Source organism: Pipra filicauda, unplaced genomic scaffold, assembly GCF_003945595.2.
Source record: "Pipra filicauda isolate LSUMZ 115617 unplaced genomic scaffold, ASM394559v2 scaffold672_size169183_pilon, whole genome shotgun sequence".
In the NCBI taxonomy this organism is placed as follows: domain Eukaryota; kingdom Metazoa; phylum Chordata; class Aves; order Passeriformes; family Pipridae; genus Pipra; species Pipra filicauda.
Window position 1 is genome coordinate 17,841 of NW_024104834.1, and position 72,089 is coordinate 89,929.

Below are 72,089 nucleotides of genomic sequence, written 5' to 3' on the forward strand. Positions count from 1 at the left end.
AAAATCCAGTACTTTACATTCCTATCTGACACACCTGATATTCATCACAGTAACTGATGTAAAGACTAACCTCACAGCTTTATCTGTCTAAAACTTCAGTATTCAATATAATCACCTGGGCTTCCTATACAATCCATGGAAGGAGATGTCCACTTCTGAAAGGCAATTCATCCCATCCCTTCCAGCCCCTCTCAGCACCAAGTGCCCTCTGGAGGTGCCACTCTCTTTCACTGGCTATCAAGAGAGCCAAACTGGTGATGTCCACAACTAGTAAATGATACACAACAGGTCAATGAAACAGCAAATGACAGGAGGCTTGAAAGTGCTTGGTTACAGTCTGTAACCCTCCCTGCAGTCTGAGTGCTAGCACACGTTACGGTGCAATTTTGGCCTGTATCAGCCAAGATGCTGTGAAGCAGTGCCAGGCATGGCTGGGGAGACAGCCTTGATCAGAGTAAGCCATCTGCATGCAGATAATCTGTTGGGGGGAGGGGGAAGAGAGTTTAGCCATGTAAATTGGAGCCACAAGTGCCACTCAGCCACAAGGCCGTAGAACTGTGTCTGTGCTATTTTAATTACTAGTGTACATGAAGTCATTTCAGATTACATTCCCAAATTCTGCATGCCTAAAGCCAAGCAGAACGACCCTATCTTTGATCACTTAGGGGTTAATAAATAAATAATTAAATAAATAAATACAATTAAAAACCCAGAAAGCCTGGTTGCTGACCACTGTAAAAGCCTGAAGTGCTGTACTCAACTCTTCCCTGCCAGCTGCCACTAAATCAGACCTCGTTCTTTTGATTTTTGATGACTTTGTTCAAACACCAGCAGAAGAAAGGAATAATTGAGAAAGGAAGCACTTAGCTCTGGCGGAGTGAGACACGGCCACAAGGCTGGCACAGCTGCCACTGCCCGGGCACTTCTACTTACATAACAGTTTGGCAGAAACAACTCCAAGCAAGAGCCATGTTCACCAAGCACACTGACCTCAGTCAGCTCAGACCCTGAGCTGAAGACACCAAGAGGACAGAATACAGCTGACACATATATATGAACTCAGAGACAACTCAGCATTTCCACCAAGCTGGCCAGAAGAATAAGTCACAGTCCTGCATCTCCATTACCTCTAACTTCCACTTTTTCACTGGAATATAACTACCTTGTCAACGGGACTCCAACTTTCGTTCTCCGCCCTTTGGTCCCAGGAATTTAGCCACTTCAAAAATGGTTTGATTTATTTAAAAGTCACTTTAAATAACCTAGATGAAATTAGGAACAATTTTTCAAAATCAATTTTTACTTATATTTTCTGATCTAATTATTTTTCGAGTAGTTTGTCAAGAGAGTAATATGTGTGCATGTTAGTTATAAATTGCATTATGCACTGGCATAAAATTCACAACACTGAAAGATACAACATTTTTCATAATATTAAGAATATCAAACAGGAAATATCAAAGTAAACTTTACAGTGTGCAGTACCAGAACTGTATCTTAATTTGAAGAAGTATTAATGCTGTATGACAAGGTCAGTGTCCATATGCTCATTCACATTTCTTCACTCTTGTCAAGACTCCTAATAAAAGCAACTTTGGAAGACATCATATGATGTGTTTCCCCATTAACATCCCAACTTAATTCACAGGCAGTACATTAGAAAAACATACTCAGAGGATCAGGTTTTCAAATTCTGCCAACATGGTCAGAGATTCAAATAGTGCCAAATAGAGGCTTGAATGCCCCATATCTCACACCCCTGAATTACCAATTCCCTGAGTCATCTAATATGCATGGAAATTCTGTGTAGCTGGTTAAAAAAAAGTATTTGAATTCTCATTTCCTCTTAATTAGAATTAATCTACTTGAGTAAGTTAATAACGTTTCATGAAATGGAATGGTTTGTGTAACTTCTAACACAATTAAATATTAATAAATTCCTGTGGGAGCTAGATCAATGGAGTACAAAACGTCTTCCTGAATTTTATCTTACAACATGTCATTTTAACCAGTTATGTATTTCTCTATACTCTGTAAGAAATTTTATATGCAGTAGAAGAGTGATGAAACCCCACAGAAAAATCTCAACATTTAGAGAATAAAGAAGTGTGTTCATCTCAAGCTCAGTTTCAAAAGTGGATTCTACCACAGTCTATAATAACTAACCATCACATATGGAATACACGTAATCAATGTGTAGTCCATCATAGTAGTGAATAAACCAAAATTCCCCTTCTCTGGCCCTATTTACAACAAAACCAAAATGCTATAAAACCAAAAAGTAATCATATATCCCAAATGACAATATTAAATAACTTTCATTTATTTTCCTGTATAATTCTTTTATGACCTTTTGTGAAAGAACATTTCTAGGTGTCTGGTTTTTGCTGGTCTCTTGGGTCCAGATGAGTTTTCTCTTCCCTTAATTACAGAAGAAGAATCTTAAATCTGAACCTCCATTTCTGGCACTACAATATAAGGTTGGAAGTACACTCTTCTTGCGATAAAGGTGTTAGACATGGATCAAAACAGACACCAGGCAATTTTTCTTGAACTTTGGTTTGGTATAAAAGATAGACAGTGGAAGACAAATGCAGAAAGCTTTTTAATTAGCTTTTTTCTTTTAAAACTTTGATAAAAAATACCTTCGCTTAAAAAAAATACAACTAAAATGAAACAAAATATCCCCAAATGAAAAATTAAAATCTTCTGGTTATCAATTTCCCAGAATACTTCAGAGAAGTCCAAGTTCCCCAAATCCTCAACCCAAATATTTAATTCCCTGACCAGTTCTTTTACTGACATATTTACAGAAAGATTCATATTCTTTAAGATTTCAAAGTATTCATTAGAAGAAAGCACAACAGTAAAACTTACATTGACATTCCTTGCAGCACTTGCCATCCACATAGGCCAGGGCAGAATTAAGTGGACAGTCAGCAAGGGGGCAAATCAAAGCCTCACACTGCACCGTACCGTTCTAGAAGAATAAAAGGTGCTTAACTGGTAGTTATATTTAGCAATAGCAGAGATGTTCTCAACTTGAAAAATCTATTTTTAAATGCAGTGAATTCTCTAACAACACCGAAAAAGACATTTCAACACAGATCTTTTAATAACTAAATGAACAGAAACTATACTTTTAGAATGTCACACATGCAATCTTTTAGACATGAATCGTGTTCTTTGAAATGATAATGATTCCTTTTTTTTAAGAGGCAAATCTATTTGGAGGCAAAACATTCAGGTTTTTTGTTGATGGGCAGACAGATTACTGTGAATTAACAATTTCACAGATAATACTCTGCCTTCTGATTTTTATGTGAGACAATATATTTCTAAAAAGGTAATAATATTATAGCTGCAAGAAAAATCTAAGACAAAAATATGTAATGCATTTAATACTAAATCCAAAGAATTTTAAATATGTATCAGCCAGAATTGATACCATAAAATACCAAAAGCGAAATTAATATCCCTTCAGAAATATAAAGATCAAAAAAATATTAAGCTTTAAGAGACCCATTTAGCAAATTATAGATAGCAGCAAATCAATCTAAGGTGCAGTACAGACAACAACAGCCTTTTCACTGATTTCTAATGGCCTTTGGATTAGTCATTTAATGAGTTCAAATGAAATGAATGAGTTTTACATGAACGGACGATAACACAGATGCCATGGTTTGGTACCTGAAAGGATACTTGCAATCACTTCTGGAGTTGTGATACCTCTGGGAATCTTCCATCCACCAAATCTTTTTCATTTGTAATATAACAGAGCTTACATATGACCCTGACATTTTACTCTTTATTGCTTACTGAGATGTAACCAAAGGCAACCAAAGGGAATCAGACACAAGGGATCTATTAAATCATTTGCCAGGAAAAAGACTGTGTTTATAGTGACAAAAAGCAGAGAATCAATTATCCAGAGAAACCATTTGCAACTCAGTGCATGGGAATAACATGATAGCTAAGTATATCACATAGCATCTGCATATGGTAACACGAAATACAGGAAATACACATACTACCACTACTGAAACAGCAGGGAAATATATTTATGTAGTGTGTTTCTGTGGCTGGGTTTTGGTAGTGGGGGGGCTACAGGGGTGGTTTCCATTAGAAGCTGCTAGAAGCTTCCCCTGTCCTGTGGAGCCAATGCCAGCCAGCTCCAGGACAGACTTCCTGTCGCTGGCCAAGGCCGAGTCAATTAGAAGTAATAGTAACGCCTCTGTGATAACATATTTAAAAACAAAAGATAGTTGCACAGAAGAAAATTGTAGCCAGGGAAGAGCAGAGTGAGAACATGGGAATAACAAGGTAGACACCAAGGTCAGTGCAGAAGGAGGGGGAGGAGATGCTCCAAGTACCGGAGCTGAAGCTCCTGTAGCCTGTGGTGAAGACCATGGTCTGCCCCTGCAGTCCATGGAGGACCATCAGGTTGCAGAGACCCACCTGCAGCCCATGGAGGAGCCCATGCTGGAGCAGGTGGATGCATGAAGGAGGCTGTGACCCCGTGGGAGGTCCAGGATGGAGTGGGGTCCTGCCAGAGACCTGCAGCCCGTGGAGAGGGAAGCCCACACTGGAGCAGGTTTTTCCCGGGTAGGACTTGTGGCCCCTGCAGGGGACCCACACCAGTACAGCTCATTCATGAAGGACTGCACCCCATGGAGGAGTGACCTACGGGACAGCAGTTTGAGAGGAACTGCTGCCCAAGGAATGGACTTATGCCAGAGAGGCCCATCAAGGACTGTCTCCTGTGGGAGGGACCCCCCGGGAGCAGGGCAAGGACTGGAAGGACTCCTCTCCCTGAGCAGCGGCAGAAACAACAACTGACCATAACCCCCATTCCCCGTCCCCCTGCACCGCTGGAGAGGAGGAGGGAGAACATGGAAGGAAGGAGGGGTGGGGGGAATGTGTTTTTAAGACTGTTTTATTTCTCACTCTTTGGCTCTTATCCTGTTAGTAATAAATGTAAGTATTATCCCCACTTTGAGTCTTGTTTTGCCTGTGAAGGTAACCAGTTACTGACCTCTCCCAGCTCTTATCTCTACTCATGAATTCCTAGGTGTTTTTTTTTCTCTCTCCTCTGTCCAGTTGCAGAGAAGAGTGAGAGAGCGGCTTTAGTGGGTACCTGGTATCTGGCCGGGGTCAACCCACTAGAGTCTCTTCGGTGGCCTATATGGGGATGACCAAGGGGATATTCCATATCACATGACGTCAACCCAGATATAAAAGTTGAGGCAAGGAGCAGGACCGGAGGCACTCATTGCCTCTGATGGCTGCCTGCTGACAACCGTACGTGTTCTGGAGCTCTGCTTCTCAGAGAAGTGGCCGACCATTGCTGCTGTGGTGGTTTGAAAAAGGCTTTTCCTCAGGAGGTATTGTTTTTCATACTGAACCAATTAACAGCCTGTATGCTCTTGTGGAAGTTACATGCTCACAGAAACGGAAGAGAAGGGGTTAATTCTGGACTGCCTGGCTAGAAGCAGAAGCAGCCATGCTCTGAGTGTGCTTGGTATGGCCCAGGGCCAGGGGGCCTCTGCCCCCTGGCTCCTGCCAGCTGGGTCAGGAGCAGCCAGCCATGCAGTGGAGCCCCCCCCCACTGAAACCGATGACCAAGGAGGACCCTAAAGGATCAAGGAAGGCCTCCAGGTCGAATTTACTCCACTTCACAGAGATGGGGGAGAAAACCGACAGCAAAATGTTCAATCAGCCAGGCAGAAACCTGCCACGGAGCACAGACAGCGCTGGAACTGAGCCAGCAAGGGGTGGCCGGAGCAAGCCGAGCTGCTCAGCCATGAATTCTGAGGTGGAGGCAGCCACGGAACAAACTTCTGCAGAGGAGTAGCCTGAGCTATCACAACAGCTCAGAACAGAGAGGCCCCCTGCAAAAGGTCAGCAGCACCAGTGAATTGGTTGGAATCAATTCTAGGGTAAGAACTAAACTAAGAACCCTTAAAATTCTTTTACCCTGAGGAGGAGTGAAATCTTCGAAGAAGCTCCCCAAAGGCGCAGGCTTGAGGGAGCCGGGATTTCCACGAAGTAAAAACAGGGGATAAAGACAAGATAAGAGACACTAAATAGTGTCACAAGAAATTAATTTAGAAGAACTATAGTTTGAAAGTGAAAAAAAGGACTTCTTCTCCTTTCTTCTTGGACTCTTTTTGAAAGAAAGGAGAGACTTAATCTAATGTAATATATTATTTTACTGTAGAAGTAGTTAAGTTGTTATATATATATATATGTATGTAAATAAACTTGTAAATATTTCCCTTCCCCTAATACCAAGTTGTATGTGTCTGAAAACTTCTTCCCTTTCACAATTAGAACAAATCGTAACAACCCCTTTAAATTGGCCTTTTTGAAATTCCTGTGTTTTTCAAACCACCACAGCTGCTTATGGGAAGTAGAGATTAACTGCTAGCTCCTGCTTTGTGTGTGCACATGCTGCCTTTGCTTTCTTTTTTTGCACAAATATAAACTGCCTTATCGCAACCCACGATTTGTTTTGTTTTCTTTTCCCACCTTACTCTCTCCCCTGTGCTGCTGGGAAGGGGAGGGATAGAGCGGCTGGGTGGGCACCTGGTGTTCAGCCAAGGTGAACCCACCACAATTTATCAATACTATTCCTTAGATTTAGATCAAGTATTAAAGCACTTTGTTGTTATTACCTAGCATACATCTGGAAGTTCTCATTATTTGCTTCAATAAAACTAATCAGAGGAAACACTGGAGTTCCTGACTCTCCACTCTAACTGTAGCCATACCATGCAAGTGCAGTTCTTACAGCCATCCGTCCAGGATTCAAACTCTCTGTAAGTCGTGCCTTTCATTGTGCATGTCCTTTCACAGTAGCACTGATCCAACTTGTTCATCCTCTGTTCAGCTTGAGACAACTGTATAGTTCAGAAAAAAGTTTTGAATTTGTAAGTTGTTTTCACCTTAGTAAAAACACAATTCAAACTATCCCCCTTATCATCAAGAATGCAGATGAGAGAATACATGTAGGGAAATGCAGTCAAAGACACTAAAACAGTTATTGTTAAATATGATTAAACCGTAAGTCATTCAGAGACGGAAATTAAGAAGTAAGACACAATGCACTTCATCTTTCTCATCATCATCACATCAGAGCCATCATGAAACAAAATGAGTAGGTCAAGATGGATACAGCTCCCTTATTTCTCACCTTTGTATGTGTGAACTGATCAAGAATCTTGCTCTACATTAAGTCCTTGCAGACAGTGGGTTAGAGGGCAGAAGACCAAAACTTGAGTAGAGTGGCCAATTTGCAAATTGTAAAGCTCCAAACCAACATGTTAGCAATTGTTTCTGCACTTCAGCCAAAGCATTTTTAACATTTGTGTATTGAATCAGTCAGGTAATAGCATTCCTGCTGATATCTAAAGAACTGTCATTTAAAATCAGAAGACTAGTCTATTTTCACTGGCAGACATGAATGGTTTTGGATTCTACAGGAAAGAAAGAAGAAAGTCCTGCTTTGGATTCTTAATTCCTTGCCTTGCATATATTTTGTCTGAACATGCCTTTGGCAGCTCAGGTCTAGAAAAGTCTTGGTAAGTCTTGCTGCAATAAACACTAAAAACACAATTACCTATTTCATTCTAGGTTTATTGATTTATTAGCTTAATAGAGTTTGGATATCTCTGAGCCCTTTCCTTGCTCAGGGACTTAGATACTGTCTACTATTAAAATACACAATTCTATAAAAATATTAAAACACAAGAAAACTCTCTGAACTGGAAATCTGTATGTAGAGACACTAGGTATGGCTATATAAAGATATAATACACCACGCAGGGATGTTTTACACACACTCATGTGCACATCCCCATATAAGCATGAAAAATCTACAAAGACAGCAATTTAGGACTGATAGTCCTAATTTCTCCCATGACTTGAGTCCTAGTAAACATTACCTTAGCTGATGTTTTGGCTAAGATGTCTTGCAGTTCCATAATTTTCTGCACAAGTCCATGGAAGTCATTACAAGTTGGGCATGCTAGAATAATAAAATCAGTGCTTTAATCAAAAACCAAACAAACATGTATTCACAATAGGTTCAATCACGCCAAAGTTGACAACCAATACACTTAAAATTCAACGGTTTAAGAAAGCTTGTAGGATAGAAAGAAGGCACAAAGAACACCTTTCATTTTAGGATACAAGAATTAATAGACTTACTGCGATTAAGGTCTGGGCATTGAGAAATAAATCCTTGAGGCATGACAAGTAATTGCACATCTTGCATTATGCCCTATGTGTAAGTGGAGAGGAAAAAAAAAGGATACATTAGTTTTACCTGTCAAAATTATGTTTTCCATTCACTATGTAAAACATTAAAGTCCACGCAGAAAAGCTACCTGATAAAAACAACATTTACGAATAAAAAGTTTCTTGCCTGGGCCCAATTCAGTGATAGAAAAATAAACAGAAACTAAAATAGATGGATGTACAGACATACTGAATAATTTTTAAAGACATGAGATTAAATGTCAAGATGTAATTATGTGGCAGAAGTTTGGTGGTTTTGAATTCATTGTTATTTTTAGTTAGACACAGCAGTAAAGCTTGAAAATGACCTTTAAAACAGGTGCAGTTTCAGTTACTTTTAAATAAAATACAAGTTATTTACTAAGCTATAACTCTTAAATAGATCTGAAGATTAAAGAAACGAGAGCCAGGAAAAATACATTCATGTCAATCCTTAATGACTTTGTGCTGGTTTTGGCTGGAGTAGAGTTAATTTTCTTCACAGTATGAGCCTATGTTTGGGATTTGTGCTGGAAACAGTGCTGATAACATAGGGACGTTTTAGCTATTGCTCAGCAGAATTTACACAGGAACAAGGCCTTTTCTGCTTTTCATACCGACCCACCAGCGAGGAGGTTGGTGGTGCAAAAGGAGTTGGGAGAGACACAGTTGGGACAGCTGACCCCACCCGACCAAAAAAGGGGTCATATTCCAGATGATATGCTGTAACGCACAGCATTTAAAGCTGGGGCTAGAAGAAGGAAGCATGGGACATTCAGAGCGATTCCCCCGATACCTCCTGAACCTTCTCTTCTCCAGGCTGAACAATCCCACCCATCTCAGCCTCACACCATATGAAAGATGCTTCAATTCCTTAATCATTTTATTTCAGTTCACTCCTTTCCTTTCAGGGAATGTATACCTTAAAATAACCATGTGCAATATTCCTCTGTCCCAGCCAAAAGGTTGTACCCAAAGGCAAGTTCATGAAAGGCTTCTCCACAACTCTTTCATAAATTCTGAAAAGGAAAGGAAAAGTATAGTCCCAAGATGTTATCATTCAATTTACCCAGAGCTGGAATATTCAAAGTGTGACAAATTCTTGTACAACAACACTCTTTACTTACTTATTGCAGTCGATGTGTAAAATCAAGTGAGAGGCACTGATTGCTAAGGAAAGTCTGTGCCATTTATCATCTGCCAAAATGTATGGGAATACTTCTGTGTGGGAGCGATGACTGCCTGAACGATAATGCAACCTGATTTCATTTCGATGACCACTGCTTTCCAGCTCCAGGTACCTGTATCATAAATGCATCATCATGTCATGAAGCATTTTTATCAGCACAGAAACATTTTACATAAGCCATCTTCTCATCATCATGCAGCAACTACTTAAAAGAGGGAGAAAAACAAGCAAGGAGATACAAAGACAAAAGCAGACTCTTTTCAGATTTCCACTGCATCTTTCTTCTCAATGACAAATAATAGCAGGTTACAACTGGTAACAACTTAAAACAAGGTAAGTACATAAGATTTCAAGCCAAATGTTTTTCCTTCTAGCAACATTATTTTCCAGAACATGATCTGATTGCAAGTATTATGCTATTATGAATAGTTGCCTCATACCCTGAAAGCACAGTAAGGATACACTGAAGGCATGAATGCATAAAAGACAACCCCAAGTTTTGCAGTAGGGACATCATTAGCAATTACCAATCAGAGAAGTAAGGACTGAGATTGAACACTGCTTTGTTTGCTTTCATGTGTACTGTTACATCTCCTTTTATTTTTTGTAATAAAATTTCTCCAAAGAAACATAAAATCAATAAATGCTAACTCTTCAGAAAAAATTTTATATATGTGTACATATTTGCTTTGTTAAATAAGTATGTGTATTTGTGAGGTGGGTGTGTGTATACATACAACTCTATATGTATGCACATATATATGTAAATATGTACAGATATGGTAAAAACCCAGCAGTGCAGCTGTGCCAAAATAAGTGTACCCTTCACAAGATTTGCAGATTGCAAATTCAAGCTTTGATGGTGAAATTTTAGCAGCTTAATTTTAAAAGCATTCCGTAACAAACTCAGTTCTTAGACAGGCTGGTCTCTTGCATGTTGGAACTCTTCTGGGAAAAAGCTTGAGAAACCATTTGTCTTTTAAAGTAGTAAGCTTCTCATTTTAAAATTCCCCCAAGAAAATACTTTTTACACAGGAAAGGAAAAACAAAATGGAGCTTCTCTAAAAATCATATATAACATGCAGCTAAAAACAAGGAAAATAACAACATATGTGGTGAGATACACATCAACTGAGAGAATGGACAGTTCATTTTTGTCTATTTTTGCGGTTACATCTGCAATCAGGCATGACAGTGGCTTGTAATCTGAGTGCACATGTTAAACAGGCTATCTATATTAAGGAATAGACAAGATAATGAGTACGGTTTTGAGGAGTGAAGTTGAGACCGAATCAAAACTATCTTGTACAATCATTATCCCTAGGAAGAGAGGCTGGGTTCACTGTACAGCTCTCCTTCCTTCAGAGTGTTTTCACAGTGGAACTATTTTTTTGCAAATCCAGCAAAGGACAATTTCTTCTTCATCCTTAGTATTAACGAAGAAGTTAACTAATTTCAGATATAAATTTTATAATTTGAGACAATTTACCTTCTCATGGCCCAAAACCAATTTTTGCATTGGCAAGAAGTGGAAACTAACAGAAGGCCAGGCTGGAAAAAAAATGGGCAGTAATGGCAGGACATCAGTCAACTTAATAACCTCCTTCATAACTCAAGCTTCAAGGATAAAAATAAGGTCACTCCCAACCTAACAGAGAAGGGGAACATTATAGAACGGGACTTCTCCAGCAACTTCTAAGTGTCTCCATCCAGTCGCAGACACAAACTGGAAAATGAAAGGCAGGGATATGTTGAAAAAGGCATCCTGGTAGAACCAACAGCTACCTACTCATTTGAAGTCAGTGACAGAACTGATGCCGGATCACAGAGATGCAGGCAGGCAGGGAAAAAACTACACCTGTAGACACACAGTTGGTACAGAATGTACTCGTGTTGTCCCTTATGCAAGTAAGATAATGAATGAAACATGGCTTTGCCAATAAAAAGAAGACATTGCCGTACAGATTTCACAAAATAAAAACTGCTGAGAGAGGATGCTGACAATTGATGATGCTGTAATAAGCAAGGAAATCTGCCGACACAAAGTCCTGCAAAAACTGTGGACACTTGGGATTTTGTTTTAATGGTGATTAATGCACTGTTTTGATATTCACAGACAATCTCTTGTTCTTCCATTTGGTAAACTAACAAATACAACTCCCTTCTAAAGGAGAAAATATGCATCAAAGTGAAAAAGAAAATAATAGCCATTAGGAGAATTAGTAGGAGAATAATTTATGGTTTATTAATAATCTGTAGAGGCAGCAACAAAATACAATGAGAAAAGCAAGTGGAATGATAGCCAGAACTATATTGCTTTCAGCTTGAACTAATGCCATAATGCTGAAACACAGGGAAGTGAAAGTGAATAATTTCCACCTAATTATTTACAAAATACTGTGCTTGCTTTTCTACATCTGTTTAACTGCCTGGACTTACACGGCTCTGTCTCAGTCTCATGAGCTTCACGAGATGGGACAAGCCTCAGCACTGACAAACTCATTACAGGTGAAAATGCAAAGTTTGCCCACAGTGAGGCTTCTTGTTCCGTCTGTGAGGCTGTAACACTTGGGTGCAAACCTTCCAACAGTTTTGAAGAGTCTTTGAGAAAGTATACTAAGCATTAACAAACACACCTGGGGTTTAAAAATTCATTTCTGGTGACAAAAATACTGTACACTTCTCTGTACACTCAGGATTGCTAATCATTGAGAGGGAAAAGAGGGTGATTTCAGTTCCTAAATGACTTTTTAAAGGAAACAATAACTGCATTGTACTGCAGTCTTCTCCTAGCCAAGAATTTCATTACTGAAAAGCTTCAGGGGAACCTCATCAGGTGAGTCACTGGTTCCTTGTCCACACCAGCCCAGCACAGCCCACTCATCACAGGGAGAGCAGCAGCCAAAGATGTCCCATTATAAATGTCACTGATGCTTCTTCCAACAAGCTCCAAGGTGCTTTTCTATGCTGCAGAAGGTAAAAAGCTCTTGGAGTGAAAAATAAACCCCAATGAGAAACACAATAGCAGAACCTGCTCCCCACTTCTAATGTCCATAATCTCTGTGGTTGTTTAATCAATACCAGTGTATTTGATTTTAACCTGCAAAAAACCACACACACATTGCATTGGGTTAAACTGATTTAAACTTCAGAGGGAGATCATACATGCTTAGGTGTTACTATGTTTGACACGCAGAGAAGAAAACGCCAACCTGGAAAAAAAGGTTGTTACATCTCCATAGATCACTCTATGCACGCACAATCATTGCAAAGGTAGCAGCCAAGGCCACCGCTGCAGATGAGCCACTCTGCTTGGAAACCAGCCAGTCAGCGATCCCTTACGTACTACAGATGAATGTGTCTTCGTAAGAGGAAGAAATTTGTTTCAAATGCCCCAGAGGAATTTGAGACAGAAAAGAGTGATGTGTTCTCTGCTGCCCAGCACTGATCTATTGTAGCTGCATAAGAGCTAGGAGTCAGCAGATCTGCTCAACTGTCAACAGATCAGCTCTAATGACCATCCTGGCAAAGGGTACATGATCACAACCAGCCCAGGCAGGACCTGCTCTTTGGGCTGTGACAGACCAGCTCAAGGGAGACTGTGGGAGTCAGGATGTACAGCAAAACGCTAGAGATTTAGGAAGTGAAACACCAGGTGGTCCTGCTGCACACAGTATCAGTCTTTGACAAGAGGGAGGTATGGCCATTCCAGCTAGCAGCCAGCGTTGGCAATGCCAAGTCTGATGGCTCACTTGTTCATTTGGCATCCTTGCTCACACAACAAATGCACAGTGTAACTGCCCACACTTACTCCAGGCAACTAATAATTTTAACTTCATTTTACAACATGCAGACAAATATTTTAGAAGCTAAAGGTAAGAAAATTAATTTATTACAGGGTCATTTTTGGACTGTTTTTTTAAACTTTTCCTACTTAAAGTTGTAGGTATAGTGTTAAGAGTTCTTCATGGCTCTTCAATCTACATTAAAAAGGAACACCAATAAAATTAAAGACAAATATGTACTTAAGAAAAAAATTAAAATCCATTACATATAAAGCTCCATTACTATAAAAATATCTTCATTTGAACATTTTTATATGAAAGTTCTGGCTTTTTTGTTAGGTATAATTACAAAAAACAAACAAAAAAAGAGATTCTATTCAGTAGACCCTACTCATTGCAAACTGTGGCCACAATAGCAGTAACTTATTCTGCTAGGTGTAGATTATGAAGATGTAAAAGCAATTCACGCAGCACCACTACCACATTCAGCAACGCATTATTTGCTGTTTTCCATGGTATGATGACTGGGCAGTCAGGAGTGTGAGCCTTATTCTTCTATTTGGAAGTAACATTAAGCATTTTGAAACATTAACTAGGAGTTTTTAAAGCTTGGTGCATCCCCAAGGCTAGGAAACAAACACGTGAGACTGTTCAAATCCTTCCCATCAGTGTCCCCCTCAGTGTCTGTACCTGATTCAAACTAATAAAGCACATGGGACAAAAATGGATGTCAATAAGATACTGTTTCTACCACCATCTTGCAGCCCCTCATCTTATTTCAGTGGGACTGCTGTGGTCTGGAAGCCTTTGCTGGCTTTGAAGTCAAGACCTGCCTCTCACCTGAGAGATCTCTCTGCTTACTTCGCAAAATTTGAGGTCAACTCTGCCTCTAAATCAGGGAGGAAAAATCTTCCCCCCCTCGCAGACTCTGAATAGCTTCTGCTGAGTTTAGTGCTTTGATTCAAGAGCCCCTGGCTGTAACAAGAACAAGATATCCCAGACCCTCTGATGCTACTGCTGATGAGAAGGCAAGGCTCCCAGCCAGCCTTCCCACAGCACTTAATGGAGGAGTCAGGTGCCACAAGCAGGAACTGAGGTCCCACTGAGCTCTTCAAAGCACAGCAAGAAAAGCTAGGTGGCCAACAAGGCAAATGGCATCCTGGCCTGGATCAGGAACAGTGTGGTCAGCAGGACCAGGGAAGTGATTCCTTCCCTGTACTCAGCACTGGTGAGGCCACACCTGCAGTACTGTGTCCAGTTCTGGGCCCCTCAGTTCAGGAAGGATATTGAGGTGCTGGAGCAGGTCCAGAGAAGAGCAACGAGGTTGGTGAAGGGACTCAAGCACAAGTCCTGTGAGGAGAGGCTGAGGGAGCTGGGGTTGCTTAGAGTAGAAAAGAGGAGGCTCAGGGGAGACCTCATCACTCTCAACAACTCTCTGAAAGGAGGTTGTAGCCAGGTGGGGGTTGGTCTCTTCTCCCAGGCAGCTATCAGTAAGACAAGAGGGCACGGTCTTAAGCTCTGCAAGGGGAGGTTTAGTTTGGATACTAGGAAGAAATTCTTTACAGAAAGGGTAATCAGGCATTGGAATGGGCTGCCCAGGGAAGTGGTGGATTCTCCGTCCCTAGAGGTTTTTAAGATGAGACTGGATGTGGCACTTAGCGCCATGGTCTAGTAACCACGGTGGTAGTGGATCAAGGGTTGGACTTGATGATCTCAGAGGTCCTTTCCAACCTGGCTGATTCTGTAATTCTATGATTCTATTCTTGTAAAAGGTGGCCTGGTCTTCGAAAAATTCAAACCTGATATTACAGCACATTGTCCATGTCATTCCTGTTTGAGTCATGGATATGAAATTAAATTCCCAAACAAGAAAATATTCTTTTAAACAGTAATTCTTGTCTTTGAGCAATTGCTCTCATTCCTCTCATCTCTCTCACTAACCCCATTTATCAATATATTTATATTTCCATTTTGTTCTCACTATCACACAGTCCCAGGAATATCAGTCTTGCCTATCTGAAGCTTCCCCTTCTACTGAAAAAAAAAAAATCTGTGAGGGAAGAACTTTTTCAGATCAAACACTATAAAAACAAATGGCACAAACCATCCCTCTCTTTCTCTTTCTTAACAAAGTTTATCCAAGGAGAGCAAGAGGACTATAAATAAAATAAGCAACTTTCTGATATATGCATTAGTAAAAGAAAAAGACACTTTCAACATAACTCCTCCCGTTTCCTACCCCGTAAGAATACAGTTTTCTTTGTTATTTACTTGTTCATAGAAAGCCTTTCAAACAACAGCAGAAGAATAACAGTATCTGTCAAAACTCACATTTCAGCTATTTCAGTGGTGTTTTAGGAAGGAATAATCTTTTGTCTCTTATTCAAAAAGGCCTGTCACTAGTCTCAATTCAAGTAAGAGGTTCCAGGTGTATATGAGCATTCTGGAAAAAGTTCTCAACCAATTCACCCTGGTTAGTTGGCACTGGATGATTTACATTGGACAGACTGGCCTCACTTGATTAAAAAAAGTTACACAATAGTGTTTTCAAGGTGCATGCATTACAAGAATTTACACACTATTGGTAATATTTCTTTTTGCCACAGAGTATAAAGTAAACTGAAAAAGAAAAAAAAATAAACCAAAAAAACCCCAAGCAACAGTGACATGGTGTCAATCAAATTTATAATAACTTTCATAACCAACACTTAAAGAAATAGGTCATTCCTAACATCAGGAAGACATTAAACTGAGTATAACACAGAACTGCTGCTTTACAAATATTTCCATCCAACTCCATACTTGGGGATAGAAGTTAATCTCCCCAACAAACAGAAACAAGGAACTTTTCTCTTTTGGGATAAAGAGCCCTACCAAGCTGCCAGTATCGACAAAGAGAATCCTTTGTGCCAAAGAATCTTCACATGCACTAGAAAAGCAGTGAATGAATGAAAAAAAAAACCCACCTTTTTTTTGACAGCTTTGATGAAACCTGCAACCGTTATCAAAAGAATAAGGACTAACACCAGAAAAGTTTATATCACTACAGAAATTAAATTCAAAAGCAATTTATTGTTACGAACAAATTCCAGAGGGTTAATGACTATCATCAGACCAGTAAGAAACAGCCACTAAGATTTAAAACAAAAAAAACAATACAGAACACTAAAACCCTCCACTCTTCCAACAAAGAACATCATGGAGTGGTTTAAAAAGCAGAAATAAGCTACTACTTCTTTTGGCACCAGGAACAGCCACATACAGCTTTAATGTTTGAAAACGAATCCCATATTAGTCTTACCTAACATCTGCTCTGCAAATTATTGCCTTAAGTGGTGATTATTGGCTTAAGCAGTAAATACTGAAAGTTTTTCTCAGTGTAACATGTTTGCAGCAGATTTTGTGGTGTCAGTCCAGAAATACTGATATACATACGGTAAATGCAGAGAACATACAGTTCCACCTCTATTTTAATACAATGATCAAATGAGAAAACAAAATTCATGCATCGGGAATTCACCTCTGGCAACTTATCTCCTTGTACACATAAATCAGTAAGAGAGAAAATGTCACAGATAAGTTCCTCCAACATACTGAGAGAGGTCTAAAACTACTGTACAGTACAGCCCATTTGACAACAGATAATCAGAAGACACCAATCACTGTGAAAACAAATGCTAAGTAAGGCGGAAAATGAATAAATTAGTAGAAGTACAAATTAAGTATAGAGAATAGCTGTCCATAATATTCTATTGATTTCAGTGCTCTGTTCCAGGACATAAAAAGCACTAATCAAAGGAAAGAATGAGTAAACTACAACCCTGCAATTTCCTGCTTTAAGGGCCCTAATATGCAGTATCTCAAGAGACAGGAATATACCATTAGTTACATAAAGCCATCTAACCACTAAGGGAGAAAAAAGTTTATTATATCTCTCCACTGCTGATGATTAAATGAAAATATATGATGGAATAGTGAGACTTAACATATATTACAACCCCATCGCAGATTCAAATCATCTCTCTGTTGACTGTTCCTTCAAGAAGTAGGTAAGACAAATTCAGAAGTGAGGAGGATAATACAGCTTAAACGGAAAGCTGAGAGCAAACACACAGCAATGAGTGTTCAACATTGCTTCTACTCAGACTTAAGGCATCCTTTCATTAACACAATTAAACAGTCACTTTGTTACTGTGAAGTACAATGCATTTTAGGCAGGGCACTGTATGTGGTCAAGGTGATGCTCTCAAGTTAAGAAAACATTCATAACTTCTATCTTTCAGACATATGCCATACATAAATCTGCCATATATAAAAGATGCATTCAACTGCCTGAAATTCACCTAAACTATTACTGACATGTAACTTGGATTCCCTGACACCACAAGAGCTTTTTTTTTTTTTTGAAAGTATCAACCTCCACACTGTACCCAAAACTACCGCTGCCCGAACTCCTTGGCTGCTCTAATCAGAGGGGGAAAAAGCAACGTCTGTGGAAATGTATAAGCAAGTTAGAAAGAGACAGTTAAAAGTATTGTTTCGGATTCTTTCACTTTAGGTTTATTTTTAAATATTTTAATATATTAAATACTAGAGAAAAGCATAATTGTTATAAAATGGGAAGTCAGCTTTGATACTCAGCTAGGAAAAGAAAAATAAAACCATTTAATTGAGTATGAAAAGATTATTATATTTGCAGAACATCATCTCAGGAGCTGCTTTTTGTGGTGACAGCAACAGCCCAGCCTCAGCAAACACCCAAGCCAATGCCCAAGCCTCAGACTTACATGAAGAACTTTTGCATCTCTCTGACAGAGCAAAAATAGCATTCAGCATGATGCTAGAGAGCAAACTTTGTGAGACCAGTCCTGTCAACTTCTTAAGACCCAAAGCCTTAAATAGTTGCATGATCATATCTCAGTGAAAGTATTTATGTTTTATGATCCTCAAAATGGAACCAGCAAAGAAAGAAAAAAAACAACCACATAAAACTAGACAACACAGACTGAGTCAGTAAATTCTGAATCATGTAAACTATTTTAAGTCTATAAAGAAAATCATAAAATTAAAAAAAGTAACTACAATTTAGGAAATGCTCTCAATTGCTGTAAACTAACATATTTGCACAAAATTCCCTAGACCCATGCAAAGAGGATGAGTTTTATTTTCAAAAACATAAAATGTTTCCTTAGCCACTGAATAAACATACCTGTTTCCACTTCTTAAACATTTTTATTTTCTTGTACCTTAGAAATTCTTTTACCCTAGAATCATTAGTTGTTAAGAAACCTCTGTAAAATAAAACATATGAAAAGTTACTTGTGTGATAACTGACTATATCTTTCAGTTATTGCCACTTTTCTTACTAGCATTTAACTCCTCATTGCAGAAAAGCATGAGCTAGTACTAGGAATATAGCCACCAGGCAGCAGTTCAATACTAACACAATATTTTTTGACATCAGCTAGGGCAAAGGAGTGGAGCCAGGTCTGGCATTGCTACTTCTCCTACTAACTATGATGACTGCACAAAGACTTCACAAGAAGTTGTTTAAGAACTAAAGGACTGTTACAGACAAGTCCCTGGTCAGAGGTGGGCAAGGTCAGAGATGGAGATCAGAACTGAAGCAGCAGCTATGTAATGTAAGCCATCCAAATGTTTAACTTCTACATTCTCTTGTCTTTATTGTCATTGATCATTAAAAAAACATTAAAACCATAACTACAGGAGACTCAGAGATGCTACCCTGATTCGAGTATTACCCACACCTAAGTCAGCCCTTATTTTAGCACAATTAACCTGAACAAGCTCTACTATGGCACACAGACTTCTGTACATCCTAGCACAGAATAGAGCAGAATGTGTTTATTAAAAGCCTAAGGGCACATCTAATATAATAGCCACAAGTTCTTTCTGGCCATACTCTTGTTCAGAGTAATTTTATACCTGCTGAAGATAATGAAGATATTTCCTGACTTAAGGGGATCAGATTACATCTAAAATTTTTTAAAACAAATTCTTCTAGTTTCTTTTTAAATGGATTACCCAATATTCTCCCAAAAACCACAATGAAATATTCACAAGTAGATTGTTCTTTAGCTGCTTCAACAAATCTGACCTAATGAATGACTATTTGCCTAAATAAGCTAGAAAAGTTTTTTTCTTCTTTTTCAATTATCCAAAGGCTTACAAGGAGACCCAAAAACAAAACATAAAGCATACATCCCTACAGAAAAACTGTAAGAGGATAAGATAAAGAGGACACAAATGGTGGCAGGAGTTTTTTTCACCAAGGCACAAACTAGTTATTATCTTCATTTTTTCATAGCTCTAACATTATAACATTAGAATAAGAATAATAATAGTTTTCACAGTTAAGAGAATAAGGGCTCCAAAAATGTTCAGCAGTGCCACTAAGTTACACATCCACAGTTAAAATACCTACACACATAACACAGACCTTCTGATTTCAACTAGAAACCTTGACAAACGCTTTCCATTGATGTAAGACAGTTCAGATTTCAATATGCAGATAAACAGAAGATCACAGAATCAAATTAGGTTAGAAAAGTCCTCTGAGATCATTGAGTCCAACCTATGACCAAACACTACCCTGTCAACTAGACCAGGGCACTAAGTGCCACGTCCAGTCTCTCCTTAAACACCTCCACAAATGGTGACACCCTGAGCAGTCCATTCCAACGTCTAATCACCCTTTCTGTGCATGCATTCCTCCTAATGTCCAACCTAAACCTCCCCTGGCACAGCTTGAGGCTATGTCCTCTCATCCTGCTACTGGTGGCCTGGGAGGCCGACCCCCACCTGGCTACAACCTCCTTTCAATGTAGTTGTAGAGAGTGATAAAGTCACCCCTGAACCTCCTCTTCTCCATGGAAGCCCAGCTCCCTCAGCTACTCCCATAAAACTTGTGCTGCAGACCCTTCACCAGCTTCATTGCCCTTCTCTGGACACACTCCAGCACCTCAGTGTCCTTCCTGAATTGAGGGGCCTGGAACTGGACACAGTCCTCGAAGTACGGCCTCACCAGTGCCAAATACAGAGGGACAATCACTTCCCTAGTTCTGCTGGCCATGCCATTTCTGATACAGGGCAGGATGCCATTGACCTTCTTGGCCACCTGGGCACACTGCTGGCTCATGTTCACTGGTTGTTGACCAGCACCCCCAGCTCCTTTTCCACTGGGGACCTTTCCAGCCACTCTGTCACCAGCCTGTAGCGCTGCATGGGGTTATTGTGGCCAAGAAATGTTTTCTAGCAAACATTGCAAACATTTTGAGTAAAGTTCTCTGTCATTCATGGGGAGGCATAAGCCCATAATTGGAGGATTTTTTTTGCTTTTTTTAACTGTTTGCTGTGTTAAACTGGTGCAGAGGTGAACATACAGGGCCAGGCTTTGTGAATCGGTGTAGCTATACTGACATGACACTTTTATACCAGCTGATTGTCTGGTCCTTATGGTTATGAATGACAACAGAGAACTGCCTTTTCATGTCCTTGGTGGCAAGAGACACGTAAAGGGTAACATCTGTTCCCCTTCCCTTAGTTGATTTGGACTTGTGAATTTTTATGAATCTGCACACTATGGCTATCCAAACACTATGAATATTTGCAAATGATGTGCTACACAACAATTTTGCTCTAATTTACTTTCAATTTTTTACTGCATAAATACATATACTTTTATTAGCCAGCATACAGGTATCAGTACTTACCTGTGATCTAAATGATGAATAGAGAGAATAACCCCTGAATTCAAATGGGCTTGTTTTAAGGTCACAAGGATTGTGAATTCATATTTATTTCTTAACTTCTGAAAAAAGACTTCAGCTGTTTCTGGAGATGCTTTAACAATTCTTGAAGTATCTAAAAAAAAAAACAAGAGGAAAAAACACTCACTATAAAATCTTACTTTACTTTATATCCTCATTCAAATAGCTTACAAAATGACAAGCTATTTATGAGAAGCACAATTGAACAGACAGGTAAAAGCAGGGACCAAAGTATTTTAAACATCAGTTTTACATGCAATAGGAGCCATTTCAATCAAAGAGAACACATTTTCTAGGACACTTATTCTATTCTGCAGAAGGGTGGTGTTTTGTTTTGAGCCAGGGTCATAACTCTCTTACTTTCTCCATGGATGCCCACATGGTACCTTTAATATCTCCTCCAAAGTATGAGCTCACTGGCAATGAAGCACAGAGTAACAACATATGAGGCTAAACCACGAAGCACGATGTGAGCAACTTTTTAGTGACTTCTACAAAAATGTGAAATACACAAATAAACAAACTGATTTAAAAGAAAAAAACAAAACAAAGAGCAGACCTCTTTAGGGACAATTTACTCAGCTTTAAGTAATTCTATAGTTATCTTAAAAACTCACCAAATTTCAAAATATATTATTGCTAATTAATCACTATATACTCCAGTTGTGTGGTATTTTGCTGCTGCTTCTTGCACAGAACGTCATGAATCTTTGTTAGAGTAATGACAAACACAAAATATTTTAGTTTTAAAAACTCACACACAGCCAAGACTGAAGCAATATTTCTGCTGAATTTTACATAATATGCATAGAAAATAAAAAGGCCCAAGCTCAAAACCTCTAGAGAGAGAATTTACAAAATAAGATGTCAAATGCTAGAAAAACAATTCCCAAGATTTTCCATAATACATTATATCAGGAAAAAATTAATATACATTTTTAACGCTCAAAATCAATTCATTAGCATGTGTAATCAACCGTGTAAGAACTAAATCAATTCACAGTAATTTGACCATCCTGCTCCATCTGGGGACACTAACTCAGAAAAAACAGTAGAGTTAACTGCAATAGAACTGGTGATCTTCTTTTGGCAGCACTGGAGCTGAGCCCTCAAGTACACCACTCTCAGTGTACACCACTGTTCTTAAAACAGTTTTATTCTTTAAGCTGGACCTATGAAAATGCTGCTCTTCATTAACAGAAAAGAGTCGATTATGTTTTATGGACCAGGAATATTTTTAATATGTATTTAAGAAATGTAACAACCAGTACAACTCTGAAGTCCTAATCAAGCTCCTGCACAGGGTCACACCAGGCTGAATTTCATTCGTTTTTCACATAGGGGAATCCAAAAGACAAAAAAAAATAATCTGATTTCTAAATTTCTACCAAATTCCTATGATATTCTCGTTAGCAACCAATGAAAGAAAGTATATGCATAACACCCCTACCCTTATACAAGGCCAGTTCACACATAAATAACCATCTCCCCCTCCCACATGCACTTTTATTCCAACTGGAGCTACTGGGATGCAAACATTGCACTACAGATGGCCTGTGCTTTAGCAAGGAAACAAATCTTCACCATCACATAGAGCTCTCCAGAGCTGTCCCAGTCCTCATCACTGTGCTGAGAGAGGCAGGGGAAACACAGAGCTGCCTTAGCACCCACAGGAGAGGAATCTTTTTCGAGGTCTATTCATGTCACCATGAATCATTTGATCACTAGGTTGGAGGAGAATTTTCCATCCTCTATTCTATCAGACCTTATCTGGGTACCCTATCATCATTCATTGTGGCCTTAGATAATCTTCTTGTACACAGACAATAGCATCAAGACCTGATTACATCATGTTCAAAGCCTATATATTAAGATTTCTGTCACATTACCTGCTAGAGTATTAAATTGCCAAACCACATGGTCATTCAGTTTTGGTAATGCAAATAGGTCAGTTCATATTTGCTGCTCAAACAAGCTACACAGCCTTTTCAATTATTACTACTCTTACAAAGCACAAAACTCTTTGTTCAGGGTAGGCACCAGGTGGATTTCATAAAAGCAAGGTGACTGAAAGGTCCTTCATCCATCAGATACATTCTTTTTACACTAACATAAGAGTGCAAATCCCTCCTTCCAATTGGCTTCGAACACTAGCAGTAGGTGCTTGATAGATGACCAGCTATGCTCAATAAATAATGCTTCAGGCTTGTTCTTGACATTTGGCTTCTAGTAATCAGTTTAACACCCAAGGAAAAAAATTTACTGGAACTGGATAGCTTGGAAAATAGCTTGGAAAATCAAACTGGTATATCTCAGATAATAATTTGCAGTTTCTCAACAGTTACATAAAAACCTCATACTATGAAGATTTCTAATACACAAATCCAAAGGCATAAATCTCTTTAGAGTGCAGAAATAAGGAGAGAACTATTATTTTGAATGAGAAATTTTTCTCTAGCCATGATATATATATTGGGTTTTACTTTCCTAGAATACTGCCTGTGTTTCGTTTGACCACACCATGACATCTTACAAACCCATAATGTCATCATCCCATCATAAATTTATAGAAGAACGAAGTGACAATGAAAGAAACAAAAATCCAAACTCAAAGCATGTCTCACTCCTCGCTCAAGTTAGAGGTCTTTTAAGATCTAACACTGCAAAGCAATCTGAAAGCCCAGTGAAGAAAACCACTGACCACAAAACTTGCAGGAACTCAGCCCTTCAGAATACAAGCTTAGTAGCTGCCTGTGTTTGCAACAACCCTCACTACTAGGATGCATTTTCCCCTCTCAGAGACAATCTGCAGTCAGAGCTCTGCAGCAAACACCAACACCACACCAGTGTTTCCTGGAGGTGTCAAGAGCAGACATTGTCATTTCAGTCATGTCCATGAGATGATAATTACTGCACTATAACCAAGACAGCAAGTCTAACTTTCACCAGGACTCATTCCACAGGTCCAAAGGCACTTCCACCAGCGCAAACGGGTGTTGCAGAAAGAAGCAGTTTTATCCTTTGCTGTCACCAGCCTTTAATTGCTTCTACTCATCCCTGTGGTGACAACTGTATTCATGTAAACATATGAGGAACCATATTAGGCAACTGATCCAATCTTAACTAGCCCAACCATGCTTCACCACAAAAAAAAAAAAAAAAAAAACCCAAACAAACAAAAAACCAACCAACCAACCAAACACACAAAAAAAACCAAAACCACAAAAGGCAGCTTTGGAAGCAGCCACAAACAAGTTACTGAAGGTAAGCAGGAAAATTTCCATACACAGCACCAGCAGCACACTAAATCACACAGTGGAAAGACTTAGGACAAGCCATTCATTACAGATGTTTTCCAATCCACAATAAAAAAACCAGTTATTAAACAATGGATAACTTGTTTCAGCAAAGGATGTGCTCTTGAGTTTCTGAAGAGCTTCTAAAGCTAAACATACAGTATGAACTGAATTATAAAACAGACTCCTGCAGAACAGTCTTTGAAGGAGGCATCCTAACTAGTTGAGCTCCACACTTTGTTTCATGTGCACATAATTAGCTTTTAACAGCAGCATCTATAAATCAATTCTGCATCTGACTGTATGTTTGTTGAACTATCCAAATTAAAGTCCAGTGGTTTGTGAGGAAAAAAAAGGGCTGTAGGCTAAAACGAATCTGAAAAATATAATAAGGTTGGCTCAATTTTGTTTCATTTTCCTACACTAGTTGAGATGAGTGTCACAAGCATACATTCACATTCTGTCACTTCCCCATATTCCAATTTTTGGCTAATATTTTCTTAAATAGGAATTTCACACTGACTACAAAGGGCAACTGTTTACTTAATATTGTTCTTTTTTTTAAGTAATCAGTGTGGGCTAAGCTGCTCCAGCCAATGAGCCAATGGGGCAGCATACAAAGCCAATCCAAAAGCAGAATCTTTCCAACTCTGAAAGGGTGTAGCAGGTTTTTAAGTGGAGCACAGTACATTCAAATTCAGGAGTTGCATTCCTGTAATGAAAACTGAAGACAGAGAGAAGTAAAACAGCCTTTATTAGACCAAAACCCTGCTAGATGTGATGCACTTTACATACTTCAGCAGAAAGGCTGGTTGTTTTGCTATTTGAACTGATAAATAATATCAGCTCATAAAACATTTTGAGCTACTTTTCCTATACATTTTTAATTGCCTTCTCATAGAGTCCCAATCGTTTCAGAGAGAATAGCAAAACAGGAGCAGCTATAGTTTTCCAAACCCACATGAATCTGAGTTGGTTTCTCCAAGGCTGTAGGAAGGAACGCAGCAAGAGTCTGGGGGAAGATGCTGCAGTTCTACCTCAAATTTAAAAGACTACAAGATACAGGGTAAACACTAACCCTGTAAGACTCCAATGTGGGGCCATTCCCAAAGGGTGTGCTTAAGCTGCAGGGCCCAGGAGCACTGTCTAGTTCCCTAGTCCAGCTGAATACTAGGACTACAACTTAAATGTATGTCAGGATACAAACAGGTGCATCTAGACCTTTATGTACCCAAGTGCTCCCTGTAAACTGGATACAGCCTAGTCTCACCAGAACAAAAACTTACAAGTGCCAGGAGCAAGAATGCTAGTAAATCTCTCAAGTTAAATGATCAGGACCTTGGGATAGCCACAGACTGTTTAGGGAGATAGCCCACAAACTGCCCTTGTAGTTTAGACACCACCACGACATAATGTGTCTCACTTCTTATTTCCATTAAAGAAATGCTTCAGCAAGGATGTATGCAGATAGAAATGCAATCGATGGGAAGGAGAAAAGAAAGAGGGCAAAATGCTCTTCAGTTGAAACTAAACAATCGAAACAAAAACTGACTTGAAGCCAAATCATCAAATCAAATAAAAACAAGGGGAAAATGTCACAGTTTGTTCTCGCACCGTTTGGGGAGATTCCAACTACCTTTGCTTTGTAGCTTCCTCTATTCCGAATGTCACTTACAGCTTTGGTGTATCATCCAGCTTCCTCCACTTCAAACCATATGCAAAGTCCCACAAGTCACAACAGACCGACACAAAAGACTAGAAGAAGGGCCTGTCTCTGAACACATTTTGCCCCCAACTATATTGGCTGCTCATGCTTAAAAAATTCAACTTCATACTGTTCATCCTCAAAAAATGGTAATCATATCACTTCTGACCAAAACTATGGCTCACCTACATGCTACCTACTTTGGTGTTTAAAGTCATCTTGGCACAACTAAGAATTCAAATCCACTGCTGGACAAGAGGAAGGAAAGGTACTGAGAGCCCGGACACCTAGACTTAAAGGTAGTTGCAGTGTTTCTGATCTGAAATATCCAAACCGTTATTATGGACTGAACTTGCTTGTGTAATCAGGAATAGTTTGTACATTTGTCTAAATAATCGTGATTTCATTCAAAGTGCTTTGCTTGAAATGTTTTCTTCTCCATGTTCAAAGTCCCCAGGGAATTTTTGCTTGGTTTATTAAGCTTGTTTCCTTTCTTAACTTTTTGTTTTGAAGCTATAGGAACATTAAAAATTAACAACTATGCAAATAAAATTAAAATAGAATATATTTAATAGGGGGAAAACCTTCTACCTGGTATGATAGATTGAGATATCTGAGGGGTAGCAAGCTTTCAACTATTTCTGCCTGCTCCTGGCACTGATTTGGATGACTCTTTAGGATAGACTTTGAAAATTCAACTGTGGCAAAGTACAGCTGTAATGTAATATGCCTTCCCTGTATATTGACAATGATACCACTGAAATCTGCCTAGAAGCATTCTGCAAAAGACATGATACAAATCTAGTTTGAGAGCGATTATTCTAGTGGCTGGGTTAAGCCTCTGAGCTGGTTGCTTCTAGAAATCAAGAAAAGTCACATCTAACTGAATCTTTCTGTGATGCTAAGCTTACCTTCCCACAGCCTAACTAATATGACTTCCCCTGCTAAAACAGTCTCTTTGCATCCCTGTGAGGCTACAAAACAGTTGTTGAGGTGCCAGCCACTGAAGTACAAACTCTTTCAAAACATGGCAAACTGCTAACATGATCTTGAAAATCAGGCTTTGTGTCACTTGTACTTAACTAGACTGCACTGTGTGGAATGGGGAAGGTGGATCTTTCCTTCCAGCCCACCCATCTTCTACACTAGCAGAATTCAACTCCTTCAGTGAAGCTGTCAAATGAAGGGTGCAGCTGCTCAACATGATTCTCCTCCTGCATTACAGACCATGGAAATGTCATTTCAGTGGTGGTTTGCCTCAGTGTGTCAACAGCACAACACAAACAGCCATAGACAGCACCTTTGCTTGGTTAGTAGATCCATACAACACAAAGAAGTAGATGCAGAGAGAACAAGTGGTAGATTTACACCACTATATAAACATTCATTTGAGCATAGGACTAGGTATCACGGTTCTCTCAATCTCAGGCTTAACTTGGCAGAGCACAATGCTAAGACACTTGGACATCTATCATCCTCCCTTGGACTGTGGTCCTTTCAGCAAAGAAGGAATTTGCAATAGGATTACAAGTGGGAATCATTTACTGTAACGTAAAGCAGCCCTCAAAAAGGCTACACCTCAAAAAGTCAGGTGTGCTCTTCCAAAAATACATAAGGTCCATGACTAAGGGTTTCATGACTTTTGGACTCAGTAACTAAAAAGCAAATAAGAGGTAAATAGGTACAGTAAAGGTTTAGTGACTGTATCATACACTACACTACACTAACATATTTCTGATAATTTTTCAAACCTTTTGCAAATGAAAGGATAAGAAACCTAAGAACCTTCTGCTCCTTGTTCAGAAGAAATAGTATCCCTTGCAGTGTAACTATGTCATCATGCTAGATACTATCACCAGGAGAGAGAGGGTGCTACACAGAGCAGACCTATTACGTGATAACAAAATGGTGAAGATAAAAGACAGCTTCTGTTCTTGTTACTGAAATTCCACCCCTAGGAAATAAAAATGTGTGCTGTATGGTATGCTCTGCACCATATATTTATTATTGTAATGCTTTCTGGTGATTTATAGTTTCCAGATTATCAATTATATGATGCAATAGCTTTTTTTCTTATTATTATCAGTTTTCCCTCGTCTATATTTCAACCCTATTTTTAATTCCTCTTTAAATTTTGAAGATGTTTTGTATGTGCTCCCTTATAGGTAGTATTAAGTACTGCTACTTATAATTATGTTGTTCAGGTTTTTCACAGCAATACTACTATAAAACCTACTATGTTTGAACAAGGACACAGATGTAGCATTGAGTGAGATTTCTCTCTCGTTCTTCATTTCAATAGAGGCTCTAGCTACATTTAAAAGGTAGCAGCTACTGTAGCTTTAAAAATGTATATGTGTATATAAACATGTACACACAGAGCTCCCTTTAGGCACAAAGCAGCTTTCTAGAAGCTGCTTTGAGAATACCTTGAAACCTGTGGAGTAAAATCAAGCCTCTCGTTTTCCTTGCTGCTGCCATCTGTGGCATATGCACCTAGTTATGCTTGGCTGCATGCAGTCACATAAGCACTTTGTGTCAAACTGACCTAACAACAAACAAAAATATCACACCAAGAAATGCTGTTAACACTGGGACATTGAAGAGCAGAAGAAAAATAATGCATTGCCTTCCAGTCATACTGGTACTGTAATAAGGGCATGATATACCCTAGAACTACTAAAAGACTGATTTTATTTTCAGTCCCTTGTCATATAGCATGGTCAGGATTTTAACAGTTATTCAAGTTGTGCTCTGAGGGGGAGGATAGGAAGAAGAGGCAGTGTTGCCAGCCTTTTCCAAATGAAAAAGCAGGCTACTGAAGGTAAACAAAGGCTAATCAATTTAAAACAATAAAGTACAAACTTAATGAGAATAATAAACCATCTAAACAGATTATGCTAGGTGTAGATCAAGCTGCATGACATGACCTACCCCTCTCCCTGAAGACATGACAAAATTCAAATTCTCAATTATATCACACTCCAGTGGTGAACTATCATACAGTAACAGACTGTAGATCAGTATCCACCACGGTACCTCTGGATTAAGATCATGCTTGGTGTAGACATTCCAACACCCTCTCAGCAACATACCACATCTCTCCCTCACTTGGTTCTCACTGTGCAAGTGTCAGTAAGACTTATTCACGCTCTCTGCTCAGTCATTTTCTCTCAAGACCTCCTTTTCTGACCAGTATGATGCTCCTGAGGACCTAACTCCTGCAGCCTGTGTTTCACAGAATCAGTTAGGCTGGAAAGGAGCCCTTCAGATGATCTAGCCCAATCATAATAATTTCTGAATGCTCTGGAGGGTTTACCTTTTTTTTCCCCCCATTAAGAATCTGTTTCTCCCTCTTTGCATTGGTTTGAATCTCTCATCCTAGTTTTCCTTCATTTCTGGCTTTCTGAGGTACAAGCATTTTTTTCCCACATAAGGGCTAATTGCCTTCAGCTCACCAAAAGTGTAAAGAATTTTAGTGCTGATTTATTTTCACATAACACAATGGTGAGCTTAAGAAAACATTAATATGAGATCTGTTGTAATTTCACAGATAACCACAACAATGTGGTCTGAATGAAAAATTAACTTCTGACACAAGAGAATCGCCAACAGTCACCAATGCAGACAGAGAGCTTCAGAAAACTTAAACCTGTATCCTAACAGCAAAAGTAGCACAGCATGGCAGGGGGAGGGAGGCCACAACTGTTAAAAATTACATCTGAAGCGTGCCAGGCACAACCAACACCTTTGTTGCTAGCCACAGGTCTCCAGCAGTAGACTGAGCAAACAGCAGCAGATGGGGGAGAAGGCAGGAGACTGAACTGTAAACAGAATTTAGGCAGCAGCAAAAACAAGGGGGAATTGGCAGAGAGACCACACCTGAGGGTAGAGGGGGGACACCAATGCCACCAACTGTACTGGCATTCTTGGAAAAATCTCTACTCACAGAATATCTGTACTGATGCCAGGAAAATGAAAGGTTAGAAGGTTTTGAATCAGGAACATCAAAGAGGAAGGATCCAAAGAATACCATTACACACAACTCAGCTGTGAGCAGGGAAGACGGACAGAAAATACATTGGGAACCTGAGCTACCATTGCCAGAGGTTTCAAGGAAGCTGGGGAGAACTAGAGTCCAGATGCTCCTGCAAGAAGTTTTCTTTCAAGTCAGGTATAAATGGAGTCCACGCTTCTATGAATGTGTCCACTAGCCCTGGTTAACCAGCTACAGGTTTTCAACTCATATCCAATTTATAAGCTTGGATGAGTTAAAATCATAAAATTTGTCCAAACCCTAATTTCTTTGCTCTTGTACGCTTATTTTAACTGGATATCACTAAAACGTACTTAAGTGCACCAAAGAACAGCTTTCAGGAGAATACAAAGGCACCAGTTGCATTATTGAGTACCAGGTCTTTGATGCTACTTTGTGTCTTTGAAAATCTCTCCCTATACTAGAGCAACTCCACCAATACCCAAGATCTCCAGAGTACAGAAAAACTTACAGGGTCATCCACCCATCCTTAGCATATTAACTGAATGTAACACAATTACTACAACATAGCTAATGTTTTCTAGATATTTTATTTCATGCTATCTTCTAAAAAATAAAATGTGTGGAGATTTCCACGACTTCTTTTCAGTAGCTATTCCACAATCTAAACTAGTTCACTGTGAAAGTCTCCTTCTGTCTTAAATCCTCAATATCATTACCTTACTCTTACCTCTAGCTCTTTGAATACTAAATAATCCCTTCATTTTAAACCTCTAAGAATTTTCTAATACTAGACACTTATCATACAATACTTTTGTCATTGCTTGAACAAGCTGTACATACTGAAGTTCTTTCGAAAGCTTTCTTAGTAAGCCAGTCCTTTTGTTACTGTATAATCAGGTTTGTTGTCCTCTTCAGTCCCTGCAATTCATTGATATTCTTCTGAAATACAGAAACCCAGAGTGAATGCAATAACCCAGACACAATCTCAGTTTTAAAAAAATTCAAGCTCCCAGATCTTATTCATGTATGCTTTCGTTACACCAATGGTATATGCAGGGATTCTTAAAAAGAGCATCATTGAACAGGGTACAAAAGGTTTTCCTCAAGTCTACCCTCTTCCTTGAACGGATGCTGAGCAAATCTTCAAGTTCAAGGCATATTAGTCAATGTGACAGGAAATCTTAAGAGTGCCTTTGGAACAGCTGGGGCACAACATGCAAATGTGTATTTAGGGAGTTATTAAAACACAGATTATTGACTGCAAAACCAGAAAAGGTCCTTTGGAACCCTTCTGGATCATTACACAGCTGTATCTAGAGACTGGTGGACTTCCAGCCATAGAGTCAAGGCTGGTACATGTCACCTCTTTTTAGGATAAACAATATGGATGTTACTACCATCTAATTATACTTAAATAAGTATTTATGCTGGGGAAATTGTATAAATGTTGCTCTGACAGAGTGAGCAATTCTACAACTGGAGGTCTTTTTCTTATTATACTCCCTCTGTTTTCAGAGAGGAAAATAGCCACTCAAATTCCTCTAAGAGAGTTCTCAGTTATGGATCGCTAGCAATATTGATTATAATGGCTCCTTTGGAAACATTACAGTCTATTGCAGCAATGTTTTGCTGCAGCCAATGTTAATCTGCTAAAAGCCTTTTGAACACTGTGCCTTCAGAAGTCTGTTTTAGTCTTGTAAGAGACCATGTCCGTTGCTTTAGCACCTTGCAACAGCCCAGAGTTGCGAGAAGCATCTCATGAGATGACTCAACATAAAAGTCAGTTTTCTAAGCCTGCGTGTCTCTGAAGTCATCAGCATCACATACCCCCCAAAAAATGTATGCACCAAAAAAGAAAAGTAAACAAAAGGTTATTTAATGTAACAAATAAGTAGAATTTTTTACTGTAAAATTCTTCCATGTTGAAAATGACTACAGCTTTTTCCCTACCAAAACATGGTTTAAAGAGAAAGAAAAAGAAATAAGAAAAAAATTACTTCCTCAATGGAACCATAACTTAAATGACATATTTGCTACAAGTTTGGTATAAGTTTTTAGGGTTCGCTAATAGCTACCTGAGTGAACATTCGTAATGGGTATTTGTCCAGGCAAAAAAATTAAAAGCTAAAGTACCCTTTCTTATCATATTTCCCCTCAGATTTTCCTGAGAGGAAATCTTATGGACAGTGCCAAGAGGGAAAAATTAGCATTTCTTAAACACTGAGATAAAATATAGAAGAATTTAGCCAAAACAGATGGACAGGAAAAAAAAAAAAAAAGTGAAAATCCTTTTTTGCCCCTTATTCAGCTGTACCTTAACAGTAGAAGTAGAAGAACTGCTCAGTGCATCTGCACCTTGGCACAAAACCAAATGAGACCAAATATAGGGAACTGAAGAGTCACTATATGGAAGTACAGTTTCCAATGACAGCTATATAAAATTTCCAGCTCTTATCCAGTGGTTTTAAGTAACTTATGAACTCAGTTCTGTACCTCCCCTAAGACTCAGTGGAAATAGTGAAGTTAACCATACTTGGAGTTATTTTTCCAAGCTAGCACCTACATGCCCTGGAGGATACAGACTACAAGAACATAAGATGGGGAGGAGGAGAGCGTAGAAAACCTATTTCCCAAATCTTATAAGCAAATAGTAGGGGAAAAACAGACATTGTGACTGATCTAGATGTAGGAAATGCTGCTGTCTTCTATGAAACCTCACTGGAAAAGGAATCATGCTGCAGTAGGGGGAGAAACCATAAAAAAAAACATTAACCTTGCAAGTCTCAGGCAGACTTTGTGACTACAGAACTATGTCACAGCAAAAGCAATTACATAAGGGTAGCAAGACCTTGTTTTCCCACATCACTACCTCTCGCTAATGCAATCCTCCCCCAGCAACATGGAAAGATGTGCTCAATGGCTACCCGAAGAGTCATTGTCCTCTCTCTCAGGGCACACGTTGCATGTGCTGGGTTCTCTCTGGTACGCAGGACAGATGCTGTCCTCTACACTTACACTTTTTTTGATACTTTATATGTCTAATATACATTCTCAACAACAATATTTATTTGAAACTTTCAGCATAAGACAGGTGCAATCCACAAAAGCTACAAGCCAAGTTTTCTGTCATTCCTTAACATTATTTTGTATCAACTATGCACTAATGACTAGATTCAGGGATAATAAGCTTTTCTTCTCTGGAAACCAGGGTTTCCTTGGTATCTGTCATATCATAGGTACCCATTCAGTTTCTATTTCTCAGTCCTACCCTCTGCTGTACCATTACAAGCATCAATCACAAGCCCACAATATTTAAATATTTTTCTTCCCCTAACTTTTTCCCTTTCTACTTTACAGATAAACCAGCACAGCAGTAGTTGGCAAGCAACACAATCACCAGTACTGGGTATCCTCACGATTATTCAGCAGTGGATAAGTGCATCATAGTTCTCCATGCATTAAAGCTCAGCATGGTTTGGGATGGGAAATGGATGCATGATTCTCACATACTACTTCCTCCTTTTTGGGCAGGCTCTTCAAGCATCAGATGCTTCCCAAACACCTCCTCTTGCTACCACTGCTAACAGGTGGAGGAGGATGTTGAACATTAAGCTCTTCTGGAGCAAGGGGATGCCTTGCAGTAGCAGCTAGAGCAGCAGGCCCTAGAAAAAAGCAGCCCAGCTCTTCAGGGCTCTCCTTCAACATCCAGCCCAGCTCCCCAGCAGCATCAATCACTACCCTGGCAGTGCCCTACCACAATGGTTACTGTTGCACGGGTGCAGAGGTGACTTAGGAAAGTGCCAGAGATGAAAGGCAGCCTAGGAAAAGCTTCGGCTGTTGTTCCAGATATGCCAAAACCTGGACCTTTCTGGTTACCACATTGTCATAGAGCAATTGCTTACACTAGACATTTCTAACATCAAAAAACATGCCAGTACTTACTGAAATTAAACTTTTTTTAGAACTTCTATTATCTACAGATGATCTCTATGCTGGAGGTCCCACATTTTGAGAATTCAGTGTTTCCAAAAGAAACCACTTTGCATGCAAGACAAAAAATGCTGCAGATAGGTATTCACTCTGCAGTCAGCTAAGCCAGTTGGCAACATTAACATCCTCTTCCCCAGTTCTCTGTTACCATTCCTCTGGGAGGGGTGTACAGCTGGAGAAAGGGGATTTTGCAGGACTGTAATCCATGTCACTGCAGTCAGCCAGGTTTGCTCCTGAAGCTGGCTGACTTTGCCATCAGCAGACAAGGGAACACTCATATAATCTCTCGCTTTGGAAGAGTTGTTGGGACAGTAACCTCTAGCTCCTAGGTAGTGACAAGCAGCTGGGAACAGTAATATTTTCAGCAGACTCAGCTGGAACCTGGAGAAAGCATCTGTCCATAGTTTCAATGACAGGTGGCAAGGAAAAAGCTGTGTGTGTGAAGCACATAGGCAATGTAAATCCTATTTCTGCGAGAGAAAGTTTATTCGCCTCTACTTTTAAGGCTTTATTTTTAGCTCCTTTATTTAGTAATGTCCAGAGAAGGTATCATGAGACAAAACACAGTGAACCTTCCAAAAGCATATAAGATATAGTAATATTGCCTTGCCAGTGTTTTAAAATAATGTACTAATGATCCAGTCATACAGCAACAGGTAACAAATCTCTTATACCAAGAGGCCTATTTTAGGGATTTTTTTTTCTCCTGCCAGCAAGTGCCAATTCAAAGAACAGTACTGACGAGTCCTTTCATTCATCACAGTGACAGGTTAAATTATTTTCTGGTGCTTTATAGCACATCTCGTTCCCCATCAGAATATACCGCATCTTGCTTGTAGAACTGTCCCTCCTCATCAGAAATATCAAAATATTATTTATAGCCATATTATGAATTACATATCCTAACTGGTAGAGAAAAAAAAAACAAACAACCTTATCCTCTGAATGAGTTCCAATTTCTGCATTGATACATAAGCTCTCACACTTTCATGACTGCCATCTCCTTTTTATCTTTTTCTTAAATACACATTCCTGTGTTAGTAACCATCTGACTGCACTCTTCTGTGCATCTTTCAGCCTCCTCTTTGAGTATATGCCCACCTTTTGATGGGCATATACTGTCCTTACACATCACCTGGTTTTCATTTTTTTGCCTCTCATCACTTGATCTATGGTGTACTTTCTACCACTCTCCACTGGTGCTGGAGACAGATAAAAGATGTCTCCATTACTATATACATACACACATACGCACACACTCTTTGGACAAAAAATAGTCTGATGCATACTATTTCCTCTCAAGGAGACAGATCCAGAAAGATTATAAAAATATTATATTTGTAAAATACATATACAGAGTCTAAAGGGAGGAGGGAGGGTGACAAAAAGTTACTGCCTAACAAAATTACAGAGAAGACCAGGTTACTCTTGCAGCCCCTCTTTAGATTCTCACATCTCAGAACACCATTTCCCACTGCCAGTTGAAATACCTGGCTTCACTGGACCTTGCATGTGCTTAATGTTATGTGTCCTAGCATAGACTTGAGACAGTCATCCAAAAGCCTTTTCACCCTTCAACCTCTGTTGTAGTTTTGTCCACCTCTTCAAACTTCCCTGCCGTTACATATGCAACAAGCGCTCTTGCAGCAATATGATTTCCATATTGCATAGGAAAATGGCTATTGACTTTCATCTCCACCTATCTCCTCATTGTATTAATGCACTATATTTACAAAGAAAGAATTCTAAGAACCACAACAGGTACTTCTCCAAAAGCCTTCAACTGAATTAATTATACTTCAATCCACCCACCTGGTTTGGGCTTTACCCAAGTGTCATCCCTGTTTTGCAAAGGGAAGAACGAAGGTACTGAGAATTTCATTGACTTACATAAACGGTCGCCAAAATAGATATTCTGACTTCTGCTCTGCTGCTCTGACCAGAAGAGGAATAATTTTCCTCTCAACATATTTTGACATAATAATATCTGCTGTTGGCTAGAAAGTGCTGGCAGATGTTCACATATAGCAGCACTAACATTTCTGAAGACTTCCTCCTGTTTTCTATTCATAATTGTATCTTCCCACAAGCTACTCTGGAACGTTTTACAATTACTTTGCAAATCACATTTCCAGAAAGACAAGTCCCTGCAGCTAACTAGAGCCAGATTATAGTGGCATTCAGTTGCTACCATCCACAACAACCAAGGAGAATCACATGCTTAAGAAGTTTTAGAATCCAAGACAACAGCATCTAGATCTGCTGCACTCAGAGCACACAGGTACAAACAAACAAACAAAAAAAAAAAAGCCCAAATGACAGCAAATTTCAAATGGCTAAAATTTATTTCTAAATCATGAACTGTATAAGGAGCATTCTAAATGCTCTTGAATGGACAATAACAGCCTAAAATTACCTTTAGAGAGTAATTGCTTACTGGTTTATATGGCCTAGAAATATAAGTACTTTTGAAAAATCAATTATATGAGGAAGAATTTGTCAGAACAGCCAATTAGATGCTAAACCCTTGTATTGTAAATTGATACTACATCTAATTAAGCAGTCAAACCTTTTTGCCTAGAAACAGAAGGAAAGAGACTGCTCTGTTTTAGCTGTATGTACAATTTTCCCGTCATATATCTTTGTCTGTTACCTGTTGGCAGTTCAACATGCTACTTTCATAATTTCCTTCTACAATAAAGAACAGCATTTAGGATTTCTGTATGTTTTAAGCTTACGTAAAATAAGGCTTCACATCAGTTGAAAGTGTGATCTATCCAAAAAGGCAACATATTAAAATATCATAAATATGTATACAGTACAAAACAACATTCAATATCTAAAGAAACCAAAAGGCAAAGGATCACATGTTAAAGCTTCCAAAATAAGTTCACAGATCATTTAAAGTCATTTGTGTCATTCTCAAAAAATCATTTCTGTCTAGAACTAACGCTCTAGCTGGAATAAGGAAAAAAGCAGAGGCAAACCCAAATTCCAAGTCAACACATACATGTATTTGAAATTCAAGCACTGTAAATACATACATCAAAAGGCATACACTGCAGCAATGTTCCTAAAGTGTGAGCTCTAAGAGCAGAACAAAATTTACTAAGTGGACCCAGTGGTCTAATCAAGGAAGAAAACTTCTCTATTTCTAAATGCAAGTTCAAAAATTAAAACCTCTCTGCTCAGTAAGGACCCCATTTACTATAAGAAAATCAGCAGTCATCTCATACAGTAGTAGGGAAAATTGTCTCCAGTCCTGCAGGGCATTGAGGACTTCCTAAGGGACACTGAGTGACTTCAACCACCATTTAGACACAAGTGTTTTCATCCTTGTTATTCCCCTGATTCTTCTTAACAAAATAAAAAGGTTGTTTTGAAAATTTAAAACTCCTGTCTCCTTTTGTTATGAATAAACTGCTAACCCATTTGGGAACTGTGTACACTCATATTTGCAAGGAAAGAGGGAAGAACTTGGAAAAAAATTCTTTAGTAACCCAGTAGTTTTTTGTCCTGTCACTGGGAAAATATATAAGAAGTCTTATTCTTCCAAGTCTCTAATCCTGTTACCACTCAAGACAAAGTGAGTTATGACTTCCCCCTCACCCCAACCCATTACAGTACAATGGGGCTGCAACTCAGAACCATACCTTAAAAATTACAGCTATTTTAGGACACAAAGTTCACTGCCACACAAACGCGTTGCCATTCTAAGCAGCCATCCCCTTCACAGAGGGCTCTGCTCTGCAGCCACAAGCCCATCAGAGATGTCTGAAGCCTGCATGTGCCAGTGTCTTAGAACGCATATGCCCATGCGTCTCCACATTCGTGTCCATAGTGACACATGCTGGCTGTTCTGGGGAAGAACATCTAGAGAGGTCACCTCAAAAAAAAAAAAAAAAAAAAAAGCACCTTTGGCAACTACTAGCTTCTGATAAATTATCTCATTTATGCAAACATGAAAAAAAATTCCTTTTCAGATCTTATCGCCCTTTCTCCCTTGAATTATAACTCTTCTGTATGTGAAACACAGCCTCTTGCCTGTTGCACTAGAAATCCGTTCAAATCCAAGCTGAAACTTCTGGCACAACACAAGAAGCCAGCGATCAGGTCCCCCCTATTTTAAAAGTGCAGGCTGATGTGGAGATTTGCTTGTGCTTCACCAGATGTTGAGCCATATTCCTTGTTTTTGTTTAGTCATAGTTTATAAGGAGCATTTAATCATCTTTCAGAGAAGAGACTTGCTTCTAAAATCCATTCCTAGGCTTTTTTTTTTTTTTAATTAAGATAGAGTTGGGTTTTTTCCTAAAATATTCTTGACTCCAGCTTCATTTTACATATCAGTATGTTACCAATGTGCAATTAAAAATACACTGATAATGAGCAGATGTAGGCAATGTAACTGATGCCAATATATTCAACTAGACATGAAGAGTTTTTTTACAGTCCTTTATGAATTACAGTATAAGGAAGTTTAATATTTTTTAATAAACCATCTAAATGTATTTTTGAAAGATGGAAGATTACTATTTTATTCCTATTCCCAATATTAGCAAAGAAACAATCATAAGCACTAAAAGAGACCAAAACTCATTCTTTGTTTCTCAGGAGGGTAATGTCACAGAAGCTCCCAAGGGCTAGTTTCCCTTGGCAAAAAAAAAAAGGGGTGTTCTTATTTCCAGCCATCTGCCTCCTTCCGCCAGGGCACTCCATTTCAGCATTTTGCTCAATTCACACGAAACTTTCACTGAGCTTCTCCTTAGCTGGAACTGGGGTATGATAGCGTTTCCCAAGTAAAGCAGTAGAGTGGGTGGTGCTATTATTCATCACCGCACCCCACGACTCACAAAACAAGCCATCTGCCATCCTTGTTCCTGCTGTAGTTTAATTAAGCGTCTACCAGTCAAAGGAAAAAGAAAATAAAAGGGGGTGAGAGAGGAAAAAAAAAAGAAGGAGGGGGACTGTGAAGAAGAGTGGAAGAAAATCGAACAGGAAGGGAAGGGACGGGCCCCCGGTGTCTCAGGAGCGGGCAAACCCCTCGCGGTGGGTGAAGGGTGGGGGGCGCCCCGTGAGCGGCGCCGGGTCCGACGGCCGCGGCCGGAGTTTTGGGGCCGGGCGGGCCGGGGCGGCCGTACCTGGGAAAAGGAAGGCTTTGCTCCCGTTGTGCAGCCCCGGCACCTGGCGCACGCCCTCCGTGGAGCCTCCCAGTTGTAGCTCGGACAGCACGTCGATCTGCAGCGAGGGGTCCACGCCAAAGCCTGAAACTGACCCAGAAAGTGCCATCACGCACCCGCCGACGCCGCAACTTCCCGGGTTGCCCCCGAGCCCCGCCGCCGCTCCCCGCACCTGCGGCCGCCCAGGGGCCAGGGGCCGCTGCGAAGCTCCGCCAGCCCCACTCCCAGGCGCTCTCCCGGCGGGTCCGGCATCCGCCTACCTGGCCCCAGGCAGAGGAGAAGGCAGAGCGTGCTCAAGCGGATGCCCGACTCCATGGTACACCGATGCGCTCAGTCCATAGTCCCCCTTCTCCGGCAACTGCGGGCAAAAAGCCACCGGGGCACAGGCTGGGTCCCTCTCCGCCTCTCACCGAGCGGCGCGGACCCCGCGCCGCCCCGCAGCGCGCATCACGGCAGGCGCCGCGCCGCCCCGCCGCCGGCCGGAGCACACAAAGGCGAGGGCGGGGGGCGTGCGGGCAGCGCAGCCCTCCGCCCGCGGGCAGACAATGGGGGAGCCCGCCGGAGCCTCCTGCCGCCGCAGCCGCACGAGCGAGGCCGCGGGAGGCGGAGGCGGCGCGCCCGTGCCCCGCAGCTCCCCGCCCCGCCGCCACCAGGCGCAGCCCCTCAGCTGGAGAAGAGCCGCCGCCGCAGCAGCCTCCGCCCGGCTCCCACGGGAGAGCCGCTCTCCTCTCCGCCGTCCAGCAGGGACAGCGGCACCAGCGGGAGGGGCCACCGGTTTATGCCACGGTCACAGGAGCCGCCCACCGCCTCCGCCGGGCCCAGCAGGGCCGGGGGGAGGCACCGCCCCGTCCGCCGAGGGCGCGCCGGGCGCGGGGGGTAGCCGGGTCCTCTGTCGGGGAGCTACGGGCGGGCCCGGTCCCAACAGCCGGGGGCGCCGCTGGGAACTTTGAGGGGAGCTCTCCCGGGGAGCTCCACCGGGGCGGGGGCGGCGGGGAGGGCCCGTGTGCCCCCGAGGCCGCGGCTGGCAGCGGCCGATCTGCGCTGGCCCTGACCCTCGGGGCGCTCTCCTGCCTGCTGGCGGACCCGTGCTGAAGTCACCGGTTGTTTCCTTCCCAACGTGATGCTGTCCAGTGTCCGGCGAAGCCACCGACTGATCTTTGAGCACGAATAAAAAGAATTTTGGAAGGGCAGGGTTTGGGGGAAACAAAACAGGACGTTTCCAGTCGCTGACCAAGATGGGAGTGTGCCGAGCTGGCGCGGGGCTGACAACCGCAGGTTCCCTTTCCCTGTCGGAAGATTCTACACAGCGGTCCTGTCCTCGGCTCTTTAACAAACCCTCCGCCCCCCCAGCAAGTGACATTTCTGTGCCGTACTTTGTGTGCCTATAAAGGGGGCTAAGAATAGCCTTATTCTTCCCTTCCCTTTCACAGACTACCAGTGTGCAGGGCAGGAATGTCTTGTTGCCAGTTTGTCAAATTATGCAGAATAAAGGATTGGGGGTTTATTTTTATTTTTTTTTCCAATTTCACATGCATGTTAATAAGACCCTAATGTCAGCTGGTGATTCCAGTATTGTTTATTGACCTCTGCCAAACTCATCCTCTGTGGTTTTTGCAAATAATAAAATCTTTACAAGTAACCTTTCACATCTTTCACAATAATCATTCGGAAGGCTGAAAGGAAGAGGAGTTTTGTCTCCTTTTTTTTTTTTTTTTTCCCAAGGCAACCGTGGGAGTCAATAGTAAATCTCCTTTCCAGACTAAATTAACTAATTGAGATACTAAGCAATACACAAAGCAAACATCTTCTTTCTTATAAGAAAAACTAAATTAAAAAAAAAAAAGAGAGAGAGAGAGAAGTGTCTACAGATGAAAGTGGGAAATGCAATCCATCCCTCAACCCAAATTCAGAGCACGGGTGTTAGAATGTGGTTCCAGTGTGCCCAACATGCTTGTCACCCTCGGAGGAGCTATGGACTTCTTCTCCAGGTGGCAGGATGAGCCAGTACAGCTCCATGAGAGGGGCTTCTACAGCCGCTTCACATTCCAACTGGTCTGAAAACAAATGAAATAAAGGAACCCTGCTGCAGGTACCACCTGTGTAACTGGTCATACAGCATCCCTGATGTTGTATCTTGCATAATCAGAGTTGTCAGTGACATTCCACCCCCATCCCAATCAGCCCAGCACCTCTTCTGCACCAAAGCTTTGTCTCCAGCCTTTTAGTGATGTGGAACTGTGCTTCCAAACTCATGAAATTCATTGGCTGCCAGAGCAGTCTTAACAAATGATGCGTTTCCTTGGGAAAGTTAATGGACAACAGCCACACATCAGTGGTTGTTTTCATGCTATTTAATCACATTGGTTACAGATAGCTCAGCCAGAAGCAATTAATTTGAGAAGAAATAGGTTCAAAATCTAAAGTAATAATGATGCATAATGAGCCCTGCCGCCAGTTGAGTCAGGCACACAAGCAAACAAATCAAAAGAGGCAAACATCTGCCTTAAGTTCTTTGCATCTGCCAGCAGCCACTGACATTTTCCATTAGCTGGGCCTGCTGGAGTAACATAAGCATGAAGATCAGGTGGAGTACATCCCTTTAATAATCTATTTTTTCCTCAGTTGATCTCCAAGGAGTGTCCACTCATCTTCCCGTACATGAGAAATCACACAAAACGCCATCCAACCTAATTTATCTATTCCCCCGTATTTATCTGGAGACCAGGGTAGACATCACACACATTACACAAAGCTGGGTTTCTGCTATTTGAAATGTCAATAGTGACAGTATTCAGCTAACCAAGAAGTAAGTGAACAGCAAAATGGGAATTTCTACCAATACAAGGAACATGACACTGATGAATAAATCTTTCAAACAATTGTCTAAACCTAATACATACTTCTACCCATGTAATCACTTTCTGATCTCTCTAGAAACATGCAGTTTCACCATCTTTATGAACATGTCCCTTCTTAAATTTGGATATCATGGATATACCTGAAAAAATGTTTTTTTTACACTTTCGGATGTCTGGAATGTTCTTCCCTTTGATGGAAACCATGTCTTTTAGCCAAGAGATCTACAAACACTTCATGCTGAGGTGCACCATAATCTACTCCACACATGGGAAATGGTGACAGACCTAAGAAAAAGGTTCAGTATGTACAGATCTGTAATAACCATGCATCGATGAAAGTGCTTTCTACATTAAGCAAGGTCTCTGTCTAGAGAAGCCCGTTTCAGATATTAACCTTTACATGTCTCACCAATTTTCAAGGCTCTCCAGAGACTAGATATCTCAGAGGTGGTTTGGTTTTGTTTGGTTCTGGGAGGTTGGCTGGTGGGTTGGTAGAGGTTTTTTCGGTTGGTTAGGGGTTTTTTGTTTTGATTTGTTTATTTTGTGGGCTAAGATAGTTCTTATCCTTACAAATGCTAGCAGTGAGATTACTCAAGGAAATGTCTGTAGAAGACAAGACTAATCTTTTGCACTTGCTATGGGACTTCTCCTGTGGCTTTCTTTGAAATACCACCTGGTCATAGGTATTACCATATCTACAGTGGAACAATCCCTTTACAAAACCTCCAGGACGAAATGGCATTCTGTAATTCCACAGCAATGGACAAGTCAACAATAGCACACATACAGTTTCACCAAGTATAAGTTAAAAGGCTTTCTGAGGAGATGACCTTGGACCCAGTGACTAGATCTCCTGGAAGGGGGAATGGCCCTGGCAGTTACGTGAGCCTGCCATGTCACACTAGCAGGAGCATACTCTGTAACACAGCTTTGGTGCTTTGTAATACAACTGACTCATAAACAGTCTTCCAGTCATCAATGTTTCGATTTCAATTACATTTTTAGATTAAACGGATATCACAATATTGGTGTCCCCCTTACAAAAACCCCACTAGATGCTAAAAAGTAAATAGGCCTTCTGACTAATGACTAACATTCACAACAATTTTCATGCCAAATGGAGAACTAAGGGATGTGTGACAAGCCCCAAATTAATGAATGATTTAATTGCAAGGGGAATATCATATTAATTATGCTCATATTAATTACACTCATATTAATTATATGGTAATAAACTGGACCAAGTAGAGCTCTTAAAGCATGCAGGAGGCAATCCTGCACTGGGAAAGCATTACTTCTCTTACCGTAGCTTATCTGGGTCTATTTATTTTTAAAGAAAAACATGAATATTTTATTCACAGTAGTTTTACCAATGTGTTTCAGTGCTGGAACCTGGAGAGTCCATGTGAATTTAAGAAATATATAAAGAATTGTCACTGACCTACTTATAAAACACTGATGCAACTTTTTTCTGAAAGTATATTGCAAAACATGTGGAGTTGTTTACTCAACATTATAATAGTGCTTTAATGCAGCATTTATACAGAAAAGTATTTGTAAAACATGATGTTCCATAATTAATACTTTTTGAACTGGAACAAGAAGAATAGTCTGTTGTCATAGAGAAGCAGCTTTTTAATTTGAGTAAATTTGATACTGCCGGGGATGAGGGCTTTCTATTAGTTACAGTCAAGGAAAACGCAGGCAAATTACACTGCAGCACTTTCTGTTAATACCCGTCAATGTTGGACTTCTCTCTCCACCATTATATCATTATGATCCACATTTTCTGTCTATGAAAACTGTCATGTGTAAAAACTGTACAGTTGTTGTGTAATGTGTAAAATGCCATGAGAGACTAAGGTGAGACCATCAAACCCATTTTCACTTGTTTTCAAAATGATGGCTTCAACAGTAAGGAGCAAAGCTCAGATGCTGTTTTTGAATAAACCTCAGTTGTTTATCAAATAGTTTTTTCTTGCCAGCTTCCTGACCAGATCTGTGAACTTTGGTGGCACCCTCTCTCTCCAGCACATACACCCTCTCTTTGTTTATGTAAAGCAGGTGATTTACTTTTGCTGCTTTTTTAGCCTCCTCACAGCTCCCCGCTTGCATCCCCTTCTCTTACCAATTCCCCAGATGCTTTCTGCCCTTTAGCAACATCCTCTCACACAGGTGTTCTCTTTCTTTCCCTCTTTCTCTCACACAAAAGTGCATGCACACCAGCTCCTTTGCTCATCTTCTCTCTGCAATTTGTCAGTCTTGCAGCCTCCCTTAGGTGAGAACTGGTAGCAGTATTAGTATTAGCTGCGGGCTGCACTCTGACTTTCTGACCAGGAGAACTTACATGAGATTTAAATAAAGCACTTGGCAAAGACTCAGCAGAGACTGACAAACTGACTAAGCTATACACCCTACCATGACAGCACCGGCTCTGTTAAAAAGCCTTGGTATAAAAGACATCCCTCTCAAGCATGTGTCAGCTGAGGAGACATCACCCATTTTAGCTAGTTATGAATGTTTCATATCAATTTGATATTTTCCCACTTTTAATTGCAAAATTTACTTTCTATTGGAGAATAGAGCTGTGAAACAAAGGCTATAGCTATTTAAGGAACACACCTTAAATCTCTTGAAATTTCAAGTCTTCCTGGGTCTTTGTACCATCTTCACTTGATTATACTTAATGTCTTGCACCTGCAGTTGCAGCTTTGGCAAGTGGAGACGGATGCAGTCTGCAGTGGAGAAGCAGCTCCAGGAGTGGTGTAAGTTACAAGCTTGTTGTGCTGCCACATTCTTCTGAGTGCAGAAAGAGAAATTGAGGCAATTACATTAATGAGAGATAGAGATGAAGGTATTTTTCAGTTTTCCCAACAATTCTTGTTTGATTCAGGGGAAAGGAAGAAAGGCTGAAAGTGCAGGCTGTGCTCTCTTCTTCCCAAATTTGAACTTAAAATCTTCCAAGTTGCGAAGTCCCCACATTAACCTTTCTTGCTGAAGTCTTGTTTTTTATACTTACTTTATTTTATCACTCCAAGAGAGTGCACATCCCTTTGATGTAAGGTAGAAGTGATAGACTGCCCTGCTGGCAGCCTTCACACATTATGATGCCTAAAAATGTTTTTCATGGAAAATGTCAGCTAGGATTGCTGACGTTGTATTTGGCATGTGGAACCATATGAAGAAAGAAGAGGATAGTTCATGATCAGTATCTAATTATCTCAGTTCTGCCAGTCCAGACCACAATAACAATTAGGCAAGATTAGAGTTGAATTACCTTGACCTAACTGTGCTCTGTGTTTTGATCATTCTGCCATCAGATGTATAATCCCCTATTAAAAATGGATCGGCATATCCATCGCAAATATTTACGATAACAAAAATTGGCATGAAAAGACTTTAATCTTGTATGCTTTACTCTTGTAATAAAGAAAAAAAATCTATGCAGCCTTTACTACAGCCAGACAGTGGCTGGAGTAGGAGTCCCTAGAAGAAGGTGGGTGTAACATTTTTCTCCTTCCGCCACCTAATACAAAAAGTAATTCCATCTGCAAGTACCAAAGCGGAGAGAGAACTTCTGATAGTATAAGACTTTCTAGTGTAGAAAGCAAGGGTAAATCAACATCTAGTATCTGGGAATCAAATCAGAACAAATCTATACTTGACAGCGGAATTTTTAGTGACTGCAAGAGACTCCAGGGTTTCTTTTCATTAAAAGCAGATGCCATTTTAGAGAACACATGTTTAGGTTTGACACAGACACTAGGGGATGACATTTACAGCTTTCTTTAGTGGTCAGAGTCAGTGAAGAGATTCCAGGCAACTTTGGATCAGGGACCAGATCCAGATTCTCTTCCCAGACCCCATCCCCAGACGCTGCTCACTCAGAAAGAACAGACGCTTGTGGTACTGGGCTCTCCTTTCCTTTCCATGTGCTCATATCTATGTGCTGCCATATCAATAAATTTGCCAAATCCAACACTGATTTTTTCAAAAAAATCCTGTCTGCCTGGTGCGTCATGAGTGGGACTGCAGTGGAACAGTCATGCATCCATTTAGTTTTCAGTTGAGCAAAGTTGGCTCTTGCCTTGTAGATAGTGGGAAAAAATAGTCTAAAACAAGCTTGTGACCTCAAAGGTACAAATTTTACATCTCCCAGTATAGTGTAATTTCTTCTGTAATATCAGGAGACAGTATCACAGATTCTCTTACACTACCTGACAAGTAATAGACTTTTCAAACTTGATGTGTACACTTTTCATACCCAAAGGCGTATTTATTAGGCAAACTAGAATAGTTTCAATGTTTCTATCAGTTATCAAATAATTGAGAAGGCCTTCAAGTCGTGTAGCATTGTGTAGTACCATTAAAATATCATCAAACTTCTATTCCTAAAGGACTTTGGGTTTCTACTGCCTAGAGAGAAAAATGTAGAAGAAAGGGAACAACCTGGGTGGTGAGGGACGTGTCTACACTTTGGTGCAGACACCTGAGTCACATCAGGCTCACTGGCTAGGAGATCTCTAGAGCCGTGTTAGCTCAGGTACTGCAGTGCTGGGACATGGTGGGTGGCTGCTGGATGCGAGGAGGCATCTTAGAACAGCGCTGTACTCTGGCAGAGCAGTGCCTGGAGATTTCTGAACCCCGTGTCACTGCAGAGACTAAACATATCCAGTGCCAGTCTTGCCAAATCTCCCTGCAGCCAAAGGGAGACCTGACTTGCGTTGTCAGGAAGAAGAAATGCGCGCTGTACCTCAACCCGCACTTCCTGGGTTAGTTCTATATATGCGATAAAAGAAACCCCAGTTCCAAAGAGCCAGAACAGTCTGGTAGTGAATTTGATACAAAATTCCAGAACGTAAATGTTACATTGTTTTGGCATTGCTTTTTAAGCCACAAAATTTTAATTCTCCATTAATTAATCTAGCAAAATCATTATTGAAATTATAGTAAATTCCATTATTTGTTTTTTTGGAACAAAGAAGGAAGAGAAATATTTGGGCTCGTATGTTCTTAAAAATAATCATTTATAGGCACATATTTTAGATCCTACTCCTTGTCCCCTTAATAGCAAAAATGCAGGTAGGGCTAGGATAATCAAGTTCGAGTACCTGCTTCGTCTGGTTACAACATATGCTTAGTGAGCACACAACTCTTGAATTATTCCACAGAAAATTATTTCACCATAAAATGCTTGATTAGTCCTAATCTAAGTAGTCTGTTTTTCAAAAGTCTGAACACTAGGCATTTCTCATGAACATCACTTGCAGTTTTACTCATTACTTGTTCAAGCACATGTAAATATAGAGACCTTGTATTTTAACAGGCTTGTCTATGGAAGATGGACCGTTAATGGGGGTATATAGTGGTCAATATCTTCAGTACATAACCAATGAGGGAAAAACAACTGTAAAGGCTCGGACTTCCTTGCCTTCTTGGTTTTGAGTTCTAACAACAGTGTTATCTTGAGAAATAAATTTAATATCTAAAATAACATCTTCTTGGCTGGGGAGGAGGATTCAGGAGCCAGGCATGCCAAATCACAGGTGTGTAAATAACAAAAAGGTACAGAGAAACAGGAGGGGGGGTTACTAATGATTGAGAAACCAGTACTAACTTATGAAGAAATGAAGCAACTGTGAATCAGAAACTCTTAGAGGGGAATATCAAAAGATGTTCAATGATTAGTTTGCTTAGCGGAAGATAAAGGTCAGAGTTCTAGTGTGCCACCAAAACCACTGAGGGGAACTCAAGGCAAGGTGTGTAGGAGAAGCTGACACAAGTTAGCACAGAAGTTCTAGATCCAAGAAAATCAAATCCAGTGCTGTAAACACAGCACATCCTGTGAATCAAAATGATTAAGCATGAAGAAATGCTATGTGTAATGGAGTTCATTAACAACAGGATTTGGTTCAGAGAGTATGGTTCCAAGCACAATAATTACAATGAAAATAATTATGATCTATTTACATGAGTTTATCTTGAAGCTCATAGAATTACAAGTTTGTGTGAATAGAATCATATTCAAGTTTAATAATTTAAGCAAAATACCAGCATTTGAAGATAAAATATCAACATTTAAGACAGGTCTTTTTCTCCCAAAAAATTAATTATTTTTAAAAATAACGTTATTCATAATTTTAGAGTGGAAGCTATTTATAACCCGTGCCTTAGTAGGTCTCCACAGTTCAGAACAAAAAAACAAGGAAAGACATGGGATAATTAAATGGTAAAATTCAAGGATTAATTTTGATCTCCAAAGCATCTTTCGGGAAAGGATACTCAGTTAAAGCAATGCAAATAAAATGGAAGATTTGGCAGGCAAGATACAACTCATACAGCAAGATGAAGCTCAGAAAGTACACAAAACCAGTCAAAGGCATGACAACAAAGAAGCAGTGCAAGTAAATCACATATAGAAAGCTGAATATTAAGCGTAGGCTTACTAGACTGCTAAGTGTTAAGAATTAAAGTACAGAGTGAGGAAAGATTGCAATGAAGGAAAATGATTCATTTGGGTGTCAGAAAAGAAGGACTGGGGTTGAATCTATACTCTGAAGTTACACGTAATGATGTGAAACCCCTGTTGGATAAAAGATATTAAAAGTATCAGTGGTATAACAGCTCCAGAAATATATGTTCCAATAACTCATAGTACCAAATGGAATTCATTGAAGACTGAGGAAATCCTAAGAATAGAGCACAGTTTCAGCCTACCATAGTTTATCATTAAAGATATGTAATTCATAATTAAAACAGACACTCTGCTGGGTAACTTGAAAATATCCAACACTGTAGCAATCTTTAAAATAGCTCTTAAGAATGACCCTCAAATTGAAATCTAAAGAATCTCAATTCACTAACGGGGAAGATAGTTGAGAAAATAATTTAAAATAGTTATATAACACCTACAGGTGATATGTAGGAGAGAGAGAGAAAAAACAGGATGAATAAATGGCAAGGCAGCACAGATTAGCAGAGATATATTGATAAACTTATCAGTGAGGATAAACTGTGCTTTTCTAACCTGTTCAAATGTTACAAAGAGTTAGCAAAATATTGACTAAAAGAAAATCACAAGATATGCATTTACAGAGACATTTGATGGTATCATTCAAAGGAAGCTTTTAAGGAAACTCATTAACCCCGGAGTAGGAGATAAGGTCTTCGTCATGGGTTAAAGAGAGAGAAAAGAATAGGAATGAATGGCAGATGATTGGGATGAAAAGGTGGTAGAAGTGCGAAGCCATAGGGACTGTGCCAGAGGATCACTGCTAGGATTAATTCCACTCTTTCTCCATCCCCATCTATTTATTAATGACCAGGAAGAGAGGGAATACGAGATGGCAAAACTGCTGACAAGGCAAAGCTGTTAAATTAGATAAAACTAAGGTGTCTGTAAATAACTCTTGGGGCTTGTTGCAAAGCTAGCAACAGGAAAGGAAATTATGTTCAGCATAAGCAACTGCAGAGATATGGCCATTAAACAAACTGCTTAAACTGCTTATACTCATTAATCGGGTCCGAACGAATTATGGGAGAGCTTTGCTGAATTGCATGTGGGAGAGGGCAGTGTCTGCCTCTCTCTTCATAGCTGAGAAACCTTGGCAAGCAGATGGCTCTGAATGGTGGGGCCAGCCAAGCAGTCTGTCATAGCCTCCTTCCTTTACCCAGTCTCAGAGCCAGAGGACTCCTGCTGGGGGAGCTTTTATATCTCTTCATAAAAAACACCGACAACATGCTAAAGATAGCCTCTGCTTACACGGGGCAAGCCAAATTGTCCACAGAGGAAAAAATGAACAGCCTTCCCATATTGCAAGATATTTTTTGCAGATTGCAGTGCTGATGGGAGGGAGTTTGCTGGAAGCTCCTCTTGGCCAATTCACTGAAGAATCTCCTTCCCTTTATCTGACCCTAAATGGCTTCAGAAAACATGAAAGGCAGAAGGAAGAGGAGGAAAATGCCAGGGGTGCACTGAAAACCTTATTCTGGGTTCAAGTGTCTTTTTTTCTTGCACTGATGTAAATGTGGAGTAGCTCTGCAAAGTTCAGCAAAGTCCCATCAGCAATGGGGCTGTGAGAGAGAGCAGCATGTGGATAGACCAGCACCTGCATACTGAGCTGTCATTTCTGGTACCCAGCCCCACAGTACTGATACTGCTGGCATCTCCATTACACCTGCTCAGCCCTGTTCAGCTTCGAGCAGGAAGAGAATACAGCTGACAGGCACAGACTGATTTCCCAGGACTATGAGAAGACTCTACATTCTTACCTTAACATCCTACTATAGCCATGCTTTAATGAATGAAATAAAGGTAAACATTTTCTCACCCGCATCATGAAGGTATACATCCTTGGAAAGGGGAATTCATACTTCACCTGTTCAGGTGACTGGAACGTTCCTTAGGGAATGAGAATAACTCAGTAAGGACAACATTAATGCAGATCAGCAAACACTGTGTGAAAGTGGGGGGGTAGGGAGGAGAATCAAGGCCACATGACACAGAAATGGTTCACTGCTACCCCATCTGACCTTTCCTGCTTGTACGTATTTCCCTTTCTCTGCATATTTTACAGTTTAAAGTATCTTTTGAACACAGGTGAGCAGAAGTGCATATGATCTGAGCTCAATACCTTTTACCCAGCTATTAATTCCTTCCCAACTCTGCTGCAAATTCTTGTCAGATACATTTTAGAACATCTTTAGCTGTTTTCACAGCTATATAGCACAGAAGAACTTATGGCCATCCTATGGTCAATCAGTTTGTTCATCTCTCCTTCCTCTGGTTCATGAACCCCTTTCCTACAGCAGAAGTTCTGGTGATTAGTCTTCAAGGACATGATTTTGCACTTTGGATTATTAAATTTCATGCTGTTTCTATTCTGCTGTTCCACAAGGTCATCTAATTTTTCCTGCATAATAATCAAGTCTTCCTCTGGTCTGTATTATCTGTACCTACCAGCTTTGTGTCATCTGCAGATTTTGTAAGCCCACATCTAGTTTTTGCATCAAGATCATGAAGGAAAACATGAACCAGACTGGGTGCAAGGCTGCCCTCAAAAGGAATATAACTATTGCTCTATATTGTGTTATCCAGCAGCCTCCTCTGTTCTACAAGGTCAGAATGAATCCCCTGTCACCTCTGAGTCAAATATTAGTTCCTGTGAAGCACACCCAGTCTCAACACTTTCCTTAAGTCTAGGTAGATTCATTCTACTTTTTATTTGCTTTTTTTCACCCATATTTATTCCCTAAAATCTTCTCTGGGTTTCATATAGGACAAAATCCAAATGAGCTGTGATTATCTCTCTCCGCCACTCCTTTTTAACTTTTTCTCATGCCTTGAAGCAGCATATTTCTCTCTAGAAATGGTGCCAGCAGAGGACAAGAGCTCTGCCAGCATCTCCTGGGGAGAAAAGTTGCTGCTGAGCAGGTGAAGTGTCAGGACAGATAGAAGTAATGTTTGGATCATCACCCAGTCCTAATTTTGTGTTGTGTTGGGGTTTTTTCCACTAAATCTTTAATAGGTTTAACAATCATGCAGGTTCAATATTATTTGGGATATTTTTGTCAAAGACCCTGAGAGGCTCTTAATGAAGGTAAAGAGTGTTCAGGAAAATCTCCCTGTACTGGCAAGGACTCCGTATAGATCCTTGCGGCTTTTCCTAATAAAGTGAATGCTGGGGCATAGAGGAGAGGGTTCTTGGAAAAGGCAGGGCTGAAGGCCCACCCGCAGCCTGAGGATGGACTTAGAGAACAAAGAGGGAAGAGAGATAGGACTGCTGAGCAGTGACAACAGATATGCTCATCCACCAAAAAATGAGCAGGAGCATCTCAAAGGAACCAGCTCCCACATTCACCAGCTTTTCAGCTGATGGTTGGAGTCAACTGGGTTACTTTTCAGACACACATGCAGGGCTCTAACTGCTCAGGACTTGTTGAAGTTTTTATATATATATATATGCAGCTGCCTTAGTTTATAGATCAGGTCAGCATCAGCTCTCTAGGCCCCTCACTGCCCCAGTGTATGTATCAGCCTGGCAGCCAGCAAACACTTCTCACCTCACCCAGCATGGTAGTGGAGGAGAAGATGTAGTCAGGATTAGTGCCGGTAAATTATTTAAGTGTTATCCCCACTCGTGGCAGATTGCTCAGGTTTCCCCTCTCAATATGTTCAAACCTTACAATAAAATTTCTGTTTGCTCAAGGCCATCTGCCTAACTCACAGTTTGGGGGTGGGGAAGTGTCACTTGCTGCTTGCCCAGGCTGGAAACAAGTTTCCAACATTTCCAAGTGGGAGGTGAAGCCAGCCTTACTTCAGGTTTTTACTAAAGATGGCTCAAATTTGGATGAAGCCTCTCAGATGCCAGCCAGGGCTGGGTGGAAGGGCTGCATGAGAGCTTGGTTCACTTTTCTGCAGCCGTACTGATGCAGCAGTGCCCACTTCACAGCTGGCTCCCTCCTGGCCAAACCACAGCAGCTGAAGCAGAGCTGCTTCACACCTGACCACACCATTCTGTGTGAATGTGCTCTCCATTTGCTTTTCCCTCAGGAAAGGATTACTTCAATCCCCCTGCCATCCTCATTCACAGTGCAGCACTATCTCCATTCCAGATCCTGGGAATGGGATTCATTTACTACTTGGCCATACCTGGATTAACCTTTCCTTTCTATCTGTCACTCATCAACTCTCACACTTCTTGCCTTCTTGTTCTCTTTTTATTTCAGAAGATATAGTATCTCCTGCTATTTATTTTAGTTTTCTTCATGAGGTGCAGCTCAGCGAGGCTTTTGAATGTTTTCGATTTATCTCCGCATTTTCTGACCTTTGAGACCTAGTTCTCCCAGCTGTCAGTTCCTTTTTCATTAGAGGCAGGTTTCTTCCCTTAAACACTTTCTGTGGGTTCTCATTTTTGCCAGACGGGTCAACTTTCCTTTCTTACCATTTTCCCCTTGTGCCTTCAATACACAAGAAAACTCTTAAATAATACACAGTTCTGACTTAAATTAACTCCAAGCCTTCACATTAAAATTTTTGAGTTCCTAACTCCACGGAGCCTTCTTTCACACATGCAAAAAAAGTTGCCATTCTGAATCCTAAACCTTAGTTGCAGACCTGTTCCAAGTGATTTATAATTATCTGATCAAAGTTGATTTTTGACAACCAGTTCCTTTGTAACTCTGTAAGATTCTGAGTTTAAAGCAGTATCATCTCTGGTTGATATAGTGACCTTATAGCAGAACAAGCAGACCTTCTCATCCAAAAATACCAGGACTTTAAAATTTCTAGTAGCATAACTTCTCAGACTATATGTACAAGTTAGAAACTCCTACCAACATATAATTCTTCCATCATTTTACGGAGATCTCCACCCGTACCCACAGCTGAGCCTGGGGAGATCCACAACAGATGGCTCTGACAGAAACATATTTTCTTCTCTATGCCTTCTGTTCAACACAAAGCTTCTGTTCCTGTACCTATTCCCACCATAAAGCCCTGCACAACTGAGTAAAACCTTTTCTTGACCTTCATGATTATACAGTTTCCCCATAAAAAAAAAAAATTAAAAAGTAGAGAAGCTTTGATGGCTACCTCGGCAGCACTCGTATTTTACTTTGACTCTTGGAATGTTTGCTGTTTTTCTGAAGGCCACAGCTAACAGAAAGCAATTGCATGAGACTATCAGCTTGCATTAAAGAAAAAATTAAAAAGAAAAGAAGAAAGGAAAGTGTTTGTCACCTATATTTGTAGACTAAAGCTTGAAAATATGACTCAGATGCATCTGAACACTCTGAAGCAGAAAGGGAAATCAGGAAATACCTGAAATTATTTTTTTTTAAGGCCAATGTAAGCAACGTCAAGAGGTTTAGAGTCTGAGCCGTGGTTTTTGAGAACTGAACCTGGTGACAATACCATCCTAAATGGAGGAAGAAACAACTGAAGTTGGCTCAATGCCTGTGTGTAGTGTGTAAAAGCAAAGGGGAACCTGCACACAGAACTGACCTGCTGAATCACAGTCCTTGTATTGAAATTAAAAACAACCTTCTATCATTTCCACCGGGAATCATAAGATGAAGCAGATTTCATGACCTGGAAGTCTTCTTAAGCAGCCAGGAAAGTATTACAGAGCATAATTTCATATATAATAGACTTCAAAATATTTTATTACAGATGCAGTGATGTTGAAAATAGTTTAATCAACTACTGTGTGCTCCTTGTCTAGGGAATGTTTACCAGACTGTTAAGATATGTCAAATAAGCAACATGGATCATGTCATCCTAATAGTGAAAATGCTGGAATAGTTCAATCTATGAAGCAGATATATAGTAGAAGGAAAACCTTTCTTCCCTTGATCTCAAAGCTCTCTGTGATACTTGAAGCCAGTAAAGACAATACAGAATTTACAGTGTTCATTTTTGTGTGTATTAAATAATTGAATAAAATCAATTAGAAAAAGACACATAAACATACAGTAGGTGTTATAAAAAAAGTGTGTTCACTTCTGACAATTAAACTAATTACACAACTAGATCTTTAAAACCTTGGCAACTAAGAAAGAGCTCATCAAAACACATTACTGTAACTGTCTTCTTTTAGTTTCTGACCTAAAACATACTTTCTCTCCTTTGATCTTGCTTTTTATTGTTTTTCCCATCCTTGAATGTTAATAATACAGTCGTGTCATTTTTCAGCTGGATGTAGAGACCATGTGGATGCCATCTTATCTTACTGTTCACAAGGTTAGTGTAAATAAAACAACATAGAACATTAATAAGCAGCAGAATAACATGTAATGCCATTTTGAAAAACTCATTCCACTGTTATTCATCTTCTGTGACCATTTAATAGAGGAAGTGTCTGAGAGGACGGATGGGAATTGAAAGCAATGCACTCGGAAGAAAATGGAGATTACAACTATCCCTCCAATAATTTGAAACTGATTCTCAAGCTTCTTCAAAAACAAATGCAGAACTCAAGGTCAGAAAATACATTACTTAGACTCAACCATTAGGATGCAGAACAGCACCATAGCAGATTTTGCTGTCTGCACATATCCTACATTTGTCTTCATCAACAGTGGAGTATCCAAGTTACTGCAAGTGTTTTGGAGTACTAGGATCAAGTAGTTCCTTGATTGCAATATTACAAGTAGCTATGGAATGGCAACAAAACTGCAGATACACAGATGGAACCCAAAGTCCCAGAGTAAATGAACTCAACAAACTTTTATAGAGATCGTCCATAGACTAAGGGAATGTTATCTCTGTGTGTATATATGTGTGTACATAAATATATATATATCTCAGAGGACTGGAAGGGTGATGGTTAGCAGTGATGTATTCAAAAGTGGCATGACCAAAATGGTATGGAATAAGGGCTGAACACTGCTCTGCTTTTGGCTGGCATAGAGTTAATTTTCTTTTTAGTATCTGGTACAGTGCTGTGTTTTGGATTTAGTATGAGAATAATATAGATAAGTCATTGGTGTTTTAGATTTTACTAAGCAGTGCTTAGCCCCAGTCAAGGACTTTTCTGTTTTCTGTGCTTTGCCAGTGAGGACTTGCACAAGAAGCTGTGAGGGAGCATGGATAGGACAGATGACTCAAACTGGCCAAATGGATACTGCATACCCTAGAACATCCTGCCACTATATAAACTGAAGGGATACGGCCAGGAGCTGCCAATCACTGCTTAGAGACAGGCTGAGCATTGGTGGTGAGCAGTTGGATTGTGCATCACTTGTTTTTCTTGGGTTTTGTTCCCCCCTCTCTATCTCTCCCTTCTCCCCACAGCCCTCTTCATTACTGGTATTTTTATTGGTTTTATTATTTTATTTTACTTTACTTCAATTATGAAACTGTTCTTAACCTACAGGTTTTAACTTTTTTCAATTCTCCTCCCTCCTACTCCATTGCAGTGGGGGGTGGGGAGCTGTGTGGTATCTAGTTGCTGTCTGGAGTTAAACCATGACACCGGGTCACATGTGCCACTGCTGATGGATTCTGCCACTCTTTGGTAAGCCACATATGTAAGTGCTGGTCAACAATACAGTGGGGAAATGTTTCCATGACAATAAGCATCACTTCTTTCTCTCCCCTCCACTCCTACCTCTTCCTACCTCCTCCTGGCTTGCATTCATGATTGCTCTGCAAAAAACAGTAGCTCACTGAAGATACTTTTGGATACCAGCCTATGAGAAATGGTAACTCTGCTCTCCAGGTGACATGTTGTGGAGGAGGTAGGCAACCATGGAGAATCTCTAGTCCTGTTGGAGCAGGTAGCCAAGATGAAGCTACTGGAATGACTGAGCTCAGAAAAGTGGGAAATGAACTTCTAGTTCTCCAACTCATAATTATCCCACATCTCAATATCATTCAGAATATAAGTTTTGAACAGCTTACTACACAGTCTTGCTTTCTTCAGAATCATTATTGCAGTCTGGTCTTGGGAGACAGAGTTGTCTTCTTTTGGATTGCTCAACGTGTTTCTGTCTTTCGTGTTTTTGACCAGCATAGTCTCTTTCTTACTGCTCTGCAGAAGCAGATGGGAGATCTAAAGTTTCAGCTACCCTCAAATTGTATCATCTCCTGTGGAAGAGGGATAGACTGGGAGAGAATTTGCATTTCCACTGCTATTGCTTGTACAAAGCTAGCAGCAGTTTACTTAGTAGAGGATCTCCTCTAGCAGTGAGACACTCTGACATTGAATGCAGAAATGCAGATAGACAGTAGCAATAGCTCTTCTAGCACTACTTCTGCGTTTTAACAAGATGCAACACTGCATGATGACCCGATGCATAAGGAAAAGGCAAAAGTCAGGGATGCATTTTGCTCAGCATAAGTCTCTCCCTGCACACTCTGGACCAACTGCGCTGACTCCTCCCTCTCCCCCCTCCCCTGCTGTGTCACTGCCTCGCAGACCAGGCCCAGTCGCTCTGCTGTTGATTGTGCTGGAGGTACAGAGAGGCAGCATCAATACTGGGAGACTTAGCATAGCAGCTCCACTAAAATGCAAAGGGGAGGGAGACTGATTTATGCCCTGTGTCCCCAGCAAGGAGAAGAAGACAAACCCTATATGGGCTGTTTAAAGAAACTGGAGAAACACTCCTCTAGGATTAAACAAAGCAACCGGATGGGATACCAGGACTCTCTGCTCTTGCTTGACCCAGAATACTGTTTCAGCCTTCCCTCATGCCCTGGGAAGTAGCTGCCTTTACTATTTAAACCTAGGGTTTTTAAAAGTGGAAAGTGAAAGGTGGCCAAATTTAATGCAAATCACATCACTTCTTTAAATGCTGCTGGTCACAATCACAAGTCTTGACTGTAGTGGCCTGCTGAGCCACCAAGGTGCAGGAGAACCTCTATATTGGTAGAGTAGACACACAGTTTGGGGTCCAGAGAAATGTTAATTTCCAATAGAAAGATCCAAAAATGTGAGGTCTTGAGGATCCCAAGCTGTTACAGGGGCATTTCAATTATTTTCTGGTTCTATTCCAAGCTTTCTTCTGTGTAATCCAGGACTCAATTCCTGCACCCATGTGGAATGAACACCAAAGGATGCAACTGAGCTCCAGCTGTTTTGTGGGTCTCTGAGTCCAGCCAACATGTATCAGCTTCTCTGAATATAAAGGATTCTTCTTCCTCTTCTTCTTTGTCCTCCTCTTATTATTCTTATTTTTCTTCTTGGTCATATTCGCTCACCTTCTGAGAGTACTTTAAAACTTTGGCCTTGATCCCTTGGTAGTTCATCAGCCTAGCTCTATCAATCATGTGTCTTTTCAAACATGGCCCATTGAGAGAGCTCTAGAAAGGAACCAAACTAGAACAGGTGTATAAAAGTCAGAAAAAAAAAAAGTGAGCCCCAGGAGGTACTGAGCAGAATAGCAGCAGACTAATGCCAAGGAAAACAAATATTGAGTTGGGTTTGAAAGTAAGTTTGTCTAACTTACACATTTCTTACAACTTTACTAAACAGTTCGTGTTGTAAGAAAAGAAAAATCAAGTCATTCTCCTAGAAACTAGTGGGTGTGAAGAGCAGAGTCCTACTGTCATTCTGTGTAGCAGTTACACTGAAGAAAGCTGTAACTGAAAGAAATATGGGGCCATGTCCTTCTAGTCTTATTTATTTTGGCAGTCTCTGGAAACTTGGTGGTTCATGTGAATAAATGAGAAGGATTTAGCTTGAGGTGACAGCAGGTAAGCCCTCAAGCAATGGGAGAATGGAAGTGAGACTGCCCAAGATTAGAAATCTAATGGTCTCCCTAGATTAATCTAAATAGGGAAGACTGAAACTGTGTGGTGTTCAGCCTACTGTATAGCAATTCATCATTAAAAATAGAAGAGGCAGAGAAGAAAAATGAGAAAAAAAATAAGATTTCTCTGCAGATAGGTTTCTAAAAGGTACATTTCTCTAAAAAAAGGCTGCAAGGATTTCATTTGCATATTTAATCATTGCTTTTTAAAGATCTTTTCACTTCTTTGAAATTTGAAAGCATAAGGAATTTATCAGTAAAATGACATTTTGTATTGAATTTGAATATATTATAGCTTTGATGATAACCTTTATACAACAAGGAATTTTTTTAGGTAGTCTTATTTAAAATTAATAGATATACATTCTGTGCAGCCAAATGTTTGATTTTCTGCAAGTACTGCTACCATTTTTATTTCTTGTAAAAAATCTTTAGAACTGTGCAGACACACTATGGCCACCTTTGTTAATCTTTTCATAAACAAGCAGTCTTGTTTCATGCAAATTTGTTAAAGGAAATTTGGTCTTGTGCTATGAGTGTTTGAGGGAAGAGATGGAATCTCACGAAGACTTGAATTAACCGGTCCACACCAATACTTCTGTAAAGAGACCTGTGATTTTTCTGTAATCAGTTCACCATATTACAAATATAATGTCTAGGAATGTTGTTCTATAAAAGGCATGGGAACTAGTTTTAGATACCTTATGGTACCTTTACATGGAACAACCGAGCCACCTTGTAGACTGTCAGGTTCATTTCAAGTGTGCATAGTGTAAATCACACTTTTCTCTTTTACACTCCATTCCCTATAGTTATGGCAGTAACAGCCTGCACCAAAACTGTCAGTTTTATAGCAAAAATCTCTCAACATGCAATGCATATGCTGTGCAAAAATGTCATTTTCCTGTGCATTTTCCTGATGTGCATGTCATGCACTGTTTTCATCAATCTTTTATTTTTAGGAAAGCTCTTTTTTCCCTTGCAGATGAGAAAACAAGAAAGAATAATTTAGTTAACTTTCCATATGCCTTCAAATTTTCTTCAGGAAGACAGAGCTATGTTTCATCTTCTAGTGTATATTCTACATGCTGCACATTTATTTCTAAAAATATTAAGAAAACCACATCACAGTGTCAACTGAATGTCCGGAGTGTGCTCTTAGATCTCCTGTCTGACAGCTAAGTGTCTCTACAATTATCCATTGTTTGTGCCAGCTTTTTACCTGCTTAGACTTCTGTGTCATACGAATGCTGCTAGTGAGAAAAGAGAATAAGTGCATGCCTTTGAACATGACACAGAGCTGATCAAAAACACGGGGGGAAAGTTAGTATTTTTGTGGAAGACTAGAATATTTCATACCAGATTATAATCACTGCTTGCATTAGAATGTTAGGTAGCAGAGTGCCCCAGTGGGACATTTTGGAAGCTGAAATGGGTAGACTGACCCTTCATTTGTATGAGTATGGGGTGAATAGGTTACATGTAAAGACAGTTGGGTGACAGACATTGTTCCTTCCCCAAAAGGAGGAGTATTTCCCCCGTTGCAATTGATGAATAGCACACTGTGTTTTTATATCAGCTCCTGTTCAGATTGATTTTCCGTTCATGAGAGTAAAGCAGATACGGATTTATTAGATGGAGAAAAGGGAAAGTTCAGAGGGGCTATAACCACCTTCTTTCACTATCAGCATGACCTGCTACAGCACATATGTCCCTCATCCCTGCACGTAAGATCTTGTGACATAACATAGCCTTCCTGTTTGCATTTGAATGGATTGCAGATTTATCTTCCTGTGGAGGAAAGCATTCCATTTTTTCTTCAATACTTTTCTTGTCACAGAAGAGCTGATAAGGTGAAAAAATTTTTCTTAATATGGACCAGCATTAACAATTCAACACAGTATTGTTCAAGATAAACTGTATCATTATCCTTGCAGATAATAATTTGATATAACTGAGATATGACCACTCTGGAGAATTAAGATCTTATTGCTTTGCAACCATCAATCTCAGACAGTCTAGGAAAAATGGCCCAATAAGACTAAAGAAATAGAAGTAAGTGAGGGATTGAATTCTTCTTGAGAAACTTCTCAGTCTCTACAGGATAGCCCAGGAAAGAAAGGTGAATAGGTAGATTCATTTCACCTCACTTGAGACATTTGCAATATAAGTGCTTCCATCTGAGCTCATCATGCTAAAATCCCTTAATCTGAACGAAACACTTCTAGGTGTTGAGTTATCTGACCCATTTTACATATTGGCTTCAGGGTGAGATAATAATAGCACAGAAAACCCAATTTCTGTCTATAAGGGAAGTCTAGATGACCAGCTCAGACATAGATGAGTACCAATTCATCATCATCAAGCAGAGCAACTTTTCACAGCATAAAACAAAGTTAGAAAATTGATCCAGGTTCTACCAGAACCTTTACCTTATGCAATGAGACATCTCCAGTTGCCAGAGATGTATGGGTCTATTCTGAAAGACTGAGTCATTTTTAAGGGCTTAACTGAGGCTTCTATCAAGCACACTGAATTTTCTTTAAAAATAGTATTTCCTTAAACTGCAGTCACCAAGCTAAGTTCAGTTTCCAAGTAACAACTTCTGTTCTCTCTCTGGAGTTTGGGTAACAAGTGATAGTTCAAAAAGACCCTGTAGGAGAGCTCATTCTGTTCAGTTTTGCCCCTTGATCTGGACAGTCACTTCCGCAGCCCAGTTACCTCTGGGAAGCCATTGTCTCCGTCTTACTTACCATGAAATTTCCAAAGTTTTCAAGGCATTAAAGTCCCTGAAGCCCTAGAGAAGATAAAACAAAACTGGATTTCTCTTACTAGGCACTGATGAATCTCCGAAAGCTCAACCCTCCCAAAGAAGTCCTCTTAGAAATTAAGAAGCAATTGTAGCTGGCAAAGGGTATGTCCGCGGTGTGTCAGAGATGAAATGGCAGCACAGAAGGTGAGAAAGTTGAATCTTGAGTACGCTCAGGCATGTTCACATCACATTTTAAAGAATGGTCATTTGGATACCTCACTTTCCTCTAACCCAGCCTGCTCAAGCCTGAGCCAGAGCCTGCAGCTTCTTTTAGCCCCAGGTGGTGAGCCTTTTGGGCCGTAGTCCAACAGGGATGTTGTGCACCACGCTGCTGACAGGGAAGGTTTGATAAAACTTCTTTTAATCTGACTTAAAAACAACCTCCCACAAACTGTTTGCTTTTTTGGATGCTGCACAGCATATGTTCACCTTGGAAGGAGGTTGCTGCAGCAGAGAGAGCAACTTCTCCACCAGTCCTTCAGGCTTACACCCACGAGCCCCTGCTTTTTGCCACACTCCATGATCCCTTCCCCCACAGCAGCTATTTTTATTCTAGTGAAAATATCAGCTGTGAACTAACTAGACCCATTTTCAGATCTCCTTTCCCATAGAAATGGTAACAGATACTGTACCCAAGTGCTTATAATTCGTTCAGTGAAGGACTCTCAGCTGCAATGGTGAAATGTCCCAAATAACAAATCACATGTCAGCTGTGAATTCATGTCATAATTTCTAATATGCTCTTTGAATTCTTTTCCTTATGGTGTATTTACTTTGACTGATTTATCCTCTTGCAGCTGCTTTTTCTTTCTATATTTGTGCTCATTTCAGTCATTTTGTGTTTTATGGGGGGTTTTTTATGCCTTTCCCAATGTATCCCAAATGGAGATGAGAGAAGAAAGTAACTGAAGAAAACAGTGAAGTGGTGCAGAAAAGGAAAAGTGATAGGCTTTTGGCTTCTGGCTCAAATCATTCTGATGGTTAACCAAGAGTCTAGTTTTGTTCTGCTGCCCTGATGCAAGGGGAGAGCTCATAGATTGGGAGTTGCTTTTTTTTTAAATTAGTGTTTCTCCATAATGCTGGTGAATATGGTGAATACACCTTCTTTACAACTCCCTTCTATTGAAAAAAAATACTGTATAATTAAGAAGGATTTTGTGTCTTTGTTTTCCAGGCTTTTATTAGCATGAGAGACCACAGCCTGTGGTGCAGCAGCATAATTACTGTGGTTCAGAAAGGAAAAATAAAATTCCTTAGAATTTAATTGGCTAAGCTGAATTAATGACCTTCCTGGTCCTAAGCAGAAACAATACAAGGAAAAATTAAAGCAAGAATTATCCATTTCCTACAAAATCTCTCAAATTATGCTAATGCAGCCATGAATTGCTGAAGCCATTTTATGACTGGACATGCAATAAAAAAATCTAGGAATTTAGAAATCTTTACTCACTGCCTCTGCATATTTATATCATAGTACCAGAAGTTCCTGCCAAAAAAGTTCCTCAGCTAGCATGGAAGGCGCTCACAGGTGAGAGAAATAATAACAGTCTTACTTAAGTCACTGAATGTGAATTTTCAGCCTCTAGTCATCATAACCTTGTTTAATGCAGGCTTAGGGCTATAGGAAATATGGGTTGGGTTTTTTAAGAGAGGTTGACAAGAAACAAAATGTAACAAGAGCTTTGCAGATGTCCCTTAACCTGCATGGCTTCAGTGGCACAGAGTCTTGTTGTAAGAGGATGGTGTTTGATGGGTGGCATCACAGCTTTACAGGCTGGTCTGGCCAGTAAAGGAGAAGACAAAAGCCCAGTACTAGTAAGGATCATCATACCAGGTGCACGGGGGTGGCCTATGCCCTGGTGAACTTATCATTATTGCTTGGTAAGTATTTAGTAGAAGCATAAGCGAAGATTCATTAGTGAAAACAAATGCATATTATTTAAATCCAATGCTCTTCTTGGTGGGTGTTTTCATGCACGGCAAACAGACAATTTCAATTCTCAGTAAGTTTCTGAATATGGAAGTTCTTTACACCTATTTAGACTCAATCCTCTGCATATAACATGTATACACAGGGGATTTCTGAGAAAATCACGCAGCAATCTGTGGAGAGGTGTATTTGGAATGCCTGGATGTTTATTCAAGTGCCTGAGAAGGAACTTTGGGTTAGTTGAGTGGGTGTGAGGTGCAGCCAAGCATCCGTGGGCAGTTCATATGCAGCATGAGCTGCTCTGTGCATCTGACACCTCCTGTAGAAGAACACGTCAGAAAGGGGAAACAAGACTCAGAAAACACAGGAACCACCATCTTGCAGTGATTTGTATCAACTATTACTTCAGTAACAGAAAAGTCAGAGTTCCTGCAGAGAGTGAGGAAACATGAAGAGAGTTACAAACATGAGAGGAGGAAACAACATGAACAGTCTCATACCTTTGGGCTGGACTCCTAGAGATTGGATCCAAGGTTTTCCTTTTCTGTCAGGTGTGAGGACGTGGGCTCACCAAAGAGCAAGGTTTCTAGTTCTGATAGAGGCAGGACTGTGTTTTATGAAGTGAGCTGGATAAGAATTGGGGTCATTGAGGAACTTCTTGATGCCCTAACCAAAACATAATATGGAGTGGAAGCTGACAGTCAGAGTGCTATGAAAAGAGCTTTGGGTCTGAAAACCAGTTCTTAAACCTTTTAGAACCAGTGGGTACTTTTTATTTACACTTTCAGGCTTATAGTCTTTATCTGAGGAAGAGGATCCTGATTACCCTATGCCTCATCTCATGGGACTTTTCTGAAGATTGTTTTGCATATGTGGAATGTTTTGATGTGATAATAAAAGCCACTATGGAAATGAAAAGTTATTGTCTGAGAGGATTCAGAGTGTGCAGGAAATCAAGCATTAGACTTCATCTGCATGTATGTATTTCTCCCTCCCTGGTCAATAATCCCTTCCTGAATATGAGAAACTCTCCTTTGAAGTCTGGTATATATGTTCTTGTTTTAAAAAAAAAAGCAAAAGAGGGAAATTAATATTGTGCAATGAAATTCTGTACATTATAAAATTGTTAACAAGTTTTGGGTAACATATATGCATAGTCTAGAGATGTTTGCTGTCAATCTTAAGGTTCTCTTTCCGGCACAGAGGGATATGTGACCTTCGTTGACCATTTCATCCAAACTTGCTTCTGAGCTGTTGCTTTCCTGTCCTTATCCTCATACCATTTCTTCTCCAGCTCTTCACCGATGAGTGAAAGTGTTTTTGCTATTTCTGTAGTTCTTTCTAATTTGCTCTCAAGATTCTTTGTCAAGCCTCTTTCCTCTCCATTCAGTACAATCATACTTTGTTTTACAGAAGATCTGTATTTTCATATCTCAAGTTTCTTATCTCAGGGTTAGTTTTCCTTACAGAAGAATCCTTTCCCCTTCAATTTCTCTCTAGTCTCCCTCTTCCTACCAAGTAATACCTAGTATCAGTCTTCACATTGGAGTCATCCAAACTTTTCATCATGTCTTTGCTTACTCCCTAGTCTCTGGTCTCCTTCTCCAGGCTGGTGGGCAAAACAATATCTTTCTCAATGAATGGCTCAGCTGCTTTAGCCAAAACTGTTAAAATAATCTTGCTGAGAGGCTATAATCTCAGGATGGAGAATGTAAAACAAAACAGACTTTAACTTGATCATAAAATTTGGTTAAAATGGTCTTTTAAAATCAGGAAGCTTTTATAGTATGTGCTACAGGCCCCAAATATACTGAAGAGTCGGTTCCCTAAGATTACTGAAGCAAAGTAATCTATTAAAAGTGATATACTGCACTAGACACACTTATTCCAATTTATAAAACAGAAAGTTTCATGACCAATATTAATTTTCTTTTGCTTTGGTTTTATTTCATGCTTCATTAACAAGTGTGGGTGTTCATGACACTAACTCAGCTCTTTCCAAGTAGGTCTCATGCATTCATGCTCTTCCTCCTACAGTGCAAAACAGGGGGACAAGGTAACTGTTAAGAAAAAAAGGGACATCACTTACTACTTGTAGGCCTGAGAATTTTTAGTCTCTATTTACAAATGATTCCCAGCTTTGCAATTTCTTTAAGGTGGAGGTGGTCAGCCTGCAAAAAATCAACCCAGCATGCTCACAGCTCGTATTCCTCCTCCTTCCAGACCCTCCTTGAATGCTCTCCAGCAGCTGCCACAGAGCAAACAGTTTGTTCTGGAGGTGGCACTGGGTCACTGCATATCCTGAGGCTTGGCTGACCCATGTCCTGTCCATCTCCTGTTGTGGCATGGGGTCCCCAGGAAGGTGCAGCTGAATCCATCCATCCCACAGCCCTGACCTGCCCAAACCAGTGAACTGGAAAAGGCTGGGAAGGAATCCTGTGACTTTTCTGTAACTGCTGGGCCACTGCTGTCTGCCTTCTTTGCCAGTTAGTCTTGTGGCAGCAGGTACGGTTTACCTGCACATACACACAGTGGATCCAGAAGCAGTGAATGCTGCATCAGGCAGCTGTAGAACATGCTGTAGAATGTGGCACTTAGTGTTCTGGTCTAGTTGATAAGGTGGTGATCTATCAAAAGTTGGACTTAATGATCTTGGAGGTCTTCTCCAACCTAAATGATTCTATATGTTGAGGACATGGAGGCAGAACACGGGGCAGGGACTGCACTGTCTGGCCCTTGGCAGCCACTAAAGGAAGTTTTGTGGCCTGCTTGCCTGTAAAGGTTTAACCTAGAAAATAAATACACCTCTCATGCATCAATGGTGTTTTATTTTCATGAGCAAGGATAAACTTTATGAAAGCAGTTCCCCAAAAGCGGAACTGTTTTATCAGTTAGAGACTGCAATCCTCCATGCACGTCACTGTAGTTCCTGTTAACCTCACTTACACCTGTCCTGACTGTTGATAGCAATTCAGCTAAATAAAAAGCCTGTTTGTAACATTTTATACTGCCAGAAAAATGTGCCATTGTTAGAAGAAAATGGCGCGATGAAGTTTTCTAAGAAGAAAAAAAAAATCCCATATCAGCAAGTACCTATAAAAATGAACTGGTATAATAAATCCATGATAAAATGCCTTCTCTAACAGAAAACTGCCAAGTCACCCACAGGTTTAATTCTTACAATGATAGTGTATTTAACTACAGTGTTAGCGGTATTGTCATACTAGCTGGAAGATACAATTTAGTTAATTCTGCAGAAGCATTTAAAGCATTTACGTTCAAAACAAGTGGGATATCCTGATGAGAAAGTAGGGATGAATTGTAATTCTGCTCGCAGAGAAGAGGACTGAGGCACCTAGAGAACAACTGCTCTCTCTGTTCTTCTCTGCATCTCCTTGACACCAAGGTCGCACAGAATCCTGTTGGTGAGCAGAATTGTACTCAGCTGCTTTGGAGTACCAAGCCTAGGCTCTAACCATGCCCTACCTAAAGTAACTTTTGCAAATCAAAGCAACAACAAAATTAGACATTTTGACATGTCTTATACTTAATTAGACAGAATTGTGTCTCCTTAATTGCCTTTATTATATGCTGATTATATACTGATGACGGGAATTGTGTTTTAAATTCTTAACAATAAAGCAGGTTTATAAGTTCACTTTTCAAACTATCTTTAGTGCCTTTGGCTATATGTAAAAAGTTTGGAAAGCTCCTTCAAGGAACATTAAAATTCATACAGCTTACCACAGCTCTATGAAGGAAGCATTGGGAGGAGTGCACTGTGGTCCTTGACCCATTTTATTTTCTTACCTTGCTGCCTTTGATTCATTTCCTGAGCTGGGACTCTTCGTTTCTTCACAGAACTTATCCCAGCTGGTACCTAGATGGAAACTTTTGGGCCACTGACAAAAGAAAAATACAACCCAACAATGCTTGCAGTTGATTTTACACTGTGGCAGGGAGGTTGGAGAAGCTAAGGAAGTGCCAGACATCAAGGTATTAAGTGGTTTCAGATCTTGATTCTGCAAAGCACTTAGGCACACTCTGAGATCCAGCTTTTTTTCAGGCAGCAGGAGATTGCATTTAGGTACATGCAAAAGAAATGTACTATAATAAGCCATCCATATATTGCAACCATCTGGGATGCATATAAAGTGTATCACCATAAAATCCCTCCATTTGCAAGTGTACAAATTTATTTAATGGAACTAGTTCTGTGTATCTCTTAATTAAACAGCAGTTGTGCATGTTCAGGCATGAGGTGAATTATTTTGGCCATAATTCTAAATAACAACAGTTAAAACAACTATCATGCCCTTTTTCCTTAAACTATAAAATCTCTTTGAAACAGTCTCTTCAAAGCATTGTTTTGTTCTGAAAGTTTGCCTCTAGAAACTGAAGTGTGCTATCATCTCTTGCTGTTATCTAAAGGATTGTACTGCCATCTTGTGACAGGAAAAGCCATTTAAAATTGCCATCTTCTTACACTCCGGATTTTAAGCCATAAGCTGTCTAGAGTGGTTACATTTTAAGACTTTTTAAGCCTTTTGATTAGTTATAACCTCGAATTCATGTCTGGAGAGAAACTACACATTTTTCTCTAAGAGAATTTTTTTTAATTTAGTGAGAAAAATAAGTTATTTTGGCAAAAGGTTTTACATATAACAGGTAACATATAACTGAAGAAAAGCATTTTGCTAAAACACCCAGCACAAAGACCCATTACACCCACTAAAAACAATCAATATACTAGTTTTAGTAAAACACAATTTATTGGTTTTAAGTTACCCACAAGAGAAGGAAAACTTCACATCTTCAGAATGCTTTTGTCATCTCTTGCACTGTCAGAAAGCCTGGCTACTTTCAGAGACCCATATCCAATCCCATATGATACCTGTCCCTGACAGCAGCCCAGAAATTGTGCAATATCTTTTTCTGTGTGATGATGCCAACACCAGTTGTCTTCACATCTTGGCACTATCCTTTCCACATCCCTCTTTCTCACACAGATGCAGATACATGCATTGGTTTCACAGAATCACAGAATATGCTGAGTTGGAAGGGACCCACAAGGATCATCAAGTCCAGCTCCTAGCACTGCACAGGACAATCCCCAAGTCACACCATGTGCCTGAGAGTATCATCCAAACACTTCTTGAACTCTGACAGGCTTGGTGCTGTGACCACTTCCCTGAGTAGCCTGGTCCAGCCCAACCACCCTCTGGGTGAAGAAACTTTTTCTAATATCCAACCTAAGCCTCCCCTGACACAACTTCAAGCCATTCCCTCAGGTCCTGTCACTGGTCACCACAGAGAAGAGATCAGTGCCTGCCCCTTCTCTTCCCCTCACAAGGAAGTTGCAGACTGCAATGAGATCTCCCCTCAGTCTCCTCTTCTCCAGGCTGAACAGACCAAGTGCCCTCAGCCACTCCTCATATGGCTTCCCTTCAAGGCCCTTCACCATCTTTGTTGTCCTCCTTTGGACAACCTCTAATAGCTTTCTTATATTGTGGTGCCCAAAACTACACACAATATTCAAGGTGAGGCTGCACCAGTGCAGAACGGAGAGAGACAATCCCCTCTCTCAACCGGCTGGTGATGCTTTGCCTGGTGCCCCCCAGGACACGGTTGGCCCTCCTGGCTGCCAGGGCACTGCTGACTCATATTCAACTTGCCATTGACGAGGACTGTCAGGTCCCTTTCTGTGGCACTGCTTTCCAGCATCTCATTCCCCAGAGCATCTCTGTACGTACATCCAGGGTTGCCCCATCCCAGGTGCAGAATCTGGCACTTTCACTTGTTGGACTTCATATGGTTGATGATTTCCTAGTCCTCTAATTTGTCAAGATCTCTCTGCAGGGGCTTGGGAAATGCAGGGTATACCATCTGGTCATGGAATAGAAGTATATTATTATTAATGAAGGCCTTGAGTAGATCAGAATCAAAAGATCAGCAATATAGGAAGCCTGTTAATGACAAAACAGTTCTAGAAAAGAAAGAGAAAAAAAAAGAAAAAAGAAAACACAAAAGGAAAAGAAAAAAAAAGGAAGAAAAGAAGAAAAAAAAACAGAGTAAAACTGAAATTTTGGGAAAGACAGGTGTATAAACAAGGTAATAACAAGGCTGAGAATCTCTCCTGAGAAACTTTCTTTCAATGTACATTTTCTCATAACCAACAGTTTTCAAAAGAATCATGCTTTTACGTCCAGTTGGTCCAACAGAAATCAAAGAAAATAAGTAAAGCTCCAGCCCTTCAAATATTTATGTATATCCCTAACATTTTGTGTGATTCAAGGAGACAACTATCAGACCAAAGTAAACAAAACTGAATGTCTTAATGGAAATACAGAATTTTTAGGGAAAAAGAGAGCTCTGCTCTAAATTTTCTCAAGCTTTTTTTCCCCCAAATTAAAAAATAACCTCCCTCCTTTTCATTTCAGTTTTTTTTTGTTTTTTTTTTTTTTTGTTTTTTTTTTTTAAGGCGGAAGAAGGGAAGGAAATAAATGAGAGGAACAAAATTCAGTACTCTTCAATGTCCACCTTGGCAAAGAAAAAAAACATTATAAACAAAAAAAAGGTTTTCTTGTTCAGGTGGTTGTTGGGGTTTTTTTCTTTACTCTGAATTACATTGTACTTTTGCCAATCTTCTGTTAAATATCTACATGTACTTACAGACAGGAGGCATAAATTTGCAGTGAAGCAACTCCTGAAGCCATGACCCTTTTCCCATCAACCACTTTGCTTTAACTGCTGTAGCTAGGTATGAATCTTTATTTCTCCTTTGCCTTTCTGTCTTTAAAAATCTATTATCAGTAACGCACTAGAAATGTAAGTCAATATCTGAAGAGCCCTCACTAGGACCTCTGAATTCATGTCTGAATAAAAAGCAGAGTGCTGACATTTAGCTCCTAGATTGCAAACACAAGTGTTGCCTCTGACCACAATGCAGAATTAGATGTCTAAGTGCTGTTTCTTTTGCCTTTCAGCTGAAAAGAATGATAGCATTGAACTGTTAAAGAATTTTTTCTCTAGAAACATTTCACATAATTTACAACTTGTAATAATAATATCTACAAATATTTTAATGTATTTCATATTATTTTCCCTATTACATACACCACTAAAAAAGCTGCCCCCCCGAACCTGACAAATCATGGAACTGGTGAGGGAAGAAAATGTGGAGATTTGTGAAGTTTTTAGGAAGCTGCAAAATATTTTCTTCAGTTATGGCCTTTACAGCTGTAAATATAATTTTATGTACTTTTCCTAATTGAATAAATGTGAAACTCTTCTAGCAATGACAGTATTTAGAAGTAATTCTTCACCTTCATACCTTTTACATTTTTATGTAAAAAAAGGAAATATATATACACATTAAATCAAAACATCCCCTCCAAATATCATGAAGCCTTGTCATGTTTGCATTCAATTGAGGGCACATTGTTTCAATGGCTTTTGCTTTGGCCAGATGAATCCTTGGATGTGTAGAGGTCATACTCACTGATTCTTTCCTTTACATCAGGAAACTGCAACTTTTATTTGCGTTTGATTTATTCCTCCCTGAAGGACTGAAAAATGATTCTGCTCTCAGATGTTGAATTACATGTAATTTCAGTAAGCTTTTCACTTGTGTTAAAATGTCATGCAACTTTTATCAAAGCAGGCGGCCTACTGACTTCAGAAAGCCAAAGCAAACATTATCTGTCCATCTCTAGTCTGCCACCCCTCGTGACCCACTCTGCTTGTAAGTGAGCCAGCCCTGCACTTTTTTTCTCCATTTGCTCTCGTTTAGTAGTGTTCTTCTTTCCAACCTGGTTCCCAAATATCCTCACAAATTAACTGAATGGCCTCATCTTTTCCCCTTGGGTTTCCACTGTTTTGTGGCACTTCCATCTGCTTCCCAGAGATCATGCTGAGGTGATCTGTACTCCTGTCCTGTGTCAGGGTATCCTGATGGTTAGATGATACCACAGGGCAAACAGTCACACTGTTCCTCAAGGGTGGTTATGCTTTGCAATCTCTCCTTCCCATTCCCACTGTGGTTTTTTGCACCTCTTTGTTCTTGTTCCTCATGATGCTGTTTTTCAATAGCTTCAGTGACACTGTATTCATTATTTTGCTCAATATTAATTCCAGATTCATCAGAGACACTTTGCCATCACTCTCAGCCTTGACATCCTGGTCATTGATCCTCCTTAAGCTCTTCAAATTGAGTGTAAAATGCTATGCCATCACTCTTTGAGCCCAGAGTCAAGAACTGACTGGGGTGTGGGTAAAGGAGGCTGGTATTTAGCTGCTAATACATAGCCATAGCTCTGTGGAAGTACTACTTCTGCTGTTCAACACCCAGCTCAGTTCACTGATCTCCTTGATTTTCTCTTTTCAGAATTGTTATGGAGTAGTTATCTGTATAAGAGAGAAAGAAACTCTAACAAGGCAAATTATCAAACTTTCCTGTCAGAGTTGCATGATCCACTGCTATAAACAAGCACAGCTCCATAGAGGTCACTGGTACTGTGTCAAACAATGACAAAAACCTGAACAGTAAAGGCAACGCATACAGTGTGCAACAGATATGAAACATGTTGACTGTGTGAAAAAAAATCTAGTTACAAGAAAGACCACTAATACTATACCATCTTTGGATTTATTGCTTATGATTGATTTGAGTTTAGTGGACTTTGGTAGCCTTTAGTTCACATCAACTTCACTTTGTCATGTAACTGACAAATACCACAAATTACAACAAAAACAGTGAAGTCAGCGTCCAATGTCAAAGGATGATTAAAAATTAATTAAGTATAAAACCAAAATTCCCTATTGCCAAACCAGAGCTACTTTTGTAGGTCAAAATTAAGGTGAATTACCACTGGAGAAAAACCTGTGTTGTGACCTCCTTCCCTTCAAGACAGTATAAACTCTGGTCAAGATCATCCTTATTTAACTTTGCATTATGAACTGACTCACTCAGTGTCCCCTAATCATTGAAAAACTAGCACATGATAAGGACACCAGACAAAAAT

At 40.1% G+C, this 72,089-nt stretch overlaps 1 protein-coding gene across 1 annotated transcript; it reads right to left on the reverse strand.

Moving 5' to 3' along the window:
• Positions 1–2,833: 2,833 nt before the first annotated feature.
• On the reverse strand, positions 2,834–40,444 carry LOC113995995 (protein NEL-like). The gene is made up of 9 exons (XM_027736579.2): positions 39,473–40,444; positions 39,174–39,302; positions 20,988–21,138; positions 9,408–9,581; positions 9,203–9,299; positions 8,212–8,284; positions 7,947–8,029; positions 6,774–6,902; positions 2,834–2,980 (listed from the first exon to the last, which is right to left on the reverse strand). The coding sequence occupies exons 1-9, from the start codon at positions 39,525–39,527 to the stop codon at positions 2,849–2,851; spliced, it is 1,023 nt and encodes a 340-aa protein (XP_027592380.1). The 5' UTR covers positions 39,528–40,444; the 3' UTR covers positions 2,834–2,848.
• Positions 40,445–72,089: the final 31,645 nt, after the last annotated feature.

What these genes read in the sequence shown, in the direction of transcription:
- LOC113995995 (XM_027736579.2), bottom strand. Translation starts at nt 39,527, where the DNA reads ATGGAGTCGGGCATCCGCTTGAGCACGCTCTGCCTTCTCCTCTGCCTG. An exon ending in TCTCCTCTGCCTGGGGCCAG is followed by an intron (nt 39,303 to 39,472) that starts GTAGGCGGATGC and finishes TTTCTGGGTCAG; the next exon opens with TTTCAGGCTTTGGCGTGGAC. An exon ending in TAGCCAAAACATCAGCTAAG is followed by an intron (nt 6,903 to 7,946) that starts GTAATGTTTACT and finishes TGAACTATACAG; the next exon opens with TTGTCTCAAGCTGAACAGAG.